At 41.4% G+C, this 71,430-nt stretch overlaps 5 protein-coding genes across 9 annotated transcripts in view; 1 reads left to right on the top strand and 4 right to left on the bottom strand.

Moving 5' to 3' along the window:
* Positions 1–3,435: 3,435 nt before the first annotated feature.
* Positions 3,436–16,988, bottom strand: LOC133577268 (elongation factor 1-alpha-like). The gene is made up of 7 exons (XM_061930938.1): positions 16,815–16,988; positions 8,370–8,549; positions 8,006–8,302; positions 7,793–7,943; positions 7,474–7,730; positions 3,857–4,091; positions 3,436–3,778 (listed from the first exon to the last, which is right to left on the bottom strand). The coding sequence occupies exons 1-7, from the start codon at positions 16,956–16,958 to the stop codon at positions 3,657–3,659; spliced, it is 1,386 nt and encodes a 461-aa protein (XP_061786922.1). The 5' UTR covers positions 16,959–16,988; the 3' UTR covers positions 3,436–3,656.
* A 665-nt stretch (positions 16,989–17,653) lies between these two features.
* LOC133577229 (elongation factor 1-alpha) lies at positions 17,654–21,940 on the bottom strand. Its single transcript, XM_061930870.1, has 8 exons — positions 21,780–21,940; positions 21,031–21,185; positions 19,527–19,706; positions 19,028–19,324; positions 18,808–18,958; positions 18,482–18,738; positions 18,179–18,413; positions 17,654–18,102 (listed from the first exon to the last, which is right to left on the bottom strand). The coding sequence occupies exons 2-8, from the start codon at positions 21,172–21,174 to the stop codon at positions 17,981–17,983; spliced, it is 1,386 nt and encodes a 461-aa protein (XP_061786854.1). The 5' UTR covers positions 21,175–21,185; positions 21,780–21,940; the 3' UTR covers positions 17,654–17,980.
* A 12,188-nt stretch (positions 21,941–34,128) lies between these two features.
* LOC133577501 (sialin) lies at positions 34,129–55,079 on the bottom strand. Of its 4 annotated transcripts, XM_061931396.1 has the most exons (12): positions 54,957–55,079; positions 52,614–52,763; positions 52,339–52,556; positions 52,032–52,265; positions 49,141–49,315; positions 48,936–49,054; positions 48,704–48,865; positions 44,362–44,494; positions 44,142–44,289; positions 43,992–44,082; positions 43,741–43,920; positions 34,129–35,115 (listed from the first exon to the last, which is right to left on the bottom strand). In XM_061931396.1, exons 2-11 carry the CDS (start codon positions 52,696–52,698, stop codon positions 43,747–43,749), a joined length of 1,539 nt encoding a protein of 512 aa, XP_061787380.1. In that variant the 5' UTR covers positions 52,699–52,763; positions 54,957–55,079; the 3' UTR covers positions 34,129–35,115; positions 43,741–43,746. The 4 variants fall into 4 exon arrangements, with proteins under 4 accessions (XP_061787380.1, XP_061787378.1, XP_061787379.1 ...); XM_061931394.1 differs by having other exon boundaries at positions 44,142–44,494; XM_061931395.1 differs by having other exon boundaries at positions 44,142–44,494; positions 52,614–52,760; positions 54,957–55,064.
* An 840-nt stretch (positions 55,080–55,919) lies between these two features.
* On the top strand, positions 55,920–69,141 carry LOC133577347 (c-Myc-binding protein-like). 2 transcript variants are annotated; one of them, XM_061931075.1, is made up of 5 exons: positions 55,920–56,020; positions 56,206–56,263; positions 56,341–56,389; positions 68,836–68,950; positions 69,023–69,088. In XM_061931075.1, exons 1-5 carry the CDS (start codon positions 56,006–56,008, stop codon positions 69,065–69,067), a joined length of 282 nt encoding a protein of 93 aa, XP_061787059.1. In that variant the 5' UTR covers positions 55,920–56,005; the 3' UTR covers positions 69,068–69,088. The 2 variants fall into 2 exon arrangements, with proteins under 2 accessions (XP_061787059.1, XP_072768619.1); XM_072912518.1 differs by having other exon boundaries at positions 68,836–69,141.
* A 2,029-nt stretch (positions 69,142–71,170) lies between these two features.
* Positions 71,171–71,430, bottom strand: part of LOC133577346 (gap junction alpha-9 protein-like) — a 1,794-nt gene continuing 1,534 nt past the window's right edge. The window contains exon 1 of the mRNA XM_061931073.1: positions 71,171–71,430. This exon is cut by the window's right edge and continues 1,534 nt beyond it. Coding sequence (XP_061787057.1) covers positions 71,305–71,430 — 126 coding nt within the window. The 3' untranslated portion in view covers positions 71,171–71,304.

Below are 71,430 nucleotides of genomic sequence, written 5' to 3'. Positions count from 1 at the left end.
GTGCCAGAAACTCATCGACTCCATGCCACGCCGCATTAACGCAGTAATTGAGGCAAAAGGAGCTCCAACCAAGTATTGAGTATTGTACATGCTCATATTTTTCATTTTCATACTTTTCAGTTGGCCAACATTTCTAAAAAATCCCTTTTTTGTATTAGCCTTAAGTAATATTCTAATTTTGTGACACACGGAATTTTGGATTTTCATTTGTTGCCACTTCAAATCATCAAAATTAAATGAAATAAACATTTGAATGCATCAGTCTGTGTGCAATGAATAAATATAACGTACAAGTTACACCTTTTGAATGCAATTACTGAAATAAATCAAGTTTTTCAAAATATTCTAATTTACTGGCTTTTACCTGTATATACATATATATATATATATATATATATATATATATATATATATATATATATATATATATATATATATATATATATATATATATAAATAAGAGAAATACTTGAATTTCAGTGTTCATTTATTTACACATATACACACACATAACACTCATCTACTCATTGTTGAGTTAAGGGTTGAATTGTCCATCCTTGTTCTATTCTCTGTCACTTTTTCTAACCATGCTGAACACCCTCTCTAATGATGCATTCTGCTTCGTCTCCTTGTTGTGTGCGCAGTTGTGCACTGCACTCTCTAAAAGCCATAGATGTTATTGTCACATATGCGTGTACAATAGATGGCAGTATTGTCCTGTTTAAGAGTGTCACAACATTGCTGTTTACGGCAGACGAACTGCTTTACGGTAGACGAAAACGTGACTGCTGCTGTTGTGTGTTGTTGCCGCGCTGGGAGGACGTTAATGAAACTGCCTAACAATAAACCCACATAAGAAACCAAGAACTCGCCCTCGATCATTCTACAGTTATAATGTGATTGGGCAGGCACACTGTTTATATTGTGGGAAAGCGGACGTGAAAACAGGCTGTCGACACGTCACTCAGGTCCGCATGGAGCTGGAGGGGGCGTGGCCTCCAGCTCCGCCTGAATTTCGGGAGATTTTCGGGAGAAAATTTGTCCCGGGAGGTTTTCGGGAGAGGCGCTGAATTTCGGGAGTCTCCCGGAAAATCCGGGAAGGTTGGCAAGTATGTTCACAATTGAAGTTAAAAAGTGGCTTTGGAGCAATCAAAGCTGCTCACACGGTCACTAAGGTGGCCACTATGTTTGACACATCAACTTAATGTGTATTATATTTATCCATGAGAGCATTTTTGTTGAAAATTGTGAGGTGTGTCTGTTAAAATCATGGTTGTTTTTACAAATGATGACAGATGTGTACAAGAGCATGTATTGTCTTTGTGTAATGATGTAAATGAGGTGTGGTTGTATTGTATATTAAGTATGTGTCCATGAAAGGGCATTTTATGACTTTTCTTAATTTGATTACATGCTATAGTATGATTTTATTGCATGATTTTTGTATCCCTTTAATTTAGGTAGCCAGGGACTGCAGATGGAAATGAGCTATTTAGCTATAATTTGGTACAGAACACATCTGTCTTTGAGCTTAATGTTTCTGTGCATTGTCCCTTCAAATAAAGACTAAACTAAACTAAGCTAGCCTAGCTTAGCTAGCGCCAAAAACATCGCCGGCATAAAGGCAAGTATGACTTCATGTAACAACTGCACACGTCTCTCGGAGAGGTTGTCCCTGCTAGAGGGACGTGTCCGTGTGTTAAGAGTAAAATGATAAACTACTTTTAGACAGTGTGGACACGGCCGAGTTAGTTTTTATACATCTTCTTCTTCCGCTTATCCGAGGTCGGGTCGCGGGGGCAGCAGCCTAAGCAGGGAAGCCCAGACTTTCCTCTCCCCAGCCACTTCGTCCAGCTCTTCCCGGGGGATCCCGAGGCGTTCCCAGGCCAGCCGGGAGACAGTCTTCCCAACGTGTCCTAGGTCTTCCCCGTGGCCCTACCGGTTGGACGTGCCCTAAACACCTCCCGAGGGAGGCGTTCGGGTGGCATCCTGACCAGATGCCCGAACCACCTCATCTGGCTCCTCTCGATGTGGAGGAGCAGTAGCTTTACTTTGAGCTCCCCCCGGATGGCAGAGCTTCTCACCCTATCTCTAAGGGAGAGCCCCGCCACCCGGCGGAGGAAACTCATTTCGGCCGCCTGTACCCGTGATCTTGTCCTTTCGGTCATAACCCAAAGCTCATGACCATAGGTGAGGATGGGAACGTAGATCGACCGGTAAATTGAGAGCTTTGCCTTCAGGCTCAACTCCTTCTTCACCACAACGGATCGATGCAGCGTCCGCATTACTGAAGATGCCGCACCGATCCGCCTGTCGATCTCACGATCCACTTTTCCCTCGTGAACAAGACTCCTAGGTACTTGAACTCCTCCACTTGGGGCAGGGTCTCCTCCCCAACCCGGAGATGGCACTCCACCCTTTTCCGGGCGAGAACCATGGACTCGGACTTGGAGGTGCTGATTCTCATCCTAGTCGCTTCACACTCAGCTGCGAACCGATCCAGTGAGAGCTGAAGATCCTGGCCAGATGAAGCCATCAGGACCACATCATCTGCAAAAAGCAGAGACCTAATCCTGCAGCCACCAAACCGGATCCCCTCAACGTCTTGACTGCGCCTAGAAATTCTGTCCATAAAAGTTATGAACAGAATCGGTGACAAAGGGCAGCCTTGGCGGAGTCCAACCCTCACTGGAAACGTGTCCGACTTACTGCCGGCAATGCGGACCAAGCTCTGACACTGATCATACAGGGAGCGGACAGCCACAATCAGACAGTCCGAAACCCCATACTCTCTGAGCACTCCCCATAGGACCTCCCGAGGGACACGGTCAAATGCCTTCTCCAAGTCCACAAAGCACATGTAGACTGGTTGGGCAAACTCCCATGCACCCTCAAGGACCCTGCCGAGAGTATAGAGCTGGTCCACAGTTCCACAACCAGGACGAAAACCACACTGTTCCTCCTGATTCCGAGGTTCAACTATCCGGCGTAGCCTCCTCTCCAGTACACCCGAATAGACCTTACCGGGAAGGCTGAGGAGTGTGATCCCACGATAGTTGGAACACACCCTCCGGTTGCCCTTCTTAAAGAGAGGAACCACCACCCCGGTCTGCCAATCCAGAGGTACCGCCCCCGATGTCCACGCGATGCTGCAGAGTCTTGTCAACCAAGACAGCCCCACAGCATCCAGAGCCCTAAGGAACTCCGGGCGGATATCATCCACCCCCGGGGCCTTGCCACCGAGGAGCTTTTTAACTACCTCAGCAACCTCATCCCCAGAAATAGAAGAGCCCACCACAGATTCCCCAGGCACTGCTTCCTCATAGGAAGCCTTTTTATACAGAAATCTACAAAACAGGCCACTTTGGCTTAAAGAATAGCAGAATTCCGCGAAATAATGGACGTCTGGGATCCCTGTAAATCCCACAAGACAAATTTCATTAGGCAGGTATGGAATTTTATTGCGCTCATTCATTGCTCTACTGACAAAAGCCATAGTTTTTTGTATTTTTCCTGCGAAAACTTTTGCGATGAGTTTTAATCAGCATAAGCCAGTCCTTGAGCATTGAGCTCTGCATCAGTGATGCGCCGAGGTCGGGAGGGGAGGCGGTGGGATGCCGGCACGGGTCTCCTTGCTGGATGTCCTGCACGACCGTTCATTTCTTACTCTGGACCTTCATCGCCGCCTTGGTTGTCTTTCCGCTCACCTCCTTGGTCTCCACGGACTTGATGACGCCGACGGCCACCGTCTGCCTCATGTCACGCACGGCGAAACGACCTGAGAGGACAAAGAGGCGATGCTGGGGAACTGATGAAGGTCTGTGCTACCATGTTGAAGGAGAGAAGGCGCACTCACCCAGGGGAGCATAGGAAGAGAAGGCCTCCACCACCATGGGCTTCAAGGGAACCATATTAACAATGGCGGCTTCTCCGGACTTGAGGAACTTGGGGTTAGACTCTAACGTCTTGCCGGAACGACGGTCGATCTTCTCGACAAGCTCCTTGAACTTGCAGGCGATGTGAGCTGTGTGGCAGTCCAGCACGGGGGAGTAGCCTTGGCCGATCTGGCCAGGGTGGTTCAGGACGATAACCTGCAAAAAGACCATTTTGCTAAATTTGGCGGTATGTATCTCCGTAAACAGCGTGGAGCCGCTCTCCTAAGTTAAAATAATAACCTCCATTACTGCAAATAAACGGCATTACCTAATATCTTAAGGCTTGTTATCAAATATTAGGAGAAGGCTAAACATGTTACGCACCAAAAGAAAGCACATTGCAAAAAAAGAGCTGTCAAAAAAGAAGATAAAAAGATGAGATTTTTGGAAAATTATTAAAAAGTATTGAAATTGAACGGATAATTTTACTTGATAAGACATCCTAAAATATCATATCTAAATTAAAGCTGCAAGCAGCGATGGACGGGACCGACTTTGATGGCACATAAAATCCAAACCGGAGCAGTAATTAAAACTCTTTGGTCAACTTTTAATCAGAATGGTTCAATCTCTCTCCTGTGCTAGTTTGAAGCCGACACGACAAACGCGCGCAGAGGAGATAATGTTTGAAAAAAGGTGACCGGTTTTTGCAAAACTTTTGTTTTGAAGGGGGAATCGCAAACTTCCTGTTGATTTTTGCTGGGGGTTGTCAATATATGAAATGTAGGTCTAAGTGAGACCTACATAGAGGTTTTTGTTTAATGTCTCTAAGACATTTCTACTGGAAGTTACAGGCAGTTTTGTCTGAGTTTTCTTCCTAGGAGCAGTTGTGTCTGTGTTTTCTTCCTAGGGGGCGCTAGAGCGCAATTTTGAGTTTTGGGGTTGTTGTTTTTTTTTTATTAGATCGCAATTTTTGCCAGTCCTGATGTGTGTGTCCAGTTATGTGAGTTTTAAAGCATGTTAAGGGGGTCAAATTACAGCTCAAAGAGGCAAAAGTGACTGTTTTTAGTAAACTTTTGTTTTGAAGGGGGAATTGCCAACTTCCTGTTGATTTTTGCTGAAGGATGTCAATGTATGAAATCTAGGTCTAAGTCAGACCTACATAGAGATTTTTGTTTCATGTCTCTACGACATTCCTACCGGACGTTACAAGCAGTTTTGTCTGTGTTTTTTCCTAAGGCCGCTAGAGCACAATTTTGAGTTTTGGGGTTTGGTTTTTTGATTGGATAGCAATTTTCGCCAGTCCTGATGTGTGTGTCAAATATGGTGAGTTTTGAAGCACGTTAAGGGGGTCAAATTACAGCTCAAAGAGGCGGCGGAATAATAATAATAATAATAAAACGCACGAAATACAATAGGGTCCTCTGTCCCAAAGGGACATTGCTGTCCCTAAAAATAGCAGGATTTCTAAGCTAGGAATAGGTATTTTATTTCTGAAAACAAGCATTATTAGGGACCGAGTCCTTTGGGACAGAGGACCCTATTGTATTTCTAGCGTTTTATTATTATACCGCCGCCTCTTTGAGCTGTAATTTGACCCCCTTAACATGCTTCAAAACTCACCAAATTGGACACACACATCAGGACTGGCAAAAATTGAGATCTAATCAAAAAAATAAACCCCAAAACTCAAAATTGCGCTCTAGCGCACCCTAGGAAGAAAACACAGACAAAACTGCCTGTAACTCCCAGTAGGAATGTCGTAGAGACATGAAACAAAAACCTCTATGTAGGTCTCAATTAGACCTACATTTCATTCATTGACAACCCCCAGCAAAAATCAACAGGAAGTTTGCAATTCCCCCTTCAAAACAAGAGTTGTGTAAAAACAGTCCCCTTTTTTCAAACATTATCTCCTCTGAGCGCGTTTGTCGTGTCGGCTTCAAATTAGCACAGGAAAGAGATTGAACCCTTCTGATTAAAAGTTGATGAAAGAGTTTTAATCACTGCTCCGGTTTGGATTTTATGAGCCCTCAAAGTCGGTCCCGTCCATCACTGCTTGCAGCTTTAATTCAACTTGCAATTCTTAAGTTAAGCATTCTCTGGATGTTGCAGAATCTTTAAGCAAGATTTTCTATGTGTCTATATAGCTATTGGGGACGGCATATATATATATATATATATATATATATATATATATATATATATATATATATATATATATATATATATACACATACATATACATAAATGAATATATATATATATATATATATATATATATATATATATATATATAAATGTAGCACGCGCAATGTGATTTATCACCACTCATCACCGTTATGCATTTTATTTAGGATAGTATAGGATAAGATAGGACTTTATTGTCATTGCACAAGTACAACGAAACTATGTTTTCAGCACAAACCCGTTCAAGATTAGACAAACAAACAGTGTACAGGGTTACAGAACAGGAACGCTGATGGGTTGCCAAAGGCGCCCCGTAAAAGATAAGAAGAAGGTAAAACGCTGGGGAAGAAGATGAGTAAAAAAATACAATCTAAACTGGGCTCCTAAGGGGGCCTAGTCTGGAGTGGGGAAAAAACCTCCATGCAATGCACACATAAACACGTTACATTTAATCAAGACAATCTCGCAACAGAGGGGCAGGGAGTTGGGACCCTGGAGGTCGACTGCTGTTATGAAGCGCTGCCAGCCGACCATCACCCCGAGGGGAAACAAGCGGTGGTGAAGGCGTGGGGTGGGGGAGGGGGGTATGCGTGTGTATGTGCCCAATTGTCTTGGGTGTGATGATGTAATGTTTATAGACTGAGGCCGATTTAGCTAGTGTCAGAAGGGTGTGCAAACCGACAAATCCCCACAGATCACGGATGGACGAGAATCCACCGTCCTGCGTGTGTGTGTCAACATTTTGGACGGTCAAAAATAAAAAAAATATTAGATTATTCAGCAATTTCCTATTATAATTTTATTGCTGCCGGATGACTTAGTAGATCAGATGCAACACGCCCACTTATAGTACACTTTTTTTTTTTTTGCACACGCTGTCGAACGTTTGGTTTTTAGGTCTTAGTAAATCAGGCCCCTATGTCTCCCAGCTGGCCCGGGAACGCCTCGGATAAGCGCCAGAAGACGGTTGGATGGATGAATATGTTTCTTAAGTAAACTGTCGCTACAATTAAAGCGCAAGTGAAAATACAGCTTCACTACTTTAGTCATAATTTTGGCGCTTAAGAACCTTCTCTATGACTTTAGCTCCAGACTTGTTTGAAATTGCCATTACTGCCACAAGTGGTGAAAAGGTGTATTACCACAGATATTTTTTGGTGGCCCTATGGTTAAGAAACAGTGATTATGGACCACAAGGAAGGGCTTGTAAAAATAAATAAATAAATAAAATCAGAATAAGGAATAAGTAATGGCTGATTTCACTCATGGATGTTTGGGATGGCAATTTGCAGCATAGATCCCTGACCAAATCATCAGTAATTACCCTTTATCGAAAATGTCTCTTATTACTTTTGAAGAGAATTTACTTTGCGATATATATTGTTTTATCGCCCAGCCCTGCACACACCTGAGCATTGAAGTTATCAGCGCCCTTGGGCGGGTCGTTCTTGCTGTCACCGGCGACGTTACCGCGGCGGATCTCCTTGATGGACACGTTCTTCACGTTGAAGCCCACGTTGTCGCCGGGCATAGCCTGGGGCAGGGACTCGTGGTGCATCTCCACAGACTTGACCTCGGTGGTCAGGTTGGGGGGAGCGAAGGTGACCAACATGCCGGGCTTCAGCACGCCGGTCTCCACACGGCCCACGGGGACTGTTCCGATACCTGGGCGGGGACGAGAGGGTACGGAAGGAGGTCTGACAGGGAAAGTAAGAAAAATGACCCACCTCCGATTTTGTAGACGTCCTGCAGGGGCAGACGGAGGGGCTTGTCGATGGGACGAGAGGGAGGAAGGATGGCATCCAGAGCATCGAACAGGGTGGTTCCGCTGGCGTTGCCCTCCTTGCGCTCAACAGACCAGGTCTTGAACCAATTCATCTACCAAAAAAAAGCGGATATCAAGTCCACATTCACATTCACAAAAGTCAAGCGCTCCTCACCTTTTCACTTTTCTCCAGCATGTTGTCCCCATGCCAGCCAGAGATGGGCACAAAGGGAACGCCGTTGGGGTTGTAGCCGATCCTCTTGATGTAGGTTTTGACTTCCTTGGAGATTTCCTCAAAACGCTTCTGGCTGTAGGGGGGCTCGGTGGAGTCCATCTTGTTGACGCCGACGACGAGCTGCTTCACACCGAGGGTGAAGGCCAGCAGGGCGTGCTCGCGGGTCTGTCCGTTCTTGGAGATGCCGGCCTCAAACTCGCCAACGCCGGCGGCAACAATCAGCACGGCGCAGTCGGCCTGGAATCGAGCCCCGGGTTAGAAGTCGGCAATGAGAACACAGACTTGTATCGGTATCGGGAGCGACCTGGGAGGTGCCGGTGATCATGTTCTTGATGAAGTCCCTGTGGCCAGGGGCGTCGATGACGGTCACGTAGTACTTGATGGTCTCGAACTTCCACAGGGCGATGTCGATGGTGATGCCGCGCTCACGCTCCGCCTTCAGTTTGTCCAGCACCCAGGCGTACTTGAAGGAGCCCTTTCCCATCTACACCACAGAATAAAAACACAATCAAGTCAAATGAGCCGACGTGGACCAGGACAAGTTCGCTATTAGGACCCCCCTTTCGGGAGGGCAGAGTCCTCCCAGATTCTTTCGTCCTACGACTGTCTAAAAAAAAATGAGCGGTGACAAACCACAGGAGCACCTGGGCTCGGAGACTAAACTGAGCTAAAGTATCTCAAGGCCCAAGCAGTATCGAAACTGAAAGTTAACTTGATCCCACAGACTAGTGATGGGTCCGGCAACACCGATGCATCGGCGCATGCGTCGAGCTCATAGAGCAAAACCCTGTGTCGGTGCGCGTACCGCTTTTAGAAAGTCACGTGACCGATCATGAGCTGTTTTGGTCACGTGACCGATACGCGAACTATGTCGCACTGACGCCTCCTCTGTGCCCTGTGAGCGGGTCTTTTCTACAGCCGGAGAAATAATAACTAAGAAGAGAAATCGTCTAAAATGTAATACGTCGGAAAAACTTTTTTTTTTTTTTTTTTATAAAAATGTGTAAAAAAATAAAATTAAAAAAATTCCCAGTCCACAATCATCCACAACACGTTCTCTTAGATTTCCATGTTATGATACATGTTCACATTATTTATTGACTGTATCTAAAAAAGATAAAAATATATTTTTATTTAAATGAAGATATGAAATAATCCTAAATGAAATACAATTAATTGGTTTATATTATTGTATATACTAGGGCAGGGGTCACCAACGCAGTGCCCGCGGTCACCAGGTAGCCCGTAAGGACCAGATCAGTCGCCCGCTGGCCTGTTCTAATAATAGCTTAAAGAGCAGCACTTACCAGTGAGCTGCCTCTATTTTTTTAAATTTTATTTATTTACTAGCAAGCTGGTCTCGCTTTGCTCGACATTTTTAATTCTAAAAGAGACAAAACTCAAATAGAATTTGAAAATCCAAGAAAATATTTTAAAGACTTGGTCTTCACTTGGAATAAGCGAAAGAAAATAGATGGATGGATGGGTCTTCACTTGTTTAAATAAATTCATTTATTTTTTACTTTGCTTCTTATTACTTTTAGAAATACAATTTTAGAGAAAAAATACAACCTTAAAAATGATTTTAGGATTTTTAAACAAATATACCTTTTTACCTTTTAAATTTCTTCCTCTTCTTTCCTGACAATTTAAATCAATGTTCAAGTAAATTTATTTATTTTTTATTGTAAAGAATAATAAATATTTTAGCTTCTGTTTTTTCGACGAAGAATATTTGTGAAATATTTCTTCAAACTTACTATGATTAAAATTCAAAAAAATTATTCTGGCAAATCTAGAAAATCTGTAGAATCAAATTTAAATCTTATTTCAAAGTATTTTGAATTTTTGTTCTGGAAAATCTAGAAGAAATACTGATTTGTCTTTGTTAGAAATATAGCTTGGTCCAATTTGTTACATATTCTAACAAAGTGCAGATTGGATTTTAACCAATTTAAAACATGTCATCAAAATTCTAAAATGTATCTTAATCAGGAAAAATTACTAATGATGTTCCATAAATTCTTTTTTTTAATTTTTTCAAAAAGATTCAAATAAGCAAGTTTTTCTCTTCTTTTTGTCGGTTGAATTTTGAATTATAAAGAGTCGAAATTGAAGATAAACTATGTTTCAAAATTTTATTTTAAATGTTTTCTTGTTTTCTCCTCTTTTAAACCGTTCAAATAAGTGTTTTTTTCATCATTTATTCTCTACAAAAAACCTTCCGTAAAAGGAAAAAAAAATGTACGACAGAATGACAGACAGAAATACCCATTTTTTTATATAAATAAATTTATTTATTTAGCTATTCTTGTTTAAATCACACGTACGTGTAACTTACAGATGACAATATATTTATTTATTTAAGTGTGTATCAAACTGGTAGCCCTTCGCATTAATCAGTACCCAAGAAGTAGTTTTTGGTTTCAAAAAGTTTGGTGACCCCTGTACTAGAGCATAAAATCAGTGTCAGTTGAGTCGGTCCATAGGTTGCCTGTAGGGATTTTTTAATGTCCAGCAGATGTCAGTATTTAGTGACACAGTATCGACACAGTATCAATACAGTTTTGCAATGTGTCGAAACGCTTCATGACGCCTCATCAACCCATCACTACCACAGACACCTCCCCCTTTGCTCTCTCTCCAGACTAGTACTTCATGACACTTAACACAAATAAATATTTGTGAGATACACACGTTTACCTTCTTTGAGCTAGCGATTCCTAAAGCGTTCATATTCTGCCAAAAGGAGGGAAAAAAATTCCTCGAACCAGGCGGTGCAAGTCGTGGATCGACACAGTTTCAATGCTGCACTTAGTGGATTATTCTTTTTTTTTTTTTCCCTTAGGAAATTAATTGACCCATAACCTGTAAGAATATGGGTCAAATGGGTGAAAACAGAAATATTGATTAAAATTCATTAAGTTTGAGCATTAGGACTCCACTTCCGGTCGTAAAACAAACCCCTGAAGCTCCCCTTTTTTGATGGGCCTTTATCTTCTCTTAGGTCAGGGGTCGGCAACCCAAAATGTTGAAAGAGCCTTACTGGACCAAAAATACAAAAACAAATCTGTCTGGAGCCGCAAAAAAATAAAAGCCATATTACATACAGATAGTGTGTCATGAGATATAAATTGAATTAATATGACTCAAAGGAAACTAAATGACCTCAAATATAGCTACAAATGAGGCATAATTATGCAATATGTACATATAGCTAGCCTAAATAGCATGTTAGCATCGATTAGCTCGCAGTCATGCAGTGGCCAAATATGTCTGTTTAGCACTCCACACAAGTCAATAACATCAACAAAACTCACCGTTGTGGATTCATGCACAACGTTAAAAGTTTGGTGGGCAAAATGAGACAAAAAAAAGGATAAAACACGTCCTAGAAAGTCGCAGAAAGATATACATGTAAACAAACTAAGGTGAGTTCAAGGACTGCCAAAATTAGTAGGACAAAACGGCGCTCGCCAAATACTCGAATCAGTGAAGCATGTTTAATATAAACAGTGTGCTTTATAACAATTAGGCAGGTTTGTGTCATGTTTGTCCTCCTACAGAAACCATATCAAAACAAAAAAAATATTTTTTTCCCCCTCAACTTTTTCCATTTTTCATACATTTTTGAAAAAGCTCCAGAGAGCCACTAGGGCGGCGCTAAAGAGCCGCATGCGGCTCTAGAGCCGCGGGTTGCCGACCCCTGTCTTAGGTGCAGAGGTGGGCAGAGCAGCCAAAAACTGGACTTCATTGGCCCAACTTTTCTACGATAAAGGGGCCCGCTCAAATATTAACTCGAAATTAGAGATGTCCAATAATATCGGCCGATAAATGCTTTAAAAAGTAATATCGGAAATTATCGGTATCGGTTTCAAAAAGTAAAATTAATGACTTTTTAAAACGCCGCTGTACGGAGTGGTACATGGACGTAGGAGCAGTTGTGTCTCCCAGTCCTCCCAGCCCCTCCCCTCTCCCACACCCAACACAGGAGTTGACGACTGCAGCATGAGAGGTTTACTGGGGACGCTTGATGACCTCATCAAACCGCCGCGAGCGCAGCATAACAACAACAAGAGTGTGTTGTTGCCGGTGCTGTAGCCGTGGCTAACAAGCCAGCTCGCTCGGTGACTGACTAACGACACCATGTCTATGGTTTGGAATTATTTTAAAGTGTCTCTGACGGATAAAAAAACTGGCAATTTGCAATGACTGCAAAAAGTTGGAGGAACCAAGACATCTTCCTTTAATACGAGCAATTTGATCTCCCACCTCTTCAAGAATCATAAGGAGATACACGATGAATACAAGCGGAAGATGGATGAAAAGCAACTACCGGAAAAAAGTAGTACCACACAGTTGTCGCTTAAAGGCCTACTGAAACCCACTACTACCGACCACGCAGTCTGATAGTTTATATATCAATGATGAAATCTTAACATTGCAACACATGCCAATACGGCCGGGTTAGCTTACTAAAGTGCAATTTTAAATTTTGCGCGGAATATCCTGCTGAAAACGTCTCGGAATGATGACGCCTGCGCGTGACGTCACGGATTGTAGAGGACATTTTGGGACAGCATGGTGGCCAGCTATTAAGTCGTCTGTTTTCATCGCAAAATTCCACAGTATTCTGGACATCTGTGTTGGTGAATCTTTTGCAATTTGTTCAATGAACAATGGAGACAGCAAAGAAGAAAGCTGTAGGTGGGAAGCGGTGTATTGCGGCAGGTGTTGTGCCGGATAACGCACCCCCGCCGTAGAATGCACCCTCTGACTGTTGTGCCGGATAACACAGTCGGTGTTTCATTGTTTACATTCCCGAAAGATGACAGTCAAGCTTTACCATTGGCCTGTGGAGAACTGGGACAACAGAGACTCTTACCAGGAGGACTTTGAGTTGGATGCGCAGACGCGGTACCGTGAGTACGCAGCTGCGGCTTCCAAACATTTGATCGCTTGGGGACTTTGGGGAAATATATGTGCTGTATAAACTTTGGGGAGGTGAACGGTACTTTGGGCTGTGGGATTGAGTGTGTTGTGCAGGTGTTTGAGTTGTATTGGCGGGTTCTATGGACGGGAGGGGGGAGGTGTTTGTTATGCGGGATTAATTTGTGGCATATTAAATATAAGCCTGGTTGTGTTGTGGCTAATAGAGTATATATATGTCTTGTGTTTATTTACTGTTTTAGTCATTCCCAGCTGAATATCAGGTCCCACCCGCCTCTCACAGCATCTTCCCTATCTGAATCGCTCCCACTGCCCTCTAGTCCTTCACTCTCACTTTCCTCATCCACAAATCTTTCATCCTCGCTCAAATTAATGGGGAAATCGTCGCTTTCTCGGTCCGAATCGCTCTCGCTGCTGGTGGCCATGATTGTAAACAATGTGCGGATGTGAGGAGCTCCACAACCTGTGACGTCACGCGCATATCGTCTGCTACTTCCGGTACAGGCAAGGCTTTTTTATCAGCGACCAAAAGTTGCGAACTTTATCGTCGATGTTCTCTACTAAATCCTTTCAGCAAAAATATGGCAATATCGCGAAATGATCAAGTATGACACATAGAATGGACCTGCTATCCCCGTTTGAATAAGAAAATCGCATTTCAGTAGGCCTTTAAAGACTCCGCCGAGAAAAAACAAAAATACAACAAAAACCACCCCAAGGCGAAAGCCCTTGTTGTGGTCAGGGACAACGTATGTCAAAAGTTACGTTGGCCTTTGGTGTGGCTAGTCTGCCCTGCATGGCGCACACTTTGCAACTCGCAGTGAACAGAGGTGCCCTGTCTCAACGCAGCATTTCAGAAGCTCTAACTGACTGGTAGGCCACTTCAAGCACTCACCACTAGCTTGCAGCACATTTGTGTCACTCATACAAATACGTTAGAGCAGGGCAGATTGAGCCCAGTTTATAATGTCCTGTTATACAGTATGCCAGGCAGTCCTGCACTAAAGAAGGACTATGTTATTGTTTACTTTGTTACTCTAGTATACTCTGGACTGAAGCTATGTGCCTTCATTGTTTTTGTAGCTGTTGTTTTGAGGCATGTTTAAAAAAAAAAAAAGCACTTTGTGAAAGCCAAAGTATAGTATTTCCCATATTTGTAGTGGGTATCACAACAGAATTAGGCATAATAATGTGTTAATTCCACGACTGTATATATCGGTATCGGTTGATATCGGAATCGGTAATTAAGAGTTGGACAATATCGGCAAAAAAGCCATTATCGGACTTCTCTACTCGAAATAAGTAATCTTACTCTTGATTTGAATCCCATTCAATAATTATATCTAACCTACTTACAGTTTAACATGATCAACATTGTCAAAGCATATGAAGCCGTGACCCAAAAAAATTATGAAAAATAAATTGACACAATTTTGCAGTGCTAAAATCAATAAAAGTAAGTTAATAGTGTATATGTTTCTTAAATAAACTGTCAATAAAATTTAGGATCAAATGGAAATACAGCTTCACCACTTAAGTCATATTTTTTGCGCTTAAGAAACCTCTCTATGACTTTAGCTGCAGACTTCTTCTGTTTGTTTGATATTGTCATTACTGCCACAAGTGGTGGAAAGGGGTATTACGACCGAGTACCGCTGGGGCCCATACGGACCCACAGCGGAGAAAAATATATTTTTAGCGGCCATCTAGAGCTCGCTTAACCATAGGGCCCAACAATGGGCCCTATGGTTAAGAAGCACTGCTTTCGACATATATTTTATCTCAATTAATCGCAGTTTGTTCAAAATAATTGCAGATAAATATAATTGTAAAGTGTCCCCGACAAAGGTAATTTTCAAGTTTTTATACCATGACTGGTATAAAATTAGTTTGCTTTAATGAAATGTTTTTAAACATACTTTTTTTTTTTAAACCGCTCAAAACAAAAACATAAACAAGCTTTTAATTAAAATTTAAAAAATATACCTGCAGTGCGTTCATGTTAGGGGTGGGAATCTTTCACCACCTCACGATTTGATTACGATTCAGGAGCTACAATTCTATTAATAATCGATTATTGTGCGTCTTTAATTTATGTATATTGATGCCGTTTTACATTTATTTTCATTTCACTAAATGGGCGTTTATCACTTGCAATTTTTTAAAACAGTGCATTTGATTTATCAAATTAATAGAAACGTGTGCAAAACTGGAACATAAGTGCCCGATAAAGGAGCCGGTCGGATCTTTCGGTGAGGTGGCTAGCTGCAGTCAGCCAAATTTTAGAACTGTCTGCATTATTTTATTTACAGTAAAAAAAAAAATAGATTATCGATGTTTACTAATCTATTTTATAACCGTCAATGTCCGAATTGCAAAGCATCTAAAAATCGATTCTTTCCCCCACCTTGCCAGGTTTTGTATTTTGTAGCAATACAGAATTTGTATTCCGGCTATAGGAGCACTTGCATTCAGAGGAGAGGAGCTACACTTGTGTTTCGATACCAGTTTCACGCATTGATAACAAAAAATGTGGGTTGTTGCAATCATGCTTTGATTGTTAAAGATGTTTGGTAATGTAATCTGTGCTACCTGAATAAATGCTTCTGATATTCTTTACATTACGTGTAATTTAATGGTGTTCATATCTCTGCACGACAATATTTCAACCTTCTCTATTTATTAATAAAATGTAATGCTCACCCTGCTTAACATTCTGTAATTGCGAAACAGAACAGGTCATAAAAGAATATACAATTTAGTTCAATCTGCCCAAAAACGTGTATTTTTTTCATTTTGCTATGGTAGTAAGACCGGATACTATTATTGTGAAGCCAGAAGTGTGTGGTTGGTACAAGAAAAGGTGTCTTGACATGTTTTGGCTCTGGATTTCCTGTCTACAGTCTGTTTGCGGTTAGTGTTACAGTCTACATTTTATGTTTTTAATACAATCAACTGTGATGTAAACATGGACAGACGTGGGAAATTATTTCCAGTATTCACACAATAAGAACGTTCTGGAGGTTAATTTGAGTCGTTATCACAAAAGCTTTTATAACACTGAATTTATGCAGCTCAATTTTCTGTGTTTTTTTTACATCAAATTATTCTGACAATATCATGTTGTAAAAATGCGCTAGTTTAAAAAAACAAGTAAAAATGTAGCGTAAAAAAAAATGTATGCAGTAATATTTGTTGCTTGAAAACTCACCCCATTGGCCTTTTCTGAGACAGGAGCGAATGCCTCCGTCTTGATTTACAAGAAGAGTTTTGAAATAAATAATTCTGCACTGAATTATTATACACTGGATTTTTTGCAGTAACCTTTTACACACAAATTTGTTCAAAATGTTCTATTCAATGATTGTCTGCATAATTTGATATATAAAAAAAAACAACTAATTCAATTCAGGTGCATAAATTCAGTGTCCAAAAAAGCTTTCATAATAGACAAATGAACCTCCACATTGCATCAGCTGTAATGGGAAATTTGCCCCTACTAAGATGGCCGCCACGTTGGCACGTATGACGTATTACATCTCTGGACGATACTAAACATGTTGGTATCTACTCGAGACCAAGATAATACAGGGCCTCTAAACACAAATCCTGAAAGTACTTTTCCGAGATGGTTAATATGTAAAAATATACAAAAAAGCTCAACAGTATGACGAAGATATTTGTGAAAGGGAACAAATATGTACATCACGCCAGTATCGCTCGGATGCCGATATCACATTATCCATTTGGATCGATCCACCCAGCTCTTTTTCAGGAAGGAAAGAAACTGCATACAAACCTCAGCAGCTTCCTTCTCGAACTTCTCGATGGCCCTCTTGTCGATGCCGCCGCACTTGTAGATGAGGTGGCCGGTAGTGGTGGACTTGCCGGAGTCGACATGGCCGATGACCACGATGTTGATGTGGATCTTTTCCTTAGGCATATTGAGCGACTGGCGGGGAAAAAGTTCGCCATTAGTGCTCGCTGTCGTGTCACATGAGCCGCCATTGTCACTTGAACGCGTCGACTTAATTGCAGCGGATAATTATGAAATCACAAAACATCGCGACACACCTTTGTGCGTCACGTGCTCGGCCTCCATGTTGCGACGGTTATGAAGAAAGGCAACGCCGCCATGTTGCCGCGACCACGTCATAGGCTCATGTTGGGAGTGGCTGCTCGCTCAACTTATCCATGTTAAATTTACTCTTTAAACTAAACATTAGCTGTACGACAGCGGCATACGAATTAAGTAAACATGGCCACTAACTTAATCCACAAAATATTGCCACATGAAAACGCCAAAAGGGTCACATTTAAAAGGCTATTTCAAACCATACCACCATCATTACCGGTACTCAAAAGGCTACAATCTACTTTAAATCATGACCTAATCAATTAATATTCAGAGGTTAGGGAAGCATATTTGACCTACCTGTGGCAGACCCGATTCAGATAAAAGAGAGCAAGTATTACCTGTGCACACCTTTTATAGTGGTCTCCGCCAGGGGGTTGGACTAAAGTACCTGTGAAAAACCTGAGAACTAAGTACAGGTTAGACCAGCACACATCCTGTCAGCGATTGGATGAACAGAATGCCTGAAGGCTTTTTGGCAGAAAAACAAGCTGACAACAGTGTCAATTTTTTCAAAGACATTTTTATTAGTTACCAGCAGCTTTCTTTCCAATCAAATTTGTGGCATTTGAACATCCAATGCACAGTTCTAAACCATTTCCAAACTTAAAGAGGCACCGTCATGTGAACTTGGTAACTGACAATGCCACAAAGTTCCTTTTTTTCCTGCGAAAACTTTTGCGATGAGTTTTAATCAGCATTAGCCAGTCCTTGAGCATTGAGCTCTGCCTCAGAGATGATCCGGGGTGGGAAGGGGAGGAGATGGTGGGAGAAGGGGCGGCCCGCTGCTGCCGGCACACGTCTCCTTGCTGGATGTCCTGCACGACCATTCATTTCTTCTTCTGGGCCTTCTCCGCGGCCTTGGTTGTCTTTCCGCTCACGTCCTTGGTCTCCACGGACTTGATGACGCCAACGGCCACCGTCTGCCTCATGTCACGCACGGCAAAACGACCTGAGGTACGAGAACGCGTTAAAAAAAAGTGCCATGCGCTATATGGGTCAGGATGTTCAACGTGAGGCGCACTTACCCAAAGGAGGGTAATTAGAGAATGACTCCACCACCATGGGCTTCTGGGGGATCATCTTAACAATGGCGGCATCTCCAGACTTGACAAATTTGGGGTTGTCCTCAAGCTTCTTGCCGGAACGACGGTCGATCTTCTCGATAAGCTCCTTGAACTTGCAGGCGATGTGAGCTGTGTGGCAGTCCAGCACGGGGGCGTAGCCTTCGTTGATCTGGCCAGGGTGGTTCAGGATGATGACCTGCAAAAAAAAAGTAAGTCAGCAAATTTTAATACAATTAAACTGGATATGAGGGACGGGGTACACACCTGAGCATTGAAGTTATCAGCACCCTTGGGTGGGTCGTTCTTGCTATCACCAGCGACGTAACCACGACGGATTTCCTTGACGGACACGTTCTTCACGTTGAAGCCGACGTTGTCACCGGGGACAGCTTCGGGCAAAGACTCATGGTGCATTTCCACAGACTTGACCTCAGTGGTCAGGTTAGGAGGAGCGAAGGTGACCACCATGCCAGGCTTCAGCACACCGGTCTCCACGCGGCCCACGGGGACTGTTCCAATACCTGCGTAGGGGGGTCAGTTAGACGTTTGGGATTTTAAAGAGTCACTTCTCAATACAAACATTTACTTACCTCCAATTTTGTAGACATCCTGCAGGGGCAGACGGAGGGGCTTGTCGGTGGGACGAGAGGGAGGAAGGATGGCATCCAGAGCCTCCAGCAGGGTGGTTCCGCTGGCGTTTCCATCCTTACGCTCAACCTTCCAGCTTTTGAACCAACCCATCTACAGAAACAAAACCTGTCAGACACATTCACAGCAGTGACATTTGTGTAAGTATCAGGCGTGCCTCACCTTCTCACTGGTCTCCAGCATGTTGTCCCCATGCCAGCCAGAGATGGGCACAAAGGGAACGGCGCCGGGGTTGTAGCCGATCTTCTTGATGTAGGTGCTGACTTCCTTGGTGATTTCCTCAAAACGCTTCTGGCTGTAGGGGGGCTCGGTGGAGTCCATCTTGTTGACGCCGACGATGAGCTGCTTCACACCGAGGGTGAAGGCCAGCAGGGCGTGCTCGCGGGTCTGTCCGTTCTTGGAGATGCCGGCCTCAAACTCGCCAACGCCGGCAGCGACGATCAGCACAGCGCAGTCGGCCTTGAATTAAGGTGTAAAAAAAAAAAAAGTTACTGCTGTTGCAAAGATTAGGAAAAAAGCTGAATGTTTAAAAAAGGCCAGTGCCTGGAATTAATTATGCAGACACAAGTGTCTATGCATTCGGAAAAGAGATTATGCTCAAAAAAAATATTCAACCTCCTCATCGAGAGCTGCAGCCTTAATTCCACGTCGTCAAAATTACCTGAGAAGTGCCAGTGATCATGTTCTTGATGAAGTCCCTGTGGCCAGGAGCGTCAATGATGGTCACGTAGTACTTGGTGGTCTCGAACTTCCACAGAGCGATGTCAATGGTGATACCACGCTCACGCTCGGCCTTCAGTTTGTCCAGCACCCAGGCGTACTTGAAGGAGCCCTTTCCCATCTGTCAACGAGAAAGTCTGTTACTGCAACCATCACATACCTGCCAACTTTTGAAATCAGAAAAACCTAGTAGCCAGGGTCCAGGGGTCCCAACGTGGTCTTTTACATCGCTAATTCCTCCGTGTCCGATCGAAAAATCTTGTCTGCACAAGGTGCAATTCGCGTAGTTTTCACCCTTTTTGGAACGGATAATTATTCCCGGATAGGCTTTTGAATATTCTTCACGGAATGACTGCAGTTTTCTTTTCGGTTTAAGACTCGTTTGCGATTTTTCTCCGGCTGATTCCATGATCGTTCGCTCGTTTGGAAACAATGGCAACTGGTGCTATAAATAGCCTCGCGCATGGCATTCGGAATGGCTCGATAGGAAGTTACGGGAAGCAGTGTCGATTGTCGTTACGCGATTTCGTGAATAAAACTTTTTTTAAAAAAAGAGTTTTTTAATTAATGAAAAACCGTATTTTTTATCACTGCAACCGTAATAGGTTGATGAAAACCGTACTAATTACGGGAAAACCGAAGTAGTTGGCAGGTATGCCATGTTGATATAGGGCTGGGCGATAAAATGAAAATGCGATACAAGGAAAACAAGTTTGTTGCCTAGACAAAAAAATAAATAAATCACACGCTCTGGCAATGCAGGAACCCGGTACCCATCCATTTGCATGGAGTCAGAATTTTAAAATGAATGCTGCATATAACACAAGTCACTTTTAGTATAACAATATTTCAATGTCTGTCTTTTGAAAACTGTAAGAACTTAAGAGCAATACTTCGAATAGCAATATAAAAATGTGCCATCTTATAGTGGTAACGTCATTAAATTGCACATTTCCTATTAAAACAAATAATCTTGACACTAAACCTGCAAAAAAGTAATGTTTACATCTTCATACCACAACATTGCTCCTTGAGCATTCCTCATCCTTGCACATTCATTTTAAGAGGTGTAAAGTGTTCAGTTAGATTTCAAAACTACTCCAACATAGCTTCCTTTATCCTGTCTTAATAGATGAAGCGCTTATAATCAGTAACATTACATTTCCAAGTGACAATAAATGCATTTGTCCTGCCTTGATTAATACACAAGTCTTCCAGCCATATCACTCAGCCCCAAGTGGGTGTACAAGCTTTAAACTACACAATGTTCAACTTCCACACCATTTGCCTGAGTCATTGTGGACACTGGAGCTTTAAGCCCGCTCCCCGCATGCGCAGACACGGGAACGCCCTTATGCTGACAGCTCAGGCCAGCATGCCGGAGCCGCCATTTTGAAAAAGGCCAGCCAATGAAGGGAAGGAAAAAAAAAAGGAAAAAAACTCACCTCGGCAGCTTCCTTCTCGAACTTCTCGATGGTTCTCTTGTCGATACCGCCGCACTTGTAGATCAAGTGGCCGGTGGAGGTGGACTTTCCGGAGTCGACATGGCCAATGACCACGATGTTGATGTGGGTCTTTTCCTTAGGCATGGTTGTATTTTCTAAGCAGGAATAAAGAGTAAAAACCAAACGTTAAACTCGCCCAAGTAGGTGAAATAATGCCAATATTGAACATTTAACAATTTTTAACAGTTTTAATGGCCTATAACAAACAACCCGGTTGCTACTGGCTGTTAGCATACATGCTAGCAGGCCCGAGACACGTGTCCCTATAGTTAGGCCATGTTCTAAATTTATAACATACACCGCAAATTATAAACCGAAATATTACAGAAGCACACATGACTTTTATTAAAACAAAACATTCGTTCTGGCGAGAGGAAAAGCGAGGCCTTTAGCGGCCATTTTACGACATTGCCTTTGTCTGGTCGGCGTCGGCCCCGTCGAACGTCAAGGAACAAGTTACATGGAAAACGTTACCTTAAAGTCGAGTACACGCAAAAAACCGGGTATGTTTATTTATTCATTTTGAATACACGCTAAAAATAAGTCGGTAAAACGGGTTACATAACCGCGCTACTGCGGTATGAACAACCTCAATAACACCTAACGGTTTGTGTGCGGAAAACAGGAGCCAACAAATTTCCCCCCGGGGGCTAAACTGAGGGCGCCCAGACGCGATAAAGTCGACTTACCGGTGTTTCTTGTTTGTCGCGGCCAAAGCTGCTGCCCCTACCCAGGTAACAGAAAGAGAGCGTCGGTCACTCCGCGGCAGCTTTTATACGGGGGGTATCGATGCCACTGTTTCCGGTCGCCCCCCTTCGCCCGGAGCGCCGCAAATCAAACTGCAGATTCTATAATTTGCGTCATTACGCACCGTTATGTGCCAAAGTACCCGGATGCTCGGCCACGGCGCGCTGCGGCGTTCAAGTCCGAGTGAAACGTAGTAAATAGGAAATGATCACGTTTGTACATTCTTCACAAAAAGCAAAATAACACCTAAAATTATGCCGCGGCGCTGTGTGGGTCAATGGTAATATATTGGGGTTTGTTTTTCACGCAAAAAAGGAAAAAAAAATACATTTAGATTCTGCAAATGTTAGTAATGCCATTCATTGATTGATTGAAACTTTTATTAGTAGATTGCACAGTACAGTACATATTCCGTACAATTGACCACTAAATGGCAACACCCGAATACGTTTTTCAACTTGTTTAAGTCGGGGTCCACTTAAATTGATTCATGATACAGATATATACTATCCAGTGACGTGCGGTCACTGGAAAGAAAAAAAATGTAAAAAGAAAAAAAATTAATTAAATTGTTATATGTATTCAGTGATTATACTATAAAGTTATTTTCCATTTAACTTCACCAGTTTTAGATTATTTTTTATTCAAAATCGCTGAATTTTCACATTTGCCGTTCAAATACTGAGAAGAGACGGTGCGGTGATCAGCAGCCAGTTGAGGCACGTCACTCGGTTGTGCCTCACCATGGATTGCGCAATGACTCGGCTAACTGCTGGCCTGCTGTGCAGTGAGACCGTATTGCTATTTGAACTATATTATACACTTCCATAGTTTAGTTAGCTGAGGTATATAATGTACAGTGTATTTTGTCAACAACTGTATGTGTGTAAAGTATTTCTTGTGCTGAGCAATCATAAAACTGCTGCGAAGACGCACTGTGTGAGGCTCGCAGTAATCCCGCCTCCTGGTGCCGGTTAATGCACCCCCGCCGCAGAATGCACCCCCACCAACCAAAGCCCACACCCAAACCCTCCACGTGCAAGACCGAATCCACCCAAAAAAAGTCATTTAACAAGAAGCCAAAAAGTGCAAAAACAACAATGCTCGCGCCGGAGGAGCCGTGAACGACTGCAGGGACACAACATTAGGTACACCTGCAGACTGCAGCACGGATTTCATATTTCATTCATTCACAACTCCTCCAACACGAACACCACTGTTCCCGCACTTATAAGTAAAGGTAAGACCATAATAACTTTTTTTTTAATTAAATGTGCTTTTTTTGTGTGCTACAGTTTGTATGTGTAAAGTAAAGTTAAAGTACCAATGATTGTCACACACACACTAGGTGTGGCGAAATTATTCTCTGCATTTGACCCATCCCCTTGTTCACCCCCTGGGAGGTGAGGGGAGCAGTGGGCAGCAGCGGCGCCGCGCCCGGGAATAATTTTTGGTGATTTAACCCCCAATTCCAACCCTTGATGCTGAGTGCCAAGCAGGGAAGAATGCTGGTATGAGCTTTTAAACATAACCCGTTAACTGCTGCCAATCAAATGGTGAATAAGACACTCTTTAGGGTTCATATGTTTGTAAATCTGACTGTGATGAAGTCATGAACCTCACAGCACGTCACTGATACTTTTTCAACCCATATTCAATTGAATGCACTACAAAGACAAGATATTTCATGTTCAAACTGATAAACTTTTTATTTTTTTTGCAAATAATAATTAACTTAGAATTTCATGGCTGCAACACGTGCCAAAGTAGTTGGGAAAGGGCATGTTCACCACTGTGTTACATGGCCTTTCCTTTTAACAACACTCAGTAAACGTTTGGGAACTGAGGAGACACATTTTTGAAGCTTCTCAGGTGGAATTCTTTCCCATTCTTGCTTGATGTACAGCTTAAGTTCAACAGTCCGGGGGTCTCCGTTGTGGTATTTTAGGCTTCATAATGCGCCACACATTTTCAATGGGAGACAGGTCTGGACTACAGGCAGGCCAGTCTAGTACCCGCACTCTTTTACTATGAAGCCACGTTGATGTAACACGTGGCTTGGCATTGTTTTGCTGAAATAAGCAGGGGCGTCCATGGTAACAATGCATGGATGGCAACATATGTTGCTCCAAAACCTGTATGTACCTTTCAGCATTAATGGCGCCTTCACAGATGTGTAAGTTACCCATGTCTTGGGCACTAATACACCCCCATACCATCACAGATGCTGGCTTTTCAACTTTGCGCCTAGAACAATCCGGATGGTTCTTTTCCTCTTTGGTCCGGAGGACACGACGTCCACAGTTTCTAAAAACAATTTGAAATGTGGACTCGTCAGACCACAGAACACGTTTCCACTTTGTATCAGTCCATCTTAGATGAGCTCAGGCCCAGCGAAGCCGACGGCGTTTCTGGGTGTTGTTGATAAACGGTTTTCGCCTTGCATAGGAGAGTTTTAACTTGCACTTACAGATGTAGCGACCAACTGTAGTTACTGACAGTGGGTTTCTGAAGTGTTCCTGAGCCCACGTGATGATATCCTTTACACATTGATTTCGCTTGTTGATGCAGTACAGCCTGAGGGATAGAAGGTCACGGGCTTAGCTGCTTACATGCAGTGATTTCTCCAGATTCTCTGAACCGTTTGATGATATTACGGACCGTAGATGGTGAAATCCCTAAATTCCTTGCAATAGCTGGTTGAGAAAGGTTTTTCTTAAACTGTTCAACAATTTGCTCACTCATTTGTTGACAAAGTGGTGACCCTCGCCCCATCCTTGTTTGTGAATGACTGAGCATTTCATGGAATCTACTTTTATACCCAATCATGGCACCCACCTGTTCCCAATTTGTCTGTTCACTTGTGGGATGTTCCAAATAAGTGTTTGATGAGCATTCCTCAACTTTATCAGTATTTATTGTCACCTTTCCCAACTTCTTTGTCACGTGTTGCTGGCATCAAATTCTAAAGTTAATGATTATTTGCAACAAAAAAAAAAGTTTATCAGTTTGAACATCAAATATGTTGTCTTTGTAGCATATTCAACTGAATATGGGTTGAAAATCATTGTAGTCCGTTTATATTTACATCTAACACAATTTCCCAACTCATATGGAAACGGGGTTTGTAGATGACGGACAGCAAAAGAGGCACGACACGCTAATTAATGCATGCTGAAACAAACCATTTTGAAACCAAGACATTGATAAAAAGTTGATTGCACGTACATGTCCTTAGAAACTGACTTTGAAAAAACTCTGCAAAATAGTTGTATTTGTAAATTGAGACAAAGTTGATGTCCAACGTTGAATCCACCTTGTTGGTCGGGAAACGACCAGATTTCAATGGTCAAATCATTGAATAAACGTCAGCGAAAAGCATGTTGTTTCAACGTTGTATTTGTGTTGTCGAATATTGGTTGGGAAATGACCAAAATTCAATGGTCGGACCAACGTCAGAACCCAACATTGCTTAAACGTCGTCAAAAAGCATGTTGTTTCAACGCTCAACGTCATGACCTAATCCAACAAGTTCTCAATGTTGTTTCAATGTAATGTGCCCGCTGCGATTGATCTTTTGACGGTGGAACAAGAAGCTGATCAATATTCGTCTCAACGTGATTTCAGGTGATTGCAACGCCAGCATGTGGTACGTGAAAGGTGTATGGGGGTGGGTGTAATAGTTGATGCAAATTGAACCTGGCCTTACACTTGCAAAACGACGACATGCTGGGAACGCTCGCGTCGTGACGAAGCGTTTGGCCTCCTCACCAGGGATCGGGCATGACTCGTTCACGCAAATATCCGCCCTGGCGACATTGTCTCTTTGTGTTCAAAGAGCTCCTGAAACTCAACTGACCTGCAAAACAGCTCCACGTGTGAACCTGATATGATATTACAGAACACCTATAACTAAAAGGGACATATCCGTACTATTTTAAAATGGTATTGTTGTATCATTAACACATCATTCTTTATTGCTTGCTCTCTCAATTAGAAAATGATGACACCTACACACAGGAAGTGAACACATTTTAATGGCAAAAATATATTCTTCTTCTTCCTACTCCTTTGTGCAAGTTTAAATAGCACCGTGTGCTATTTACAATGTTGTTGTTTTTCTTTACCTTTAAATACTGAGCAAACGGGACAACAAATCCTTTTTAGAGGTTGTATTTTTTTTTTGTATTTTTTTTTTTAATTTTGTCATGGTACTTTAATTATTATTAATAGTTTATTGTTATCATTTAAATACATACATATACATACACACACACGTATATATATATATATATATATATATATATATATATATATATATATATATATATATATATATATATATATATATATATATAGGTTGATTGGCAACACTAAATTGGCCCTAGTGTGTGAATGTGAGTGTGAATATTGTCTGTCTATCTGTGTTGACCTTGCGATGAGCTGGCGACTTGTCCAGGGTGTACACCGCCTTCCGCCCGATTATAGCTGAGATAGGCTCCAGCGCCCCCGCGACCCCGAAGGGAATAAGCGGTAGAAAATGGATGGATGGATGGATATATATATATATATATATATACGTGTGTGTGTGTGTGTGTGTGTATGTATATGTATGTATTTAAATGATAACAATAAACTATTAATAATAATTAAAGTACCATGACAAAATTGAAAAAATAAATAAATAAAATATAAAATTAAACATCAAATCGAAATAAGTGTCTGACCCAAGAGCGTAAATTAGCATGGTCATCTGGGACAAAGCTGCCAAAGAATAGAATATATGTATGTGTATATATATATATATATATATATATATATATATATATATATATATATATATATATATATATATATATATATATATATGCATATGTATGGATATATGCATGTGTGTGGATATATACATATATATAGATATATATCTTCTTTTTTTATCTTTTTTACTATTTATATTACTATATTATTGTGTACGGACCTTAGGGGATCTGCTCCAATTTCGTTGTTCTTTGAACCTGTTCACTGTAATAATGACAATAAAACTCGATTCTATTCTATTCTATGTAACGCAAATATGTGATTTTTTTTTCAAACAAGCTAAAGTAGATTTAACTTATGCGTTAGTGATTCAATAACAATAAGAACAAGTAAAGAAAATGTGTGTGTGCGGCGGGGGGGGTTTCGTTGTAACACTAAACTATCGTTTTAACAACATCCGGGTCGATACCAAGCTAATGTATAACAACTTCCGGGTCATTGACCGGCTGACGCAAACGCAGGCAATAGCTGCGAAACAACATTCCGAAGCAATGAATGTCAAGACTTAAGTCAATGTTCGTCATTCATCGTTCATTAATGCAATTAAGTGAAATTAATTACCGCAGTCAGGGACGTGGCGGAGTATTTTCGCAACGCTTAACTCATGAATAAAGTGAACAAGTTTACGTGCAAACCCATTTTCCGCCACTAAAAAAAGAGCACAATTACCCCAATGGTAATAAGTCAAAATTACGAGATAAAAAAAAATTAAAAAAAATTACGACACATCCATCCATCCATCCATTTTCTACCGCTTATTCCCTTTGGGGTCGCGGGGGGCGCTGGAGCCTATCTCAGCTACAATCGGGCGGAAGGCGGGGTACACCCTGGACAAGTCGCCATCTCATCGCAGGGCCAACACAAGTGAGTCAAAATTATGAAATAATAATAATCATGAGGTAGTCATAAATTCGAGAGAGAAAAAAAAGTCGTACTTTTAAAAGTTCAAGTACCAATGACACATGGTGACATTAACCTCTGCTTTATGATATACATCGAAATTATGTGTCATAACTATGAGACAGTCATGATTATGGGTTTGAAAAATCGAAAATATAAAATTAAGAAAGTCATCTTGAGAAATGATAAGAATAAATAATTTGTCATATTTTCTTAAATTTATGACTAGTTCTTATCTCATAATTTCGATTGTTTTTAATCTCATAATTATGATTTTTTTTTTCATCTCATTGTTGCATAATTATGAATTTCTCATCTCACAATTTCAATTATTTTTTAAATCATGACTTTATTGCTCATATTTTGTACTTCATCTCATCATTTAGACTTGTTATCTCATAATTGAGACTTTTTTTTAACCATATAATTAAGATTATTTTTGTCTCATTCCAAATTAATTTCCTCATAATTTAGACATTTTCCCCTAATAATAAAAAAAAAAATCTCATAATTTTGACTTTATCTGATAATTTAGACTTTCTATCTGCTAGTTATGCCATTTTATCTCATAATTTTGACTTTCACACTGTATCTCATAATTATTACTTTTTAATCACATAATTCAGACTTTTTATCTGATAATTAAGACTTTATGTCTCATAATTTTGACATTCTTGTCACATAATTTAGACTTTATCTCATAATTATGACTTTTTTGTCTTACAAGTATGATTTTTATCTCATAATTTCTACTTTATCTCACAATTTAGACTTGTTATCTCATAGTTGAGACTTTTTTTTTACCATATAATTATGATTATTTTTGTCTCATTTGAAATTAATTTCCTCATAATTTAGACATTGTTCCTCTTAAGTTAAAAAAATATCTCATAATTCTGACTTTATCTGATCATTTTGACTTTCTATCTGCTAGTTGTGCCATTTTATCTCATAATTTTGACTTTCACACTTTATCTGATAATCATTACTTATTCATCACATAATTCAGACTTTTTATCTGATAATTAAGACTTTATGTCTCATAATTTTGACATTCTTGTCACATAATTTAGACTTTATCTCATAATTATGACTTTTTTTGTCTTACAAGTATGATTTTTATCTCATAATTTCTACTTTATCTCACAATTTAGACTTGTTATCTCATAATTGAGACTTTTTAACCATATAATTATGATTATTTTTGTCTCATTTGAAAGTAATTTCCTCATAATTTAGACATTGTTCCTCTTAATTTAAAAAAAATATCTCATAATTCTGACTATCTGATAATTTTGACTTTCTATCTGCTAGTTGTGCCATTTTATCTCATAATTTTGACTTTCACACTTTATCTGATAATCATTACTTATTCATCACATAATTCAGACTTTTTATCTGATAATTAAGACTTTATATCTCACAATTTTGACATTCTTGTCACATAATTTAGACTATCTCATAATTATGACTTTTTTGTCTTACAAGTATGAATTTTTATCTCATAATTTCTACTTTATCTCACAATTTAGACTTGTTATCTCACAATTGAGACTTTTTAACCATAAAATTATGATTATTTTTGTCTGATTTCAAATTCATTTCCTTATAATTTAGAAATTTTTCTCATAATTTAAAAAATGGATCTCATAATTCTGACTTTATCTGATAATTTTGACTTTCTATCTGTTTGTTATGCCATTTTATGTCATAATTTTGACTTTCACACTTTATCTGATAATTATTACTTTTTAATCACATAATTCAGATTTTTTATCTGATAATTAAGACTTTATATCTCATAATTTTGACATTCTTGTCACATAATTTAGACTTTATCTCATAATTATGACTTTTTTGTCTTACAATTATGAATTTTTATCTCATAATTTCTACTTTTTATCTCACAATTTCTACTTTTTCCTCATAATTACAACTTTTTATGTCACCATTATGACTTACCTGTACCTTTGGGTTTTTTTTTTTTGCTGGCGGAAATGGGCTTCCATAGATTTTTAATAAGAAGTTAAAAAACAATTTTTAATGTAATTTGGTCGTCAAATTCTTTTTTGCGCTTTCTGCTGGTCACAAAATGAAAACATAAGAATTCGCAATATGATAAAGTCCAGTTTGTCTTTAATATCGTTTCGAATTGTGTCCATTACAATTCTTTGCAGAGCAAAGTATAAATAAATACACTTACAGCTAGTACAGACAAGTTCAATAAACACTCCTGGGTTTCATAAGCACTGTTGAAATAATGGAACAAGGACATCATCCATTGCAGAGGTGTCCAGAATGCGGCCCGAGGGCCATTTGCAGCCCGCAGCTAATTCTTTAACGGCCAGTGGCACCTTCTGAAAATACTTTTACAAGAAAAAAAACATACAAAAGTGGAATAAAAGAGCATATAGGTGAAATAGAAAAAGAAAAAGCTGCAATGTAGGCTGTTTTTTTTCTTTAAAACTTAGATTGCTCAAAAAATATTAATAAATCAAAATCATTGTTGTTAATAATTATGGACTTATTGAAAGATCCAATTACTTCACATCAAATATTCCACTTTCAAATATTTTGGGGGAAAATACTGCATATTTTGTGTTTGCCATAAAAAAAAAAAGTTTTCTTTGATAAAAAGGGCATTTAACAAACAAAATAAATAAAACAAGAACACAAAAAAATAATAAGAAATTATACTCAACAAATAGATCTGAAGTTGATCTGGAGACTTAAGTGTTAAAAATTTTAAATAAAAAAATTTATGATTTATTCTTAACACTTTATTGAGTGTTAAGTACTGTATTTTTTGGATTAAAAATCGCAGTTTTTTTCATAGTTTGGCCGGGGGTGCGAATTATATGTGAAATTATTAACACATTACTGTAAAATATCAAATAATATTATTTATCTCATTCACGTAAGAGACTAGGCGTATATGTGGAGTTGGCAGAGTTGTTTAGAAGCGACACCGAGGGAGAAGATTTCATGGGATTTAGCGATTAGGAGTGACAGATTGTTTGGTAAACGTATAGCATGTTCTATATGTTATAGTTATTTGAATGACTCTTACCATAATATGTTACATTAACATACCAGGCACCTTCTCAGTTGGTTATTTATGCCTCATATAACGCAGTGGTCCCCAACCTTTTTGTAACTGCGGACCGGTCAATGCTATATAAAATATTTATTTTTTTTGTTTGTCATTAAAAAATACAATCATGCGTGCTTACGGACTGCATCCCTTGCAGACTGTATTGATCTATATTGATGTATAATGTAGAAACCAGAATATTAATAACAGAAAGAAACAACCCTTTTGTGTGAATGAGGGAGTTTTTTTGGGTTGGTGCACAAATTGTAAGTGTATCTTGTGTTTTTTATGTTGATTTAATAAAAAAAATAAAATAAAAAAAAGTATTTTATTTTATTTTTTAAATTTCTTGTGCGGCCCGGTACCAATCGATCCACGGACCGGTGGTTGGGGACCACTGATATAACGTACACTTATTCACGTTTCTTTATTTATTTTAAATTTCCTTTCAAATGTCTATTCTTGGTGTTGGCTTTTATCAAATAAATTTCCCCAAAAATGCGACTTATACTCCAGCGCGACTTATATATGTTTTTTTCCTTCTTTATTATGCATTTTCGGCCGGTGCGATTTATACTCCGGAGCGATTTATAATCCGAAAAATATGGTAGTTTTATGACCCTGAGAATTATAGTGGGATTTTTTTTTAAAACTGTAATTGCTAAAAAAAAATAGAAAAAAAGAAGACAATGTCAAAATCAACGTTAAGAATTATTGACCTATTTAGGCTCCAGTTACCGTATTTTCCGCACTATAAGGCGCACCTAAAAACCTCCAATTTTGTCAAAAGCTGACAGTGCGCCTTATAACCCGGTGCGCCTTATATATGGACCAATATTGAGCCTCCAACAGGTAAAAGTATCAATCAATCAATCGCAACTACGGTAAGCAGCCGTCGACTTCATTTTCCCCCGTAGAAGAAGAAGAAGCGCGCGGTGCATGCTGGGATATATGACTGCGCGAGGTGTGCCATTTGTTTGTTTATGTAAAGAGCCCAAAATGGCTCCTATTAAGAGACACACTTACCACGCTTAGTTTAAACTTAAGACGCAGTAGAACACGGGAATAGAGCAGCAGCGACACTGACTCCATTAATGACGACTTCCAAGCATGTTGGATGCCGTATTCGTCCAACTGTTTAATTCGGACACTGAAGAAGAAGAATTTGAGGGATTCGTGGATGAGGAATAACTTCATAAACTGAGCTTTACATGTTTATTTTGTGTGTTGTGTTGTGTGACATTAACGTTGTGTTATTGATACATACTTGCCAACCTTGAGACCTCCGATTTCGGGAGGTGGGGGTGGGTCGGGGCGTGGTTGGGGGGGAGGAGTATATTGACAACTAGAATTCACCAAGTCAAGTAATTCATATATATATATATATATATATATATCTATATATATATACATCCTGAAAATATGCAAACAAAACTGTGTTTAGATAATTGATACTTCAAACTTGCATAAATAAATCTTAAGGAATATAACATAACTAGGCTTCTGAGAGCTTCAAAATGTAATGAATAAAATGTTAAAGTTGTTGATAAACAAGCAATTATTTTAATAATTAAATATGGTCATTTTAAATGAATTATTATGATAATTTAAAATTAATTATTTCAAATATGTTTATTTTAATGTATAATTCTAATGCCTGGATGTAATAAGGAGTCAGAAAAAATACAAATAAAAATACAATTAATTTTGATGTTTTCAGCAAAATATAATAAACATTTATTTCGTTTTTTTTTTTTTTTTAAATTAATAAATATATTTATTTTTAGGTAAGATAAACATAATAATACAATTTATCTCTCGTATGGATGATTTAGTTCTTGTCACCCTGTTGTCCTCACGTCGTGAAAAAAGGCTGTCCTCACTCAGGTCCGCATGGAGCTGGAGGCCAGCTCCGGCTGAAAATCGGGAGATTTTCGGGAGAATATTTGTCCCGGGAGGTTTTCGGGAGAGGCGCTGAATTTCGGGAGTCTCCCGGAAAATTCGGGAGGGTCGGCAAGTATGTATTGATATATTGTTATTGCTCTGCACTATTTGGAGTGTTACTATATTGTGATTGCACTAACGTTTGATTTACCGTAACAGTATCAGACTGTTTTTTTACCTGTTTATTGAATCAGGGAAAAGTTCCCCTCCACTATGTGATATAAATGTTGCACCACATGTTATACCTTGCTGTTGTTAAAAGATAAACAAAACACCACGTCACTGACTTTACCTCGGGGAAAATAATAAAACAGCTGTTTATTCATCTTGGGAGGGAACAGAGTTGTCAGAACGCTGGTTTGTAATCTATTAATAAAGTTTGACTGACCTATCTGACTGTTTTGTTGACATTCCCTTTAGCGCAGCTCCATCTAATGGATGCATAACGTAACCGCAGCTTCTACTGTAGCGTCTATTCTATGCGCCTTATAATGCGGTGCGCCTTATATATGAACAAAGTTTTAAAATAGGCCATTCATTGAAGGTGCGCCTTATAGTGCGGAAAATACGGTACTTCACAGTTACTTTTGAGGGGGAAATGTTGCATATTTTGTATTTTTGCCATTAAAAACAGTGATTTCTTTAAAAAAAAATGGCATTAAACATAAAAACAACAAAACAACTTAATATCGATACATAGATCTGGAGTTGATCTAGAGATATAAGTGTTAAAAAAAATTAGATATGACTTAAAGGCCTACTGAAATGCGATTTTCTTATTTAAACGGGGATAGCAGGTCCATTCTATGTGTCATACTTGATCATTTCGCGATATTGCCATATTTTTGCTGAAAGGATTTAGTAGAGAACATCGACGATAAAGTTCGCAACTTTTGGTCGCTGATAAAAAAAAGCCTTGCCTGTACCGGAAGTAGCAGACGAGTAGCGTGACGTCACAGGTTGTGGAGCTCCTCACATCACCACATTGTTTACAATCATGGCCACCAGCAGCGAGAGCGATTCGGACCGAGAAAGCGACGATTTCCCCATTAATTTGAGCGAGGATGAAAGATTTGTGGATGAGGAAAGTGAGAGTGAAGGACTAGAGGGCAGTGGGAGCGACTCAGATAGGGAAGATGCTGTGAGAGGCGGGTGAGACCTGATATTCAGCTGGGAATGACTAAAACAGTAAATAAACACAAGACATATATATACTCTATTTGCCACAACACAACCAGGCTTATATTTAATATGCCACAAATTAATCTCGCATAACAAACACCTCCCCCCTCCCGTCCATATAAACCGCCAATACAACTCAAACACCTGCACAACACACTCAATCCCACAGCCCAAAGTACCGTTCACCTCCCAAAAGTTCATACAGCACATATATTTCCCCAAAGTTCCCAAAGTTACGTACGTGACATGCACATAGCGGCACGCACGTACGGGCAAGCGATCAAATGTCTGGAAGCCGCAGCTGCATGCGTACTCACTGTACCGTGTCTGCGCATCCAACTCAAAGTCCTCCTGTTAAGAGTCTCTGTTGTCCCAGTTCTCCACAGGCCAATGGTAAAGCTTGACTGTCATCTTCCGGGAATGTAAACAATGAAACACCGAATGTGTTTGTGTTGCTGCAGCCGCCCGCAATACACCGCTTCCCACCTACAGCTTTCTTCTTTGCTGTCTCCATTGTTCATTGAACAAATTGCAAAAGATTCACCAACACAGATGTCCAGAATACTGTGGAATTTTGCGATGAAAACAGACGACTTAATAGCTGGCCACCGTGCTGTCCCAAAATGTCCTCCACAATCCGTGACGTCACGCGCTGTCGTCATCATACTGAGACGTTTCAGCAGGATATTACGCGCAAAATTTAAAATTGCACTTTAGTAAGCTAACCCGGCCGTATTGGCATGTGTTGCAATGTTAAGATTTCATCATTGATATATAAACTATCAGACTGCGTGGTCGGTAGTAGTGGGTTTCAGTAGGCCTTTAATTTTAATTTTTTTTATAACTGAGACCCTTCTGCGTTCCAGAGACCAAACGTGAGGGGAGCCCTATAGGTAAAAAAAAAAAATCCATATATATTGGAATGGTTTTGACAATTACAAAGATCAAAATGGCACCCGTATGTTAAGATTTTTCAGTGTGCGGACACCCCTGAGCTATTGTTTTATTAAACGTAAGGCTTTTGGTGTATTGAATGTAAAAAGTGCTTCTTCGGAAATCCAAAATATACAAAAGCGGTGCCACACAAGTGTAGCTAAAGCGGCATTCAGGTTCTGTATGAAAACAACAAACACCAATTGAAAAAGCTATAAAAAAAAACAATTAATAGAATGTATAAAAAAACACATAACGGAGTAACAACAACCTTTAGATTTTTAAATACTTGCTGTGTTGTGCGGAAAGTTTACTGCATAGTTGCTAGGTAGTAGTAGTAGTAGTAGAAGTAGGTAGTTTCCTCCAAAGGTCCTAATGCAGGGTGCGGCGAAGCTCTTTGGAACATTCTAAAAATACATAAAAAAAACAAGAATAAAATGAAATGTGGACCCGAACAAAAAGCAGACAAAAAAAAGTCTCAAAAGAGGATCCGGATCAGCCCCAAAATGCAATCACTTGTTTTCCAATCCTTAACCCAGTGGTTCTTAACCTTGTTGGAGGTACCGAACCCCACCAGTTTCATATGCGCATTCACCGAACCCTTCTTTAGTGAAAAAATAAATAAATAAATTCAAATTCAAGACAATTATATGTTTTTGGTAACATTTTAGTATGGGGAACATATTCTAAGTAACAAAGACTTAATTTAGAGTTATTTGGTTAGGGTTAGGGTTAGAGCAGGGGTGCTCATTACGTCGATCGCGAGCTACCGGTCGATCTCGGAGGGTGTGACAGTCGATCACCAGCCAGGCATTAAAAAAATAGTCCTAAAAATGAGCGATCATAAATCTTCACTATGACGTCACTTTCGTCACTTTATTGACATTCACTGCACCCGAGGGTCTTCTGAGATGACGCTGGCTGCTGCCAGCTCATTAAAATTACCGACTGGAAGGCGAGAAACACTTTATTTCAACAGACTCTGGTGCCGTACCTGTCATCAAAACTCCAAAGACCGACTGCACAGTTGCACAGTTGTGCTAACAAAATAAGAGTCTCAGAAAGCTGGCGTGCACAAGCTAGCAAGCTACGGAGTTTGCCGCCAATGCATTTCTTGTAAAGTGTATACAAAGGAGTACGGAAGCTGGACAAATAAGATGCCAAAAACCAACCAATTTCATGTGGTATTGGACAGAAAGGAGGACTTTTTTTCTCCTCCATTCGAAAATGCGGACATTATCAGCACCACTGTCTGATTCCAATCAATGCAAGTCATCAGAATCAGGTAATACACCAACTTATATTCTTGTCTTCATGAAAGAAAGGAATCTATATGTGTTAAACATGCTTTTATTATCTTTAAACTCCTTTAACTTGTTAACTATATGTGTTAAACATGCTTGTATTATCTTTAAACACCTTTAACTTATTAACAATATTAAATATATGTGTTAAACATGCTTGTATTATCTTTAAACACCTTTAACTTGTTAACAATATTAACTATATGTGTTAAACATGCTTGTATTATCATTAAACACCTTTAACTTGTTAACAATATTAACTATATGTGTTAAACATGCTTGCATTATCTTTAAACACCTTTAAGTTGTTAACAATATTAACTATATGTGTTAAACATTCTTGTATTATCATTAAACACCTTTAATTTTTTTAACAATATTAACTATGTGTTAAACATGCTTGTATTATCATTAAACACCTTTAACTTGTTAACAATATTAACTATATGTATTAAACATACTTGTATTATCATTAAACACCTTTAATTTTTTAACAATATTAACTATATGTGTTAAACATGCTTGCATTATCATTAAACACCTTTAACTTGTTAACAAAAACATATATTTAATAAATAAGTAAATATAAATGATATATATGAATGAGGTAGATCCCCACGACTTGATCAATTGAAAAGTAGCTCGCCTGCAGAAAAAGTGTGAGCACCCCTGGGTTAGAGGGCTAGAGTTATTATAAGGCCATGCCGAATAATGCATTAAAAAGTACTTAATAATGACTAGTTAAGAGCCAATATGTTACTAATTTGCATGTTAATAAGTAACTAATTAATGGTGAATATGTTCCCCATGCTAAAGTGTTACCATGTTTTTTTACTGGTGCACAAAATGAACCGTGCATGAACATCACCTTGTTCAAAGAACAAAACCAACACAGTGCATAAACTCACAACAAATTACACACCTGCAAATCAGTCTGACTTCTGCTGTTGCCGTATCCGCAATATGTCGATAGGGAGAAGTTTTTATTTACACGATGAGTCGGGTGTGTTTTGACCTCCGCCGAACCCCTGAGCCCGACTCACCGAACCCCTAGGGTTCCATCGAACCCAGGTTAAGAACCACTGCCTTAACCCATTTCGGGCATTTTCTGAATGTCTTGAAAATCCGCCCGGAATGAAAGAAGCGGAGTGAACCCTCTTGTCAGTCATCCACTGTCTTTGTCCTTGTGGGTGGAGGCGGGAACACACACACACACAAGTTGAAGCTCGTAACGTAGAATAAATGATTCAGATCGGTCCCGAAATGTAACCACTTGTTCCATATCCCGTGTCTAATATTTCCTAAAGAGAATTAAAGGTCAGAACATGCTAAGCAAGCCAAACAAAATAGGTTAGCTTTGTGGAATTAGTCATTAATAATGTCCCTGGCAGTGTGTTTTGCCTAAGAGCGGAAGTTTTTTTCACTTCCGATACAATATTGGTGTCTTGAGTATTGGCGGAATACCGATATTAATCTGAGACGATATCAGTAAATACTTTTATTTTGTGGTGTAGAATATTAGAAAAGAGCAAGTGAAATTACTATTATTATGAAAGACAGACTGTCTAAGTTGAACTGGGGCGGCTAATTGTTATTTTGGCAACCTTTAGCGGTCACGGTAAGTCATTACATTAAGACCACGAAGCAGCACGTCGAAGGATGCGGACACGCTTGTTACTGACAACTTCCTAGCATGCTCCTGCCTTGGGAGACTTTTTATGTGTAAGTAATATGCAACTATAATTATTTGATACATGTTTATATTGACAAATGTGCTGTTCATTGGTTAGTGCGTATGTCTACCTTGTGTGCTTAGCTGTTGTGTAGCTGCTAGCTCCGAATAGCCTATTTTATTCTGAGGTCCTACTCGTTCAATATTCTTTCACAGTTAAATTTTTTATTTATGTGAAACTTTTTATACTTTTTTGATAAAACGTGAATTTAATGTGATGTATGTTTTGTACTAATAATAATGTAATAATACTCAACTGAACCAATTTTTGATACTTTTGTGTTAATAAACATTCATTGTTTTTGATACTAAAATCAATTTTATTGCGATATTTAAAAATGAGCTGTCCAGTTGTTGTATCTTGTTTTATTATCACATTTGCGAGTGTCAACTACAGTAGCAAGTCCAAGACGTTAGATGGCAGTAGGGTATAATTTGGTTGTTTTTTGTTGCACCCGAAAAGGTGTTAAAACTGTAAGTGTTGTAAGTTTTACACACCAGTTGTTTGATTGTAACGTGCATCTTGGTTGCGTCGTTTTCATTAACAGATTTGGAGGTGTTGAAATCGCCATGTAAAATCGCTAATGTAATCAGTAGCACGTCAATAGCATGGCCAATGAATATTAGCATCATGCTAGCGCATTTCTGGGAAAAGTAGAGCTTTACTTAACTTAGTTTTTTAAATCAATTTCAATGTTGGCATCAAAAATTGCAACATTACCCCGAGGTAGCTTGGCTGTGTCCGCTCTCAGTGCTGCTGGAGTGCCACTGTTGGATTTTAGGAGAATTTTAAGAGGACCGGCGGGATTCGGTCAGTGCTAAATTTAAAAAAATATTTTTTACATGCGCTTATTTACGCAAAACAGCCCCCCCCCCATTGTACATGCAAAACTGCTTGTATCGGAGCGCTTACATCAGCGATTTTACACAAAATATCATCCAATTATCAGACCGATATCAATATCGAATCGGGACAGCCCCAAGTATCTTTTATGAAATTTGTAACTGCGATTAAAATTTATTTATTTATTTTTGTTCTCAGGATAAATCGAGTTAATCAATCAATCAATCAATCAATCAATCAATGTTTATTTATATAGCTCTAAATCACAAGTGTCTCAAAGGGCTGCACAAGCCACAACGACATCCTCGTTTTTCAAGGTAAAAAATGATTTTCAAGGTAAAAAATGATTTTCAAAGTAAAAAATGATTTTCAAGGTAAAAAAACTTTTTCAAGGTAACATTTTTTTTCAAGGTTAAAAATGATTTTCAAGGCAAAAAATGATTTTTAAGGTAAAAAATTGTTTTCAAGGTAAAAGGTTACACATGAATGTTTTTGATTTGTACAGTAAAAAAAACGGACTTGCAGACTCCAAGTTTACAACGAGAAGTTTCAAGTGTGGAAATCTGCCTTGATGCTTTTGCCATCATATTCTTCCTCAGTGACGGAGCAGGAAGGGGCTAGGAAAAACTTAACATGTGCTTATTTTAAGGGTGTAACGGTACGTGTATTTGTATTGCACCGTTTTGGTACGGGGGGTTCGGTTCGGTTCGGAGGTGTACCGAACGAGTTTCCACACGGACATATTAAGTAGCGTACCGCATGTTGTGTAAACAATGCACACCGAGGCACAACACACGGCATGCTGGTGTAACGCAGGTGTCAAATACATACTTTTGCGGAGACTATTAGGCTCTTGCTCTCTATTACTCTTTGTCACGTGACCGCCGCGGTCCAATCAGGTGTGCTTATAAGCCGGTAGCAGGAAGTGGCCAGTAGACAGGACGTGAGGGGAGACAGATTGTATTTCTGCTCGAGGTAGGTTTTTATTCTCGTTTTCACCCGAAATATTGTGCTGACGGGATTCTAAACTAGATGCCTATTTGTTAACTTTATAGAGCCGACTACCAGCGCCGGATTTTTTGTCATTAAGCTGTGTGTGAGTAGACGCGGAGTTGGTGAGTCCATGTTTATAAAAATATATTAGTCTTTTTTCCATTGTTTTATTACACCAGTCTTTGTGGCATATTTCTCAATCGTCCATATACAAGGTCTATGACTTGAACCAATGATAACTATTGTGTATTGAATGTACTCCTGCTGGCCCCACTATGGACTGGACTCTCACTATTGTGTTAGATCCACTATGGACTGGACTTTCACAATATTATGTCAGACCCACTCGACATCCATTGCTTTCGGTCTCCCCTAGAAGGGGCGGGGTTACCCACATATGCGGTCCTCTCCAAGGTTTCTCATAGTCATTCACACCGACGTCCCACTGGGGTGAGTTTTCACATAAGTTTTCCTTGCCCTTATGTGGGCTCTGTCGTTGTGGCTTGTGCAGCCCTTTGAGACACTTGTGATTTAGGGCTATATAAATAAACATTGATTGATTGATTACTTTTGAATGTGTTTGATAACAAGCATGTTTAGTGCACTGACCGAATTGTATAGGTCATATTTATGCTGCTAATGATTATTTTAGCACTTTATTGCATATTGTGATTCTGACATGTATGTTGATTTATATTGTACAATATTGAGGAAAAAACTAGAACCTGTTCTGAATACTGTATAATGCAATTACCGTATTTTTCGGACTATAAGTCGCAGTTTTTTTCATAGTTTGGCCGGGGGTGCGACTTATACTCAGGAGCAGTGTTGGGACTAACGCGTTACAAAGTAACGCGTTACTGTAACGCCGTTAGTTTCGGCGGTAACTAGTAATCTAACGCGTTATTTTTTATATTCAGTAACTCAGTTACCGTTACTACATGATGCGTTACTGCGTTATTTTACGCTACTTTTGATGTAGTATCGGCTAGAAACAGAAGCGCTGCGGTGTCATTCTTCTGAATCTTCCTCTGTCACAAGCCGGAGAGAAGAAAAGAGGCGCGCTCTGAGTGTGTGTGTGTGGGGAGGGGAGGCACACACGTGATAAGCGGTTTGATATAGGAAACAAAAACAAAAAAAGTTGTTGTCACGTTCAGTCCACACACAGCGTGGTCATGGCGAGCGCAGTAACGGAGGAGCTTGAATGCCCCGCGCCATTGAATCGGTGTGTTTATAGGTGCAGACTCGGTTGTGCAAAACGAGGGTTTTAAACACATGCTTAACGTGCTTGAGCCACGTTACAACATCCCGTTGCGCACCCACTTCAGCGATAAGATTGTGCCAGATCTTTATGAGCAGGAGAAGAAAAAAGTTGTGAATGAACTATCCCGAGCATCATCTGTTGCGCTCATGACAGACGGCTGGACATCCAGGGGAACTATAAGCGCTCACTTCATCACAGCAGACTGGGAGATGAGAAGACACGCCCCCTCTACGAGAGTCACCTTGCGCAGGTACTGACACAAGCAGTGGGGGAATGGAAGATAACGATATCCCAGTCACACGTGATAATGCCAAAAATCAAATAATTACAGTGAATGAGGCAGGACTGGGACCACAGATGGGTGCTTTGCACATGTAGTGAATTTGGCATCACAGAAGGGAATCTCAGTCAATAGGATGGAGTGCCTCCTTGGGAGGATCAGGAAGGAGGTTTCCTACTTCCACCCAAGCACAACAGCTGCTCATGTGCTTAAGACAAAGCAAGAAATGCTAAAGCTGCCTAATCATAAGCTCATACATGATGTCCCAACGAGGTGGAACTCCACTTATGGTATGTTGGAGCAGCAGGCAGCTATATACTCTGCATTGACCCACAACACCCTGAAGACAAATGTCACCCTGTCTGATGATGATGTGAGAGTGGCAGATGAGGTCCTCCAGGTGCTTAAACCCCTCAAAAGTGTTACATCTCTACTGAGCACTAAAACTTCACCATCTGTGTCAATGATCCTGCCACTGAAAACAAGGATTCTACAATCCATGGCTCCAAGTGTGGAAGACAGCAGCATCACTCCAGATGTCAGGCTTAATGTGCCTTCTTATGTTGCACTTTAACTTGTTTTTTATTAATGGTCATTGGTCCAAGTTTAAAGAAAGGAGGAATGCCTTTTTATGTTGCACTGTTTTTCATTAATTATGTTAAAAGGGAAATAAAAATGCATGTCAAGTTGATCAACAGATTGTATTATTCTCCAGTGCAATAACAGTACTGAAATGAAGGCTAAAAGGGCATTAATGGGAGCTTTAAAAAAAGAAAAAGAAAAAAAGAAGTAACTAAATAGTTACTTTTCACAGTAACGCATTACTTTTTGGTGTAAGTAACTGAGTTAGTAACTGAGTTACTTTTGAAATAAAGTAACTAGTAACTGTAACTAGTTAATGGTTTTCAGTAACTAACCCAACACAGCTCAGGAGCGACTTATGTGTGAAATAATTAACACATTACCGTAAAATATCAAATAATACTATTTAGCTCATTCACGTAAGAGACTAGACGTAAAAGATTTCATGGGATTTAGCGATTAGGAGTGACAGATTGATTGGTAAACGTATAGCATGTTCTATATGTTATAGTTATTTGAATGACTCTTACCATAATATGTTACGTTAACATACCAGGCACGTTCTCAGTTGGTTATTTATGCCTCATATAACGTACACTTATTCAGCCTGTTGTTCACTTTTCTTTATTTATTTTAAATTGCCTTTCAAATGTCTATTCTTGGTGTTGGATTTTATCAAATAAATTTCCCCAAAAAATGCGACTTATACTCCAGTGCGACTTATCTATGTTTTTTTCCTTCTTTATTATGCATTTTCGGCCGGTGCGACTTATACTCCGAAAAATACGGTAGTGTTATTTAATGAAGATATTTTGATTTGTGTACCCATTGAGTTATAAGGATGGTCCTGGTTCTTACACAGGCCAGGCTTCTCTTTATGATGGCGAGCTAAGGAAAAAAATCATCTAGTCCAAGGATCGTTCTTGGGAGATTCCAGCCAGGAACCCCACCACCTGTTCTGTCTGGGCTGGTAGGAGGCCCTCGAGCCAACCCTCTACACATTTTCACCCTTAACCGCAGCACATGGACTGTACTGCTTTACTCTCCAAAACCTTTCTCCAAGAACTGTATTATCTGAGCTGAGATTCAAACAAGATCCAGAGACACTAAATAATTGAATTGGAAAACACACAGAGCTATTTCTATTTTTGGGCAGAATTATTATAGTGTTCCCAACGTTAAAAGGATAAAGCCATTGTTTACAAATTTGGTAAATAAATAACCCAAAAATATATATTTTGTTGTTTTCTTACTGTACCGAAAATGAACTGAGCCGTGACCTCTAAACCGAGGTACGTCCCGAACCGAGATTTTTGTGTACCGTTACACCTAGGGATGTCCGATAATATCGGCTGATAAATGCGTTAAAATGTAACATCGGAAATTATCGGTATCGTTTTTTTTTATCGTATCGTATCGTATCGTTTTTTTTTGTTTTTTTTAAATTAAATCAACATAAAAAACACAAGATACACTTACAATTAGTGCACCAACCCCAAAAACCTCCCTCCCCCATTTACACTCATTCACACAAAAGGGTTGTTTTTTTCTGTTATTAATATTCTGGTTCCGACATTATATATCAATATATATCAATACAGTCTGCAAGGGATACAGTCCGTAAGCACACATGATAACCTTTAACAGTTAATTTGACTCATTTTCATTCATTACTGGTTTCTATGTAACTGTTTTTATATCGTTTTACTTTCTTTTTTTATTCAAGAAAATGTTTTTAATTTATTTATCTTATTTTATTAATTTTTTTAAAAAGTACCTTATCTTCACCATACCTGGTTGTATAAATTAGGCATAATAATGTGTTAATTCCACGACTGCATATATCTGTTGATATCGTTATCGGTTGAAGAGTTGGACAATATCGGATATCGGCAAAAAGCCATTATCGGACATCCCTAGTTACACCCTTAGCTTATTTACATAAAATTGGAATTAAAGAGAACTCAAAAGGCACCTGGATGTCTTTTAGGAGAAGAATGGAGCTTAAAAACGTGGAATAAACGTCCTATTACTTGGGTTCAAGTGGAGTCGGAGCGCTTCCGCTCCCTTTTGGCGCCCTCGTCGTCGTCGTCGTCCTCCGCCACGGCCCACGGTTGGATGTCGCCGCTGCCAAACAGCGTGTAGAAGAAAGCGCCGCCCACGTTGATGGCGGCGGAGACCCAGAACACTTTCCTCCAGCCGGCCAAGGTGTGCTGCCGACACAGAGCAGAGTTTTATTTATTTATTTGCGTTGTTCTTTGTTTGAAAAGAATAAAAGACATACGTCCTCGGTGAAATATCCCGTAACAATCGGGGCGATGACTCCGGGGATGGTGCCGAACATGTTGGTGATTCCCAGGAGGAAGCCGGCGTACCTGCAGGGAGAAAATGTTTTAAATAATTGACCCGCGCTTGGTGGAGCTCCAGGGCCCACCTGGGGGCGATGTCTATCTGGTTGATGAAGACCCCGGGCGAGCTGGTGCCCGCGACGGCCGACGACAGCGTGAGGAAGGTGATGGTGAGGACGTGGCTGCAGCCGGCGTAGGCCACGGCGAGCAGGAAGCCGGCAGGTGGCAGCATACCTGCGGGGGAGGGACCGTGATGTGCGTTGGAGCCAATGGCGAGCAGGAAGTCAGCAGTGAGGTTCTCCTTGCCTGTGAGCGTGAAGAGCTTGCGTATGGTCGTGATGCTGAACACCTTCTTCTCGATGAGGCTGTCGGCCAGGAAGCCGGACAGCACGGAGCACAGCCAGGCGGCCAGGTAGGGCAGGGCGGAGAGGAAGCCGTTCTGGAAGCAGACGCCGCCAGTTAACGAGCAGAAGGTAACCAAGCGGTCTCACTATCAACTCATTGGGAAGTCGTTTCCCATACAAAGTTAACTTCCATCCTCCAATAAAGACTTTTGACCTGCACCAACAATTAACAGTTCCACTGCAGTCCTGTAGGTGGCGCAAATGCTGAATTGTCGATACAAAGTGCACATTCTTTAGTGTACATGGAGGGCCAATAAAAAAAGAAGATGCGGGTCGCACTCTGGACGTCAGTGGTTTTGATGCAACCTCCAGTGGGCGTAATTTAAAAAGCAAACAAACATTTTATTGCCAAAAGTATTTGGCCACCTGCCTTTATTCACATATGAACTTGAAGTGCCAGCCCATAGAATTGTCCAAAATGTTTTGGTCTCCTGGATATACTTGCCAACCTTGAGACCTCCGAATTCGGGAGATGGGGAGGAGCGGGGTTTGGTGGTAGCGGGGGTGTATATTGTAGCGTCCAAGAAGAGTTAGTGCTGCAAGGGATTCTGGGTATTTGTTCTGTTGTGTTTATGTTGTGTTACGGTGCGGATGTTATGTTGTGTTACGGTGCGGATGTTCTCCCAAAATGTGTTTATCATTCTTGTTTGGTGTGGGTTCACAGTCTGGCGCATATTTGTAACAGTGTTAAAGTTTTTTATATGGCCACCCTCAGTGTGACCTGTATGGCTGTTGACCAAGTATGTATTGCATTCACTTGTGTGTGTGTGTAAAAGCCGCATATAATGTGTGACTGGGCCGGCACGCTGTTTGTATGGAGGAAAAGCGGACGTGACGACAGGTTGTAGAGGACGCTAAAGGCGGTGCCTTTAAGGCACGCCCCCAATATTGCTGTCCGGGTGGAAATCGGGAGAAATTCGGGAAAATGGTTGCCCCGGGAGATTTTCGGCAGGGGCACTGAAATTCGGGAGTCTCCCGGGAAAATCGGGAGGGTTGGCAAGTATGATCCTGGAGCATTCAAAGTTCCTTTCACTGCAACTAAGGGGCCAAGCCCAACTCCTGAAAAACCAACCCCACACCATAATACCTCCTCCACCAAATTTCACACTCGGCACAATGCAGTCCGAAATGTAGCGTTCTCCTGGCAACCTCCAAACCCAGACTGGTCCATCAGATTGCCAGATGGAAAAGCGTGATTCATCACTCCAGAGAAGGCGTCTCCACTGCTCTAGAGTCCAGTGGCGACGTGCTTTACACCACTGCATCCCACGCTTTGCATTGGACTTGGTTTTAGATGCAGCTGCTCGGCCACGGAAACCCATTCCATGAATCTCTCTGCGTACTGTACATGGGTTAATTGGAAGGTCACATGAATTTTGGAGCTCTGTAGCAACTGACTGTGCAGAAAGTCTTTGCACTATGCACTTCTCTGTCAGTTTACGTGGCCTACCACTTGGTGGCTGACTTGCTGTTGTTCCCAAACTCTTCACTTTTCTTATAATAAAGTTGACTTTGGAATATTTAGGAAAGAGGAAATTTCACGACTGGATTTGTTGCACAGGTGGCATCCTATGACAGTTCCACGCTGGAAATAACAGAGCGGCCCATTCTTTCACAAATGTTTGTAGAAACAGTCTCCATGCCTAAGTGCTTGATTTTATACACCGGGCCAAGTGATTAGGACACCTGATTCTCATCATTTGGATGGGTGGCCAAATACTTTTGGCAATATAGTGTACGTCAGCCGGCATCATACAAAAAATGCATCGGGGAATGCTGCAGAATCAAAAACAACTGCATAAGATAAATGCTGCAAGTCGACAGTACAAAACGGAAAGTTACGTAGGCTACCAGGAAGTTAGGCAGGACAACAGGAAGTTAGCCAGGCTACCAGAAAGTCAGCCAGGCTACCAGAAAGTTAGCCATGCTACCAACAAATTAGCTAAGCTACCAAGAAGTTAGCCATGCTACCAGGAAGTTAGCTAAGCGACCAATAAGTTAGCCATGCTACCAGGAAGTTAGGCAGGCTACCAAGAAGTCAGCCAAACTACCAGGAAATGTAGCCCTGCTACTAAAAATGTATCCAAACTACCAGTAAGTAAGTCATGCTATCAAGAAGTTAGCATTGCTACACAAAAGTTAGTCACGCTACTAATAAGTTAGCCAGGCTACTAAGAAGTTAGCCATGATACCAGGAAGTTAGCCAAGCTACAGGTAAGTTAGCAAAGTTATCAGGAAGCTAGCTAACCTACCAGGAAGTTTGCCAGGCTACGAAGAAGTTTGCCATACCACCACAAAGTTAGCCCAGCTAGCTTTCAAAATTACTCTGAAGTTAGCCAAGCTATTAAGAAGTTAGACAAGCTACGAGCAAGTCAGCCCGGCTACCAGAAATTTAGCCAGGCTACCAGGAAGTTTGTCTGGCTACCAGAAAGTTAGTCCGGCTACCAGGAAGTTAGCTGAGCTACAAGGAACTTAACAAAGCTACGAGGATGTCAAACCGGCTACCAGGAAGTTAGCCATGCTACCAGGAAGTTAGCCCGGCTACCAGGAAGTTAGCCATGCTACAAGGAACTTAGCCATGCTACCAAGACATTTGTCTGGCTACCAGGAAGTGTGTTTGGCTACCAGGAAGTTTGTCTGACTACCAGAAAGTTAGTCCGGCTACCAGGAAGTTAGTTAAGCTACAAGGAAGTTAGCAAAGCTACAAGAAAGTCAACCCGGCTACCAGGAAGTTAGCCATGCTACCAGGAAGTTAACTAAACTACAAGGAAGTTAGCCAGGCTACAAGGAAGTTAGCCCGGCTACCAGGAAGTTAGCCATGCTACAAGGAATTCAGCCATGCTACCAATACATTTGTCTGGCTACCAGGAAGTGTGTCTGGCTACCAGGAAGTTAGTTAAGCTACAAGGAAGTTAGCAAAGTTACTAGGAAGTCAACCCGGCTACCAGGAAGTTAGCCATGCTACCAGGAAGTTAGCTAAGCTACAAGGAAGTTAGCCAGGCTACAAGGAAGTTAGCCATGCTACAAGGAACTTAGCCATGCTACCAAGACATTTGTCTGGCTACCAGAAAGTTAGTCCGGCTACCAGGAAGTTAGTTAAGCTACAAGGAAGTTAGCAAAGCTACAAGGAAGTCAACCGGCTACCAGGAAGTTAGCCATGCTACCAGGAAGTTAGCTAAGCTACAAGGAACTTAGCCATGCTACCAAGACATTTGTCTGGCTACCAGGAAGTGTGTCTGGCTACCAGGAAGTTAGTCCGGCGACCAGGAAGATAGCTACGCTACAAAGAAGTTAACAAAGCTACGAGGAAGTCAACCCGGCTACCAGGAAGTTAGCCATGCTACAAGACATTTGTCTGGCTACCAGGAAGTATGTCTGGATACCAGGAAGTGTGTCTGGCTACCAGGAAGTATGTCTGTCTACCAGGAAGTGTGTCTGGCTACCAGGAAGTATGTCTGACTACCAGGAGGTGTGTCTGGCTACCAGGAAGTATGTCTGGCTACCAGGAAGTGTGTCTGGCTACCAGGAAGTATGTCTGGCTACCAGGAAGCTAGCTAAGCTACAAAGAATTTAGCAAAGCTACAAGGAAGTCAACCAGGCTACCAGGAAGTCAGCCATGCTACCAGGAAGTTAACTAAGCTACAAAGACGTTAGCCAGGTTACAAGGAAGTTAGCCATGCTACCAGGAAGTTAACTAAGCGACAAAGACGTCAGCCATGCTACAAGGAAGTTAGCCATGCTACCAGGAAGTTAGCTAAGCTACGAGGAAGTCAACCCGGCTACCAGGTTGTTAGCCATGCTACAAGGAAGTTAGCCATGCTACCAGGAAGTTAGCCATGTTACAAGGAAGTTAGCCAGGCTACCAAGACATCTGTCTGGCTACCAGGAAGTTAGCTAAGCTAAAAGGAAGTTAGCCAGGCTACAAGGAAGTTGGCCCAGCTCCCAGGAAGTTAGCTAAGCTACGAGGAAGTCAACCCGGCTACCAGGTTGTTAGCCATGCTACAAGGAAGTTAGCCATGCTACCAGGAAGTTAGCCATGTTACAAGGAAGTTAGTCAGGCTACCAAGACATTTGTCTGGCTACCAGGAAGTTAGCTAAGCTAAAAGGAAGTTAGCCAGGCTACAAGGAAGTTGGCCCAGCTCCCAGGAAGTTAGCCATGCTACCAGGAAGTTAGTAAATCTACCAGGGGCCAGCGTCGTGCTTCCTGTCAACGACGTGTGACCTCATTGAGCGGCCAATCTCACCGACTTGAGGTCAAAGTGCAGGATGTTGTTCATGTAGGTGGGCAGGGATGTGAGCTGCGTGTAGAAGGACCAGTTGGAACACATCTGCGTCACGATGATGGCCCACAGCGGCACTGACATCATCATGCGCAGGAGGGGCACAGACCAGCCGTGGCCCCCGCCCTGCAGGTTTCACACGCGTTACCATGACAATGAAGACCAGCGTGAGTGAGTCGTCGCCGCTAACGTTTACCTGACGCCCGATGGAGTCGACGATGTAATCTCTCTCCTCTTTGCTGATTCGCCGATGAGTGCGGGGGTCGTCCGACACGAACATGAACCAAAGGACCGCCCAGAGGCACCCGGCGCCCCCTGGAGGAGACGCAGAGAGGAAGACGTCTAATACGCAATCTTCTCTTTCCAGCAAATTTAATGGAAACAAACAGTGTGTGCTTCACCGCAGAGGTAGAAGACAGAGGGCCAGCCCAGTGCTTGGCAGAGGTAGCCGGTCAGAGGCATAGCCAAGAAGGCTCCAAAGTTGGACCCGGAGCCCGAGATCGTGATCAGGCGAGAGCGCTCCAGAGGCGGAGCCCAGCGGGCCCACATCGCCATCATGGCAGGGAACGTCACACCCTGCAAAAACCACAAGAGTTTAGTTTAGTCTAGTCTTTATTTGAAGGGACAATGCACAGAAACATTAAGCTCAAAGACAAATATGTTCTGCACCAGATAATAGCTAAATAGCTCATTTCCATCTGCAGTCCCTGGCTACCTAAATTAAAGGGATACAAAAATCATGCAATAAAATTATGACAATAAAATCATACTATAGCATGTAATCAAATTAAGAAAAGTCATTAAATGCCCTTTCATTGACACATACCGTATTTTTCGGACTATAAGTCGCAGTTTTTTTCATAGTTTGGCCGGGGGTGCGACTTATACTCAGGAGCGATTTATGTGTGAAATGATTAACACATTAGCGTAAAATATCAAATAATATTATTTAGCTCATTCACGTAAGAGACTAGACCAGGGGTCGGCAACCCAAAATGTTGAAAGAGCCTTATTGGACCAAAATTACAAAAACAAATCTGTCTGGAGCCGCAAAAAATTAAAAGTCATATTACATACAGATAGTGTGTCATGAGATATAAATTGAATTAATATGACTTAGAGGAAACTAGATGAGCTCAAATATAGCTACAAATGAGGCATAATGATGCAATATGTACATATAGCTAGCCTAAATAGCATGTTAGCATCGATTAGCTCGCAGTCATGCACTGACCAAATATGTCTGATTAGCACTCCACACAAGTCAATAACATCAACAAAACTCACCTTTGTGGATTCATGCACAACGTTAAAAGTTTGGTGGACAACATGAGACAGAAAAAGAAGTGGCATAAAACACGTCCTAGAAAGTCGCAGAAAGATATACATGTAAACAAACTAAGGTGAGGTCAAGGACTGCCAAAATTAGTAGGACAAAACGGCGCTCGCCAAATACTCGAATCAGTGAAGCATGTTTAATATAAACAGTGTGCTTTATAACAATTAGGAAGGTTTGTGTCATGTTTGTCCTCCTACAGAAACCATATTAAAACAAAAAATATATTTTTTTCCCCTCAACTTTTTCCATATTTCATACATTTTTGAAAAAACTCCAGAGAGCCACTAGGGCTGCGCTAAAGAGCCGCATGCGGCTCTAGAGCCGCGGGTTGCCGACCCCTGGACTAGACGTATAAGATTTCATGGGATTTAGCCATTCGGAGTGACAGATTGTTTGGTAAACGTATAGCATGTTCTATATGTTAGTTATTTGAATGACTCTTACCATAATATGTTACGTTAACATACCAGGCACGTTCTCAGTTGGTTATTTATGCCTCATATAACGTACACTTATTCAGCCTGTTGTTCACTATTCTTTATTTATTTTAAATTGCCTTTCAAATGTCTATTCTTGGTGTTGGCTTTTATCAAATAAATTTCCCAATAAATGCGATTTATATGTTTTTTTCCTTCTTTATTATGCATTTTCGGCCGGTGCGACTTATACGCCGGAGCGACTTATAATCCGAAAAATACGGTAATCAAATTAAGAAAAGTCATTAAATGCCCTTTCATTGACACATACTTAATATACAATACAACCACACCAACTACACCAAGAGCCCAAGCAATATTTGAAAAAAGAACCAACATTTGTGTTTGGGGAGCCATTTGAACGCAACACGTACGTGGTTGCGAAAAACTGATAAATGGCTGTAAAACCCAGGTTCATACTGCCTTGCTTTTGTTTATAAGCTTATTTTGCACTGAACAGGAAGTCACTGCGCGCATATTTTCGTGCTGTGTGACAAAACAGTTACCATATTTTTCGGACTATAAGTCGCTCCGGAGTATAAGATAAAAAATGCAAAATAAAGAAGGAAAAAAACATATATAAGTCGCATTAATTAAATGAGCAAAAGAATGAAAGAAAACAAATGTGTTGAATATTTGCCACACAACAAAAGTATTGTACTTTCTGGGCCATAGAGCGAACCGGTATTTAAGCCGCACCTACCACGTTTTTAGAAGAAATAAACATGTTTACATACATTAGCCGCACAGGATCATAAGCCTAACATGTGCCTGTAACGTGACAGTAAAACGGCTGATCAAACAAAACAGTAGTCATCGCCATGGACTCACAAGCTACGGAAGCTAGCTCTCCAATCAACTAAACAGAGTCAATAACTACACGGTGACGTTTTGGTGAATTAACAAAACTTAAAACATTTTTTTTAAATGCCATGGTAAGTTAATAATACTGACACAGACACTTGTGAATGTTTTAGCATAATTGCTAATGCTAACTTGATTATATCACGATAGCCCGTACAAATGTGCATGAAAACACTTCTACAGACATCACACATGGGACGGTTTAGTAAGTATGAATTGTTTTAGTTAGATTGTAAAACTTACAACCGCCGCTTGGAGTGATCAATGAAGAATCCATACTAGTAGAAACTCTAAGACAAAACGGAATAAACTTCCGGTTCAAGAAGCGGAACAGGGAGTTCAACCTGCAGCACCTGCAGTGAGCAAACTAGTCCAAAAGATGGCGCCATAGCACAAACAATAACAAACCTACTCAGTGTCGCTGTTGTGTTTTATGAAAACAATTTGTTGAATACAAAACATTATGGCCGTAAATTAGCCGCACCCGTTTTATAAGCCGCATGATTCAAAGCGTAGGAAAAAAGTAGGGGCTTATAGTACGGACTTTACTGTAACATATTTTTTTTAACAGGAAAAGTTCTGTAAAACATGGTAAAAGACACAAGACACTGACCTCCCCGAGTCCCTCCAGGGCTCGCAATGCAAACAGCCAGTAGGGCCCCCACTGGGCGGCCAGGGGGGTGAGGAGGGTGAGAGCGGCTGTGCTCAGCACGCCCAAACCTAGGAAGATGCTCCCTCCATAATGGCCGGACAGGTAACCCCCTGGGATCTGTGTGCACAGGTAGCCAAAGAAGAAAGCCCCAAGCAGCCAGCCTTGAGTCTTCGCGTCCCACGGGTACTGGGGGGTCTGGAAGTGGGGTAAAAGTGGCGAGAAGGAGGGATTATCATGACTTGTTTTGAACGCCGCCGGTCAGCCTTACCCCGTCAGGCTGCTCAAACGTCCCGCTGCTGTTCTCAGACCCGGGAGGAAGAGGACAAGCGTGGGCGACGGAGCTGTTGCGGCCCGGCCCCGAATCGGTGGTGTTCACCATGGCGACCATGGCCACGCTGAGGTTGACGCGCAAGCCGTAGACCACGGAGAAGCCCAGGAACATCAGGACGGCCAGATTGAGGCGCGCTGAGCAGCACTGAGGTGGAACTGGAGGGGGACGCAAGCTGTTATCCTGCCGTCAGCCGAGGGGCCTCTTTAACACACCTGTGTCATCGCCGAGGAGCGGCTCGTTGTCTTCGCTCTCGTCCGACGGAGCCGCGTTGATGGATAAGCTGCTTGGCGGCGCCATGGCGGCGCTAAAAAGTCCTGTAGGGGAATCACTGAGCCATCCCGTGCGCGGAGAAGATGCAGCTGCTGTGCAAAACGATGCAAATTGACAAAAAGTGTACAAACCCCGTTTCGATGAGTTGGGAAATTGTGTTAGATGTAAATATAAACGGAATACAATGATTTGCAAATCCTTGTCAACCCATATTCAATTGAATGCACTACAAAGACAACATATTTGATGTTCAAACTTATAAACTTTATTTTTTTTTGCAAATAATAATTAACTTAGAATTTCATGGCTGCAACACGTGCCAAAGTAGTTGGGAAACGGCATGTTCACCACTGTGTTACATGGCCTTTCCTTTTAACAACACTCAGTAAACGTTTGGGAACTGAGGAGACACATTTTTTAAGCTTCTCAGGTTGAATTCTTTCCCATTCTTGCTTGATGTACAGCTTAAGTTGTTCAACAGTCCGGGGGTCTCCGTTGTGGTATTTTAGGCTTCATAATGCGCCACACATTTTCAATGGGAGACAGGTTTGGACAACAGGCAGGCCAGTCTAGTACCCGCACTCTTTTACTATGAAGCCACGTTGATGTAACACGTGGCTTGGCATTGTCTTGCTGAAATAAGCAGGGGCGTCCATGGTAACGTTGCTTGGATAGCAACATATGTTGCTCCAAAACCTGTATGTACCTTTCAGCATTAATGGCGCCTTCACAGATGTGTAAGTTACCCATGTCTTGGGCACTAATACACCCCCATACCATCACAGATGCTGGCTTTTCAACTTTGCGCCTATAACAATCCGGATGGTTCTTTTCCTCTTTGGTCCGGAGGACACGACGTCCACAGTTTCCAAAAACAATTTGAAATGTGGACTCGTCAGACCACAGAACACTTTTCCACTTTGTATCAGTCCATCTTAGACGAGCTCAGGCCCAGCGAAGCCGACGGCGTTTCTGGGTGTTGTTGATAAACGGTTTTCGCCTTGCACAGGAGTGTTTTAACTTGCACTTACAGATGTAGCGACCAACTGTAGTTACAGACAGTGGGTTTCTGAAGTGTTCCTGAGCCCATGTGGTGATATCCTTTACACACTGATGTCGCTTGTTGATGCAGTACAGCCTGAGGGATCGAAGGTCACAGGCTTAGCTGCTTACGTGCAGTGATTTCTCCAGATTCTCTGAACCCTTTGATGATATTACGGACCGTTGATGGTGAAATCCCTAAATTCCTTGCAATAGCTGGTTGAGAAAGGTTTTTCTTAAACTGTTGGACAATTTGCTCACGCATTTGTTGACAAAGTGGTGACCCTCGCCCCATCCTTGTTTGTGAATGACTGAGCATTTCATGGAATCTACTTTTATACCCAATCATGGCACCCACCTGTTCCCAATTAGCCTGTTCACCTGTGGGATGTTCCAAATACGTGTTTGATGAGCATTCCTCAACTTTATCCGTATTTATTGCCACCTTTCCCAACTTCTTTGTCACGTGTTGCTGGCATCAAATTCTAAAGTTAATGATTATTTGCAAAAAAAAAAAAGGTTTATCAGTTTGAACATCAAATATGTTGTCTTTGTAGCATATTCAACTGAATATGGGTTGACAATGCTTTGCAAATCATTTTATTCCGTTTATATTTACATCTAACACAATTTCCCAACTCATATGGAAACGGGGTTTGTACTTTATTGACATTTCAACACATTTATTTTTTTTATGTCGTATGGATTAAAGTCATGTGCCAGCATCTCGGACGCCCCATCGACTAGTGGAAAAGTCGTTAGAGGACTCATTACTGTGTGTACAAAGCGTGTTTGCCTGCACTTGTCTGCTCAAAAATCGATATTGTTTGTGGAGTTCTCCTGTGAAGTGCATGCTCGCAAAACAGTCCCCTTTTAGGCATGTATAATCCTACTTATCACAGTCACATGTCACATATTAATAGCAGTGTAATAGGAAACACGTGACCTGGTTGATCGTTGTGGTTACATCATGAGTGACACCGTTGGCATTTCTTCTACTTCCTCACAAAGAAAGCACTATATTATTAATTTTAAAGGTGGAATATGGCTTTGCGTATACTTAACATGTAGGAAATAATTATTGTAGGTTATTTAGCTTTTAATAAATGAAAAACATCAACAGAACGTAAACACAAAACCTGCCGGTGTGTTGGATAAACAAGCTAGCTGCACCTTTCACTATAACCGTCTTTAAAAAAAAAACACGTGCGAGGATAAAGTTATAAAAATAAAATTGTACTTACCCTGCTGGTAGTTGTACGTTCTTCAAGTGAACATAATACATTCGCAGGAAATGTTTGTCTTTTCCACTCCATCAAAACATTTCGACTCGGCGCGGTTTGTGTTTCCTGCTTCTCGAGAGCGTGGGTCACATGAGCAATGACGTCAAAGAGACGATTTGCGGAAGTGCATTTAGAACTACAAAAATGGCCGCTCAACGCCATTATTCCTCATCTGGAAACACGATCTTTTATTTTTTCCTAAATTTTATTTTAGTAACAATACAGGATGGTTGAACTGAAAGTTCTAAGAAAAACTGGTCATTGTATTTATTTATTTTTTTACAAGTGATTTGGAAAACAACAAACGGTTGGTTTATTTTAATAGTTTTTGAGTCATATTTTTTTTAAATTGAAAAACAAAGCATCTTTTTTTTCTTTGTCGAAAAAACGCTTTGGTTTTTATTCAACAGTTCATACAACAAAAACGAAAATCACTCCGAAGCAGAAACGAAACAAATGACAAAAAAAAGGATGTTTAAAAAAAAAAATTCCAACACCGCAACCGGAAGTCGCTATTAAAAGCTGTTGATGACGGAGTTGTTAGCCTGCGTTTAAAAGATATGATAATAAATACGTTTTTCATTTAAAAAAAATGCAAGTTTCCACACTGCTCTTTTACAACAGTTTTCCGTTTCTGCTGACTAATCATTATATTTGTTGTTTAAAAAAAAAAAAAAAAAGAAATCGAACCGTTTCGGTACTGAAAATGACGAACTGTATTTCAAAATAAAATCCAAATAACACTTTTTTTGTTTTCATAATAAGCTAATTCAGTGACCAAAGTGCGTCATATTGTTGACAAACAAACATCTCCGAACTTGACACAATGCAACAACTTTTTTTTTTTTTTTAATCCCCGACTGTTATTTTAACAGAAAACCTGTTGCCATGGCACCGAGCCCATCACGACCGGTTGTGGTTGTGTAAAGCAGGATTCAGGACTGTTTGTTTTTCCTTCCATATCGTCACATTTTCCGTTCGGAAAAAAAAGTGAACTTAAAACTTTTTCCATGGATCATAACAAGGTAAGATTGTTTTCTAGGCGGGATATTTCTTTTAATTTAGTTACATACACAAAAAGAAAAAAAATGCATAGCAACGCACAGCTTACAGAAACAAACTGAGTGGCATCTTCTGCACTTCAACTTTGCCTGTTAATAATTTAATGTACACTTAATAATACAGCAAATGTGTTTTTCTTTATATTTAGAGAAAACAGTTTAGGAGATATCTTCACCACTCAGGGGTCATTAACTCCCTAACAAGCGGTAAGTAACGTGCGAGGACAAAGTCTCGCATTTCTGTTTTTTCATGGATCCACCTGTACTGTCGTGTCATTTTGCAGCATTGGTGGCACTTTATGAGGAGAGCGATAAACCAGACGACGCAATGAAGTATCCTTTCGCTGGCGATGGCTTATAAGACATTTGTTTTTGATTAAGTGCAACACTGGCGCCACAGGAAACTGAAATGCTAATTGTTAATTGTTTCAATTGAAATATAAAGGATGCATTTTTTAAGAGTTTTTACAAAATATATATATATATATATCATACTTGCCAACCTTGAGACCTCCGATTTCGGGAGGTGGGGGGAGGGGGGTGGGGGTGAGCGTGGTCGGGGTGGGACGGGGGCGTGGTTGGGGGCGTGGCTAAAAGGGGAGGAGTATATTTACAGCTAGAATTCACCAAGTCAAGTATTTCATATATATATATATACACAGGTAAAAGCCAGTAAATTAGAACATTTTGAAAAACTTGATTTATTTCAGTAATTGCATTCAAAAGGTGTAACTTGTACATTATATTTATTCATTGCACACAGACTGATGCATTCAAATGTTTATTTCATTTAATTTTGATGATTTGAAGTGGCAACAAATGAAAATCCAAAATTCCGTGTGTCACAAAATTAGAATATTACTTAAGGCTAGTACAAAAAAGGGATTTTTAGAAATGTTGGCCAACTGAAAAGTATGAAAATGACAAATATGAGCATGTACAATACTCAATACTTGGTTGGAGCTCCTTTTGCCTCAATTACTGCGTTAATGCGGCGTGGCATGGAGTCGATGAGTTTCTGGCACTGCTCAGGTGTTATGAGAGCCCAGGTTGCTCTGATAGTGGCCTTCAACTCTTCTGCGTTTTTGGGTCTGGCATTCTGCATCTTCCTTTTCACAATACCCCACAGATTTTCTATGGGGCTAAGGTCAGGGGAGTTGGCGGGCCAATTTAGAACAGAAATACCATGGTCCGTAAACCAGGCACGGGTAGATTTTGCGCTGTGTGCAGGCGCCAAGTCCTGTTGGAACTTGAAATCTCCATCTCCATAGAGCAGGTCAGCAGCAGGAAGCATGAAGTGCTCTAAAACTTGCTGGTAGACGGCTGCGTTGACCCTGGATCTCAGGAAACAGAGTGGACCGACACCAGCAGATGACATGGCAACCCAAACCATCACTGATGGTGGAAACTTTACACTAGACTTCAGGCAACGTGGATCCTGTGCCTCTCCTGTCTTCCTCCAGACTCTGGGACCTCGATTTCTTCGATTGCCTGAAGTCTAGTGTAAAGTTTCCACCATCAGTGATGGTTTGGGGTGCCATGTCATCTGCTGGTGTCGGTCCACTCTGTTTCCTGAGATCCAGGGTCAACGCAGCCGTCTACCAGCAAGTTTTAGAGCACTTCATGCTTCCTGCTGCTGACCTGCTCTATGGAGATGGAGATTTCAAGTTCCAACAGGACTTGGCGCCTGCACACAGCGCAAAATCTACCCGTGCCTGGTTTACGGACCATGGTATTTCTGTTCTAAATTGGCCCGCCAACTCCCCTGACCTTAGCCCCATAGAAAATCTGTGGGGTATTGTGAAAAGGAAGATGCAGAATGCCAGACCCAAAAACGCAGAAGAGTTGAAGGCCACTATCAGAGCAACCTGGGCTCTCATAACACCTGAGCAGTGCCAGAAACTCATCGACTCCATGCCACGCCGCATTAACGCAGTAATTGAGGCAAAAGGAGCTCCAACCAAGTATTGAGTATTGTACATGCTCATATTTTTCATTTTCATACTTTTCAGTTGGCCAACATTTCTAAAAATCCCTTTTTTGTATTAGCCTTAAGTAATATTCTAATTTTGTGACACACGGAATTTTGGATTTTCATTTGTTGCCACTTCAAATCATCAAAATTAAATGAAATAAACATTTGAATGCATCAGTCTGTGTGCAATGAATAAATATAATGTACAAGTTACACCTTTTGAATGCAATTACTGAAATAAATCAAGTTTTTCAAAATATTCTAATTTACTGGCTTTTACCTGTATATATATATATATATATATATATATATATATATATATATATATATATATATATATATATATATATATATATATATATATATATATATATATATATATATATATATATATATGTATGTATCGAGGTATCGAGCACTATTTTTTGGATATCCTTATTAAGACATATATATATATATATATATATATATATATATATATATATATATATATATATATATATATATATATATATATAAGAAATACTTGACGTTCAGTGAATTCTAGCTATTTATATATATATATATATAAAATAAATACTTGAATTTCAGTGTTCATTTATTTACACATATACACACACATAACACTCATCTACTCATTGTTGAGTTAAGGGTTGAATTGTCCATCCTTGTTCTATTCTCTGTCACTATTTTTTGAACCATGCTGAACACCCGGTCTCTGATGAGGCATTGATGTGTGGCACGCACAAAAGTGCTTTCATCAAATGCACTAGATGGCAGTATTGTCCTGTTTAAGAGTGTCACAACATTGCTGTTTACGGCAGACGAACTGCTTTACGGTATACAAAAAAGTGACTGCTGTTGTTGTGTGTTGTTGCCACGCTGGGAGGACGTTAATGAAACTGCCTAACAATAAACCCACATAAGAAACCAAGAACTCGCCCTCCATCATTCTATAGTTATAACGTGATTGGGCAGGTACGCTTTTTTATATTGTGGAGGACCTGAGTCCGCCTGAATTTCGGGGAGATTTTCGGGAGAAAATTTGTCCCGGGAGGTTTTCGGGAGAGGCGCTGAATTTCGGGAGTCTCCCGGAAAATCCGGGAGGGTTGGCAAGTATGATATATATTCAAAAATATATATCAAAATGGCCCGTGCATACTTAGATTTGTCAAACTCAAGACCCGAGAGCCAGATCTGGCCCACCACGTCCTTCAAGTGTACCGTCACATTCTCTAAGTGGCCAGAATATCCTTTAAATGGCCCTCTCCATCCTTTAAGTGGCCCGTCATGTCATTTAAGTGGCCCCCTGCATCATTTAATGAGGCTTGCCACAAATTTATGGTGGCCCGCCAGATTATTTTAGTGGCCCTCTATATCCTTTAAGTGGCCCACCGCATTCTTTAAGTTGCCCGCCACATCATTTAATGTAGCCCTCTATATCCTTTAAGTGGCTCACCACATTCTTTAAGTGGCCGGCCATGTCCCTTAAGTGGCCCACCACGTCACTTAATTGGCCTGCCACTTCATTTAAGGAGCTCTCCACATCATTTAGGTGTCCCTCTACATCCATGCTTAAAGTGGCCTGCAATGTCACTTAAGTAGCCAATCGCCATCATTTTAAGTGGCCCTCCAAATATTTTGTGGCCTACCGCATTCCTTAAGTTGCCCGCAACATCATTTAAAGTGGCCCTCTATATCCTTTAAGTGGCCCACCGCATCATTTAATGAGGCTTGCCACAAATTTATTGTGGCCCGCCACAATATTTTAGTGGCCCTCTATATCCCTTAAGTTGCCCGCCACATCATTTAAAGTGGCCCTCTATATCCTTTAAGTGGCCCGCCACATTCTTTAAGTTGCCCGCCGCATCATTTAACGAGGCTTGCCACAAATTTATTGTGGCCCGCCACATTATTTTAGTTGCCGTCTATATCCCTTAAGTGGCCCACCGCATTCTTTAAGTTGCCCGCCACGTTTTTTAACTTGGCCCTCTATATCCTTTAAGTGGCCCACCGCGTCATTTAATGAGGCTTGCCACAAATTTATCGTGGCTCGCCACATTATTTTAGTGGCCGTCTATATCCCTTAAGTGGCCCACCGCATTTTTTAAGTTGCCCGCCACATCATTTAATGTGACCCTCTATATCCTTTAAGTGGCCCGCCACATTCTTTAAGTGGCCCGCCGCATCATTTAATGAGGCTTTCCACAAATGTATCCTGGCCCGCCACATTACTTTAGTGGCCCTCTATATCCTTTAAGTGGCTCACCACATTCTTTAAGTGGCCGACCATGTCCCTTAAGTGGCCGGCCATGTCCCTTAAGTGGCCCACCACGTCACTTAATTGGCCTGCCACTTAATTTAAGGAGCTCTCTACATCATTTAGGTGTCCCTCTACATCCACGTTTAAAGTGGCCTACAATGTCACTTAAGTAGCTAATCGGCATCATTTTAAGTGGCCCTCCAAACATTTTGTGGCCCACCGCATTCCTTAAGTTGCCCGCCACATCATTTAAAGTGGCCCTCTATATCCTTTAAGTGGCCCGCCACATTCTTTAAGTGGCCCACCGATTCATTTAATGAGGCTTGCCACAAATTTATTGTGGCCCGCCACATCATTTTAGTGGCCGTCTATATCCCTTAAGTGGCCCACTGCATTCTTTAAGTTGCCCGCCACATTTTTTAAGGTGGCCCTCTATATCCTTTAAGTGGCCCGCCGCCTCATTTAATGAGGCTTGCCACATTATTTTAGTGGCCCTCTATATCCCTTAAGTGGCCCACCGCATTCTTTAAGTTGCCCGCCACATCATTTAATGTGGCCCTCTATATCCTTTAAGTGGCTCACCACATTCTTTAAGTGGCCGGCCATGTCCCTTAAGTGGCCCACCAGGTCACTTAATTGGCCTGCCACTTAATTTAAGGAGCTCTCTACATCATTTAGGTGTCCCTCTACATCCACGTTTAAAGTGGCCTACAATGTCACTTAAGTAGCTAATCGGCATCATTTTAAGTGGCCCTCCAAACATTTTGTGGCCCACCGCATTCCTTAAGTTGCCCGCCACATCATTTAAAGTGGCCCTCTATATCCTTTAAGTGGCCCGCCACATTCTTTAAGTGGCCCACCGATTCATTTAATGAGGCTTGCCACAAATTTATTGTGGCCCGCCACATCATTTTAGTGGCCGTCTATATCCCTTAAGTGGCCCACTGCATTCTTTAAGTTGCCCGCCACATTTTTTAAGGTGGCCCTCTATATCCTTTAAGTGGCCCGCCGCCTCATTTAATGAGGCTTGCCACATTATTTTAGTGGCCCTCTATATCCCTTAAGTGGCCCACCGCATTCTTTAAGTTGCCCGCCACATCATTTAATGTGGCCCTCTATATCCTTTAAGTGGCTCACCACATTCTTTAAGTGGCCGGCCATGTCCCTTAAGTGGCCCACCAGGTCACTTAATTGGCCTGCCACTTAATATAAAAGGCCCTCCAAATATTTAAAGTGTCCCTCCATGTCCCTTAAGTGACTCAACCCATTCTTTAAGTGGCCCACCACTTCATTTTAATTGGCCTGCCACATCATTTAAGTAGCCCGTCACATATTTAAGTAGCTCTCCACATCCTTAAGTGGCCCGCCACGTTTAAAATGACCTACCACATAATTTATTGTGGCCTGCCATCTCATTTACGTAGCCCATCACATCATTTAAGGTGGCCCTCCAAATATTTTAAGTGTCCCTCTGTAGCGGTAAAGTCCTATACTATTACTGCTACTGGTTGCCGAATATAACCGAAGCTAGTTTAGACGTGTGCAGCTGGCTAATAATTGATGTCCAGAATTGTGTCCATGTTTAACACACATATTTATTAATATACAGTCACGTAAATCAAACTCACTTGGTAACAAAAACGGAAAATAAACGGGAACAAACAAATCATAGCCTGGCACAGTCAAAAACTGTTGCGCCTCCACTCAGCAACACCTGAGCAAGATCCCAGCCCCTCCCTAAGTAGACTGGCACTTGGCCTTGAGCCAACCCCTTTAATGACGTCATACATTTGACGGACAGAAACAGTAAATGGCTCTAACACACCAGCCCCTAATTGCTACTGGCGTGATGAACAGAGCAATTTAATTAAAAATAAATACATACAAATAGAGCCATAACACCAAAACAAAACCCTTTTTTTGGGGGGGTTTTCATGTTCCCTTTTGAAATAATGCAAATATTTTAGTCCATACCTTCACAAAGAAGGCATATCTTTGTTATTGGTCTTTCGTTTTTCATTTGTCCACTTTTGTCGCTCTTGTAGCAACGGTAAATACTCGCGAATACACCTTTTCCAAAAAAGGTCAGCGATATAGACTCTGCCTCCATCTTCTCTTTGAGTACAGATCCTTTTTTCTTTCTGCTTCCAAACTTTGAGTCTTGCCTTTTCCATTTCACTATTTTCCTTCTCCTCGTGTTGCTGCTGGAGAAGTGTTTGCTCCAAGCCTCTTTGTCTTTCTAGCTCTAGAGCTCTCTCTCTGGCCAGAGCTTGCTCTCGCTCTTCCTGCTTTTTGGCCAAACCATGTTCTCTCCTGCCTCTCCTTTTCCAAAGCAAGTTTTTTCTCCCACTGCAAAGCTTTTCTTGCTCCTCTTTTTCAATGCGGAAGCTTTGAGTCCACTCATAGGACTTTTGGGCTGATCGTGTTCCGCCAATGCTCTGGTTGATAAGCGGTTCCTCCCACCTGTTAACGATGGTGTGGTTAACAGTAACTGTGGGGCTCCCATTATGCTGGTTGTTGCCTTGTATTGGCCCATTAATTACCCACCCCAGTAGGGTTCTGACAGCATAGGGTCCGTCTCCGTGGCTGTTAATCACCTCCCATGGTTCCATTAACTTGGAGGCGTTGGTACCAATTAACAGATCCACGTTGGCAGTTAGTCGAGGGATTTTGATGCCTTTGAGGTAAGGCCACTTATCTAGCTCTGCTTCACTGATCAGATGGTTAGTACCCACAGGCATCTGCCTTTGAGTGAACACATCAGGAAGCTCAAAAAACTTACTGCCAGCAAGATTAGAGATTTTCAGGCCATTTACAACACTGCTAGGGGTCGCCTTACTGTGCCCCATGGTGCGCAAGTGGACTCTTGTTCTTCGGCCTTCTGTATTCAGCCTGTTCAGTAGCTGTTCAGAACAGAAGGTCCCTGTGCTTCCTGGATCTAGGAAAGCGTATGTCTGGACTATCTTGCTGCCCTTTGAGCACTTCACTTGAACGGGCAGGATAGGTAAAATTCCATAGTTGCCAGCCCCTGTATGGCCACAAGTTGAAGATGTAGTGCAAATCTTTGCTTCTATTTTTGGCAGATGGCTATTTCCTCCACTTTCCAGATGCCTCCTGTGAATATGTAACACTTCGGGATGTGTCTTGTTGCAGTAAGAGCAAGTGATGCGCCTGTCGCAACTCTTGCTCAGGTGCCCTGTGCACAGGCAACCAAAACACAGGCCTTTTTCTTTTAAAAAGTCAAGCTTTTCCCTGTGCGCCTTCTTTCCCAGCATTGGACAGTGCTCCAATGCATGTTCTCTTTTACAATACAGACAGGAAATAGAGTTTGTCTTGGAGAAGTAGATGCCTCTGTTAACAAACTTATCCAGGTGTGGATCCGATTTAGGTTCAGTGGCAACTGCCACCTGAGTTGCGAAACTGCTTCTTCTGAACTGTGATTTTCTTTGATGCATAGGCTTGGGTTTGGTTATTGTTTTATTTTGAGGAATGTCCTGAATGTCACCAAAGACAGGATCTGAAGCAATTCTGACCTGCTGTTCAATAAATTTCACAATGTCTATGAAACAAGCACGTCGCTTTTGTGTGTCAACAATGTCAGCTGCTTTGGCTCTCCACTGGTCCCTTAATTTGTAAGGAAGCTTTTGTATGAGCATCTTCATGCTAGCTGGAATATTGAGCTCGTCCAAGTATTGCAGCTCTTCCATCGCATTGGAGCATTCTCGCAAGTAGAGTGCAAAAGCTTGGAGATTTTTTACATCCTCAGATTTGATGTTTGGCCAAACCATGAATTTGTCCAGGTAGGCTGCTGTTATTTTTGAAGGATTTCCGAAGTGTTCCCTTAGTAGGCGTTTTGCTGTAGCATAGCCTCTCTCTGTAGGCATATAGAGGCAACTGCGCACCAAATCTCTCGGCTGTCCTTTGGTAAACTGCTCCAGATAATATAAGCAGTCACCACAATCATTGGTTTTTGCCTCTACACAATGCTCAAATGCTTTTATGAAAGCCTGAAACTGCAATGGGTCACCTTCAAAAACCGGAATGTGTCTGTGTGGAAGTAATTGGGAGGTTTGTGCTTGAACCAGGAGTGCCATCATTTCATTTTGCCTTTGTAATACAGTGTGGAATTCACCAGGTATTGTGTTATTGCCTTGAAATGATTGAGCTGCTTGAGGTAAACGGTGCCTTGATTGGTTTTCCACAGGATCCAAAGTTGATGAGCAAAGTGGTTTGTTTGGTTGAGGGTGTGAATGAACCTTGTTTGGGGCATTCTTGGCTGTGTGAAGCTCTGAAGGAGGAGCTTTAACAGACTGATGAAGTTGTTGTACAGGCACTTTTCTCAGTTTTGTCTCTTGTCTATAATAGGACTCCATTCCATCAGACTTTTTGCTCGTGCCAGAAACACTGGCTTCCTGGAGGACAGACAATTTAGCATTGTGGGATGCTATTTGAGCATCCAACTCCATTTGCTCCTTTTTCCTCCTTATGGCCTCTGCTTGTTCCTCCTGTTCCCTCTTTAGAGCTGCTGCCTGCTCATCTTGTCTCCTCTTTAGAGCTGCTGCCTGCGCCTCCAATGCATGAATGTCTTTTAGAGCAATAGCACGGGCAATAAGTGCTGCCTTATCTGCCTCTGCTATTATGCGAGCAGAAGAAGTGGAAGACCTTTTGCTTTTGTTTGAGGATACGGAATTATTGAGCTTTGATAAGACATTGGATTGCACATTTGAAATGCTGTCGTGGGGTTGTACACTTTCATTTTCAACACCATCAACAGCAGAACCATCATTTATAACTTCATCATCATCATCATTGTCATCATCATCATTTTGAGAATACATCAACCTGTCAACCTTGTCAATAAAACCATCAAAATTCAACATTTTTGCTTTGTACCATGTCTCATGTTTAGTACACTCATCATCTGGTAACAGAGACAACAAAGTTTTGTGCACTTTTCTGGTTTCATGATAAAAACCCATAAACCTGCTAAATTCCTCCCTTAGCTCATGTGAACGTGTTTCGTCATTTAACAGGGCAATGACCCCCTCTTTCAGCGTTGATAGTCTTTGCAACTTTGCTTTTCTTTCCCCCTGCAAACTTTCAATTTTGTGACCTAGAGCTTTGGGTGTCATTTTTACCACACGTTTTTTCCCTTCAACCCCTTGCCCAACATTGTCACGTTCAGCCACATTGTCCTCCTGTGGCTGTTTATGTTCGTCAGCGCACATCTGTGCTCCCTCCTCCTCCATTTGGAAAAGTCAAAGTTTTTCAACCCGCGCACAAGTCAAGTCAAATAGTCACCAATGCATTGGATTTTTTCAATATTTGTGTGCACACATTTTAATAATGGCCGTTTTGCTTTTGTTTATGTCGGCGCGCCGCTAAAACATACCACACAGGTGTAGGACGGGCTCAACGCTGCTCCACGTCCTCCTCCACGCACTGCACGCACGCGCGCTGCTTGGCTCGGTGGGATGATCTGCTGCTGCTGCTGGCTGCTGTCCCCAATGAGCGACCCTGTAGCTCTCCAGTGGGACTCGTAGCTGTCGATGCAGAGCTTGATTGCAGAAGGTCTCCGCCGCTTCGCCGATCCGTTTCCTCCGCCGCCGATCACCAAACAAACGCTGACAGCGGCCCGTGCGTTCCTCTTCCAAAACGAGCCTCGTAGCTTGTTGCTTCCTAATAAACAACTCGCGTTCCGATGAGGCAGTTTTTGACTAAGTGTAGCGGTAAAGTCCTATACTATTACTGCTACTGGTTGCCGAATATAACCGAAGCTAGTTTAGACGTGTGCAGCTGGCTAATAATTGATGTCCAGAATTGTGTCCATGTTTAACACACATATTTATTAATATACAGTCACGTAAATCAAACTCACTTGGTAACAAAAACGGAAAATAAACGGGAACAAACAAATCATAGCCTGGCACAGTCAAAAACTGTTGCGCCTCCACTCAGCAACACCTGAGCAAGATCCCAGCCCCTCCCTAAGTAGACTGGCACTTGGCCTTGAGCCAACCCCTTTAATGACGTCATACATTTGACGGACAGAAACAGTAAATGGCTCTAACACCCTCCATGTCCCTTAAGTGACCCACCAAATTCTTTAAGTGGCCCACTACTTCATTTTATTTGGCCTGCCACATCATTTATGTAGCCTGTCACATATTTAAGTAGCTCTCCACATCATTAAAGTGACCCTCCACATCCTCTAAGTGGCCCGCCACATTTAAAATGACCTACCACGTCATTTAATGTGGCCTGCCATCTCATTTACGTAGCCCATCACATTATTTAATGTGGCCCTCCAAATATTTTAAGTATCCCTCCATGTCCCTTAAGTGACCCACCACATTCTTAAAGTGGCCCGCCACTTCATTTTAATTGGCCTGCCACGTCATTTAAGTAGCCCATCACATATTTAAGTAGCTCTCCACATCATTTAAGTGACCCTCCACATCCTCTAAGTGGCCCGCCACATTTAAAATGACCTACCACGTCATTTAAGTGGCCTGCCATCTCATTTACGTAGCCCATCACATCATTTAAGGTGGCCCTCCAAATATTTTAAGTGTCCAACCATGTCCCTTAAGTGACACACCACATTCTTTAAGTGGCCCGCCACTTCATTTTAATTGGCCTGCCACATCATTTAAGTAGCCCGTCACATATTTAAGTAGCTCTCAACATCATTTAAGTGACCCTCCACATCCTCTAAGTGGCCCGCCACTTTTAAAATTGCCTACCACGTCATTTAAAGTGGCCTGCCATGTCATTTACGTAGCCCATCACATCATTTAAGGTGGCCCTCCAAATATTTTAAGTGTCCCTCCATGTCCCTTAAGTGACCCACTACATTCTTTAAGTGGCCTGCCACATCATATTATCTGGCCTGCCACGTCATTTAAGTAGCCTGTCACATATTTAAGTAGCTCTCCACATCATTAAAGTGTTCCTCCACATCCTCTAAGTTGCCCGCCACATTTAAAATGACCTACCACATAATTTATTGTGGCCTGCCATGTCATTTACGTAGCCCTTCACATCAATTAAAGTGGCCCTGCAAATATTTTAAGTGTCCCTCCATGTTCCTTAAGTGACCCACCAAATTCTTTAAGTGGCCCGCCACATCAGCCCATCACATATTTAAGTAGCTCTCCACATCATTTAAGTGACCCTCCACCTCCTTAAGTGGCCCGCCACGTTTAAAATGACCTACAACATCATTTAAAGTGGCCTGCCATGTCATTTACGTAGCCCATCACATCATTTAAGGTGGCCCTCCAAATATTTTAAGTGTCCCTCTATGTCCCTTAAGTGACCCACCACATTCTTTAAGTGGCCCACCACTTCATTATAATTGGCCTGCCACATCATTTAAGTCGCCCGTCACATATTTAAGTAGCTCTCCACATCATTTAAGTGTCCCTCCTCATCCTCTAAGTGGCCCGCCACGTTTAAAATGACCTACAACATCAATTATTGTGGCCTGCCATATAATTTACGGAGCCCATCACATCATTTAAGGTGGCCCTCCAAATATTTTAAGTGTCCCTCCATGTCCCTTAAGTGACCCACCACATTCTTTAAGTGGCCCGCCACATCATTTTAATTGGCCTGCCACATCATTTAAGTAGCCCGTCACATATTTAAGTAGCTCTCCACATCATTTAAGTGACCCTCCACATCCTTTAAGTGGCCCGCCACATTTAAAATTACCTACCACATCATTTATTGTGGCCTGCTATGTCATTTAAACTTGCCCGCCATATTTAAAATGGCCTGCCACTTCATTTAAGTAGCCCGTCACATATTTAAGTAGCTGTCTACATCATTTAGGTGTCCCTCTACATCCTTTTTGTGGCCCGCCACATTTAATGTCACTTAAGTAGCCAATCACATAATTTTAAGTGGCCCTCCAAATATTTGAAGTGTCCCTCCATGTCCCTTAAGTGACCCACCACATTCTTTAAGTGGCCTGCCACATCATTTAAGTAGCCCGTCACATATTTAAGTAGCTCTCCACATCATTAAAGTGTCCCTCCTCATCCTCTAAGTGGCCCGCCACATTTAAAATGACCTACCACATAATTTATTGTGGCCTGCCATGTCATTTACGTAGCCCATCACATCATTTAAGGTGGCCCTCCAAATATTTTAAGTGTACCTCTATGTCCCTTAAGTGACCCACTAAATTCTTTAAGTGGCCCGCCACATCATTTTAATTGGCCTGCCATATCATTTAAGTAGCCCGTCACATACAGTATGTATTTAAGTAGCTCTCCACATCATTAAAGTGTCCCTCCACATCCTCTAAGTGGCCCGCCACATTTAAAATGACCTACCACGTCATTTATAGTGGCCTACCATATCATTTACGTGGCCCTCCACAAATATTTAAAGTGTCCCTTCATGTCCCACCACATTCTTTAAGTGTCCCGCCACATCACTAGTTAGACACCCCTGGTCTGTGGCTCTCAGGGGAAAAAAGTTTGGATGCCCCCGTTTTAGACTGCATGAAAGTCCTGAACTTGGGTCCAGTTTCGTGACGAATCACCTGAGCGCACAGCTTTCTGAGGCGCTGAGTTCGGAAAAAACCGAGCTGCAACGCAGGTGTGAGCGCCTCACGGAGGAGAACAAGGAGCTGAGGAGCAAGGTCCCATCTCCAGCAAAGACTTCCTTCACTCGGTCGATTATGTCATTTAACGGCATGCTTCATTTCTGTCAGCTGTTGCAGTACGAGACGCCACCTGAGGAGAGAGCAGCGGAGTAAAAGCGAGGGGTTGGTTTTTATCTAATTGGTCTGTGAATATTTGCATTAAACTTTCATGAAATGTCAATAATGAGATGAGGATTATATTTTGGGGCTGATCCGGATCATTTTCTACCATGTTTAAAGGCAGCACTTCCTCCTCCCACAGAGACAAACAGAGTGGATGATTGACAAGAGGGTTCACTTTGAGTAATTAATTTCGCTATAAAATACGCATGCCCAGGTGCTGAAAAGGATGCAAAGAGTGAACCCTCTTAGAGCCAGTTTGAAAGAGAAAAACAATTAAATGTATCCTTTGATTACCTCCACCAGGTTATGTACCCACTAAGGTTTGTTTGTTAGTTAGCATCATAGCTCACAATATTACATTTAAAAGCTGAACTTCTCTGTGTGTGTATGCGAGGTGGCCGCCCCCTCCCACAGAGACAAAGAGAGTGGATGATTGACAAGAGGGTTCACTTTGTGTAATTAATTTCGCTATAGAATGTGCTGAAACGGATGCAAAGAGTGAACCCTCTTACAGCCAGTTTGAAAGCGTCAAACAAAAACAACTAAATTTATCTTTTGATTACCTACACCAGGTTATGTACCCACTGGGGTTTGTTTGTTAGTAAGCATCATAGCTCATAATATTACGTTTAAAAGCTGAACTTCTCTGTGTGTGTATGCGAGGAGGCCGCCCCCTCCCACAGAGACAAAGAGAGCGGACGACTCACAGGAGGGTTCACTCTAATTTCCTACAGAATAAACGTGTCTGGGTGTGCTTTTGCATCCTATTTAAAAGCGAGAAATTAAAAGTGCACAAACTAACAATTCAATTTATCTTTCGGTTAATTACTTGGAACAAGTGGTTACATTTTGGAGCTGATCTGGATCACCGTCTGGACTTTTTGTTGTTGTTGGATTCTTTACAGGCACAGGTCTCCACTCTCAGAGTGCTTGTCTATTCTTTCATGTTTTTAACCTGTACTTTTTAATATAAAAAAAAAGGTCATGGTTGCTTTCATTATATACAGAAATCTTCATTGCATAAAACAAGATTGTACGCAGAGACTTAAAAATCTTTATATAAAAATATTTTATCCGTGTAACACCCAGAGGCGTCCTAAGTGAGCGGCCCGGGGCCCATTTGTGGCCAACAGTTCATTTTTGAGGGGGAAAAAATTAAAAAATATTTCTGTGCAACCGTAACGGTCTTTAACGCTTTGATTGATTGCGAGCAAGCTTTTTAACCACATTTACCACACTTTCACACGTTAAAATGACTAAACCATGGCAAACATTATTGATCATAAGTCTGGTTTTAGTAGACACATTTTCTCCATTCACAGAGTGGCACGAGGACGGTCCATGTACCATGAATTGATTTACGTGGACCCCGACTTAAACAAGTTGAAAAACTTATTCGGGTGTTAAAAAAGTTTCAATCAATCAATAAAAAAGGTCTGCACTTTTGAAAGTCCTAAATTAACCAATTGAGTTATTTTCAGTAACAGCTGATTTAAAAAAATCAAACTGGTGATCAATTTGCTAGTTTTGACGACCAAAATAAAATAGTTTGCTTTAATATTCGTTTAAAAATGTCGTAGTACATATCTCATACTTGCCAACCCTTCTGATTTTCCCGAGAGACTCCCGAATTTCAGTGCCCCCTCCCGAAATTCTCCCGGGGCAACCATTCTCCCGATTTCCACCCGGACAACAATATTGGGGGCACTGCCTTTAACGTCCTCTACAAGCTGTCGTCACGTGCGCTTTTCCTCCGTACAAACAGCGTGCCGGCCCGGCTTTTACACACACACATAAGTGAATGCAAGGCATACTTGATCAACAGCCATACAGGTCACGCTGAGGGTGGCCGTATAAACAACTTTAACACTGTTACAAATATGCGCCACACTGTGAACCCACACCAAACAAGAATGACAAACACATTTCGGGAGAACATCCGCACCGTAACACAATATAAACACAACAGAACAAATACCCAGAATCCCTTGCAGCACTAACTCGTCCGGGACGCTACAATATACACCCCCGCTACCACCAAACCCCGCCCCCCTCCCCACCTCAACCCCGCTGCCTCACCCGAATTTGGAGGTCTCAAGGTTGGCAAGTATGACATATCTACTGGTGCGCCAAGTCTGCTTCAAAGATTAGCCAGTCCCTCTGGCAGAGCAGTGCATTGTGGGTCGGGTCACCTGTCAAAACGGCCGCCAGAGAAACGTACACGAGTGTTAAATCTGCAGGTCAGTAGGCGCCCGCCTGCTGCTGCTGCCGCCGCCGCTGCTCGTCGCCGACACCCGCCTGTTGGGCGAGGACGCGGCAGGGCTGTTGCTCTCGCGACTCTGTCGAGACGCAGA

The sequence above is a fragment of the Nerophis lumbriciformis genome, linkage group LG37 (assembly GCF_033978685.3).
Source record: "Nerophis lumbriciformis linkage group LG37, RoL_Nlum_v2.1, whole genome shotgun sequence".
In the NCBI taxonomy this organism is placed as follows: Eukaryota; Metazoa; Chordata; class Actinopteri; order Syngnathiformes; family Syngnathidae; genus Nerophis; species Nerophis lumbriciformis.
Note: the sequence above shows the minus strand (reverse complement) of the source record. Positions and strands in the feature narration are given on the sequence as shown.

Coding starts and splice junctions, on each gene's coding strand:
- LOC133577229 (XM_061930870.1), bottom strand. CDS start 21,174: ATGCCTAAGGAAAAGACCCACATCAACATCGTGGTCATTGGCCATGTC. Junction 19,325..19,526: donor TGATCACTGGCACTTCTCAG/GTAATTTTGACG, acceptor CCTTAATTCAAG/GCCGACTGCGCTGTGCTGAT. Junction 18,739..18,807: donor GGATGTCTACAAAATTGGAG/GTAAGTAAATGT, acceptor CCCCCTACGCAG/GTATTGGAACAGTCCCCGTG.
- LOC133577501 (XM_061931394.1), bottom strand. CDS start 52,698: ATGGCGCCGCCAAGCAGCTTATCCATCAACGCGGCTCCGTCGGACGAG. Junction 52,266..52,338: donor CGTTTGAGCAGCCTGACGGG/GTAAGGCTGACC, acceptor CCCCACTTCCAG/ACCCCCCAGTACCCGTGGGA. Junction 44,083..44,141: donor CAGATAGACATCGCCCCCAG/GTGGGCCCTGGA, acceptor TTCTCCCTGCAG/GTACGCCGGCTTCCTCCTGG.
- LOC133577347 (XM_072912518.1), top strand. Junction 56,264..56,340: donor CATTAACTCCCTAACAAGCG/GTAAGTAACGTG, acceptor GTCATTTTGCAG/CATTGGTGGCACTTTATGAG. Junction 56,390..68,835: donor AAACCAGACGACGCAATGAA/GTATCCTTTCGC, acceptor ACTTGGGTCCAG/TTTCGTGACGAATCACCTGA.
- LOC133577268 (XM_061930938.1), bottom strand. CDS start 16,958: ATGCCTAAGGAAAAGATCCACATCAACATCGTGGTCATCGGCCATGTC. Junction 8,550..16,814: donor TCGAGAAGGAAGCTGCTGAG/GTTTGTATGCAG, acceptor TCTGTGGTGTAG/ATGGGAAAGGGCTCCTTCAA. Junction 3,779..3,856: donor CTCTTCCTATGCTCCCCTGG/GTGAGTGCGCCT, acceptor TTGTCCTCTCAG/GTCGTTTCGCCGTGCGTGAC.